We start from the raw sequence: 72089 nt of genomic DNA, 5'->3' as shown, positions 1-72089 counted from the left end.
GCTGTTCCCTGTCTCAGATTCTTTTTTAAATGACAGAGGTTTCTAACACCACTGCAATGGCCGTTAAAGTGTCAGCTCATCTGCCAACATCAAGACAAACCTCTGCTTTCAGCTAAAGTGGAAAAATCTCTAGTAACAGAAAGGAGTGTTGTTACGAACCCCTACGCATTTAATAAATGGAAACTATAGTGCCAGGCACTACAGCCCCCTATGGTGCCCCCCTTTCTCACATCTCCTCCCCCCCTTTGGTGCACAAGGGGTTTTAAAACCATTCTGTCACTTACCTAATTCCAGCACCGATGTCCTCCTTGACGCTAGTTCAGACTCCTAATGCACATGTGTGACAATCGCTGTGCTCGCATTAGGACTTCCCCTATAGGAAAGCATTATACAACTATACACGGCTTTCCTGCGGGTTATGGGTGACGCTGGATATTCTCATGTATAGCGTCAGGATGTCCTGCATCAGTTAGGCGTCTGGAAGTCCCTCTATGGGCTGTCTGGTAGAGAACTATTAGAGGTGGCGTTAACAGTGAAAGCTAATTATTACAATTTATTAAAAACTGCAATAATTTAGCTTTGCCGGGTTAAGGGACCTGGAACACTGCACCCAGACTACTTCAATGAGCTGAAGTGGGTTGGGTGCCTATAGTGTCCCTTTAACCCTAAGTAGGTCACCCATGGGGTATGTACTATAAATACAGTAATTAGCCCTTTTATGCCGACATTGGGTGTTAGGGCGCAGGGAACTTTTTGTTTGTCTTGTAATCCTTTTACAGTTTTATTAACACTTTGTTTAAATGGTTTAAAAGTGAATTGTGTTTTTGTTTGTAATTGCACTCTTTTTGAGTACTGAAAGGTTACTGTGAATACTGCAGAATCTCGAGAGGTAAATATTTCATTGGACAGATCGCTGAATCCTAAACTGCCCTGCAGTCCGTTCTGACCTACCTGGATCAGATCTATTTTGGCTTAATATATGCCGGCCCCTTGTCTGTAATTCTCCGTTTAATTAATGATTGTATTTAGGACTTGTTCATTTTTTGCCGCCATGTTTGTTAACCCGTGGACCATCGAGTGTGTGCTAGTGTTTCCAGAGTGCAAATAATCTGGTTAAACCACACGTGTTGCACTTGGACCTCATTACACAACTTAAAGCGAACGTGGCCATCCCCTCATCGTTAAACGCCGTAGCCATATTTATATGATTATGTGAATGCCCATTACATCATTGTTCCGCTATTTCAAAGACAAGTATCCGCGGGATGAACAGAAACCGGCGTCATGCTGCCCAATACGCAGAGACTTGAAACCCCCCTCCCCCACTTTATATGAATGTATTTCTGTGACCGCCGCCATTCACCAAAGGGTTTATTCTCTAAATACTGATTTGTAATTGGAAAGCAGACACCAGCTGATTTGGAAACGTTTTGTGTTCCGATTCCTTGGATATTTTAGCCAGTTTTGCCACTTAGATTATACTTCCCTGTAGTTTGCTGTTTAGTAAATAAAGCCTGTGATATTCACTGGTAATAAACGTATAAATGTTTTGTCTTGCTGCTGGTGAGCTGCCGGTTTGGTGCGAACAACGGCTCGCATTTAATAGCCGGATCTCCGTAACTGGGCCAGGTCTCTTGACTCGCACACCTTTCTTTTTGTTGCGTGCTGAGACATGTCTGGCTCCATACAATGTGATCCCAGACCGGTCTGGCAACATGCTGTCACTAAGGCCTAGAGCCCAGCCTGTTATTCTGAGACGAGTCATTAGTTCAGATCACAAGACAAAAACATTCATTATTTCTAACAGCCTTACATGGGAGATAAAACACTTCCCTATTGGCAGAGGTCCCTTTGGAAGTGTCATTCCTCCTAAGAATTCCTTTTAGTGTGCTGCTGGGAGTAACCTGAAAATCAGTCACCCGATATAAACCGTATGGATCACAGAGCTCCACAGCAAAAAAGCTCAGGGTGTATGAGTATATCACAGAGCTCCACAGAAATAAAACTCTCAGTAATGTGCAGTGTATGAGTGTATCACAGAGCTCCACATCATTAAAACTCCCAGTAATGTGCAGTGTATGAGTGTATCACAGAGCAAAAAAAAAAGGAATAATGTAATTAAACTGGTAATGTTAGATTTGGTATTTTTGTTACTGTCATTGTATTGTTTTCTGTTGTTGATGTATTTTGTCAGTAATTAGTTTTTAGCCAGATTAACAATAAAACAACCTAAGGCGGTGGCCCAGGGATTAAACGGGGTCCTGACCAAGCCTGGTCTCATTTACCGTCACTGTATTAGTAGTTTAAAGGGGGGGTTACCGGCCCAGGGATTAAACGGGGTCCTGACCAAGCCTGGTCTCATTCACCGTCACTGTATTAGGAGTGAAGGGGGGGTTACTGGCCCAGGGATTAAACGGGGTCCTGACCAAGCCTGGTCTCATTCACCATCACTGTATTAGTAGTGAAGGGGGGGTTACTCGCCCAGGGATTAAACGGGGTCCTGACCAAGCCTGGTCTCATTCACCGTCAATGTATTAGGAGTGAAGGGGGGTTACCGGCCCAGGGATTAAACAGGTTCCTGACCAAGCCTGGTCTCATTCACCGTCACTGTATTAGGAGTGAAGGGGGGTTACCGGCCCAGGGATTAAACGGGTTCCTGACCAAGCCTGGTCTCATTCACCGTCACTGTATTAGGAGTGAAGGGGGGTTACCGGCCCAGGGATTAAACTGGGTCCTGACCAAGCCTCGTCTCATTCACCGTCACTGTATTAGTGTCGGGATCCCGCGGGCGGCTGCGAGGGGAGGCTGCACTCCGCTCGCAGTACTCACCCTCCAGCCGTCCGCGGTCCCCTCCTCCACGTGGGCTCGGCGAGCGGCATCCCTCCAGCCTCGGATGCCGCCCGCGTCTTCCTCCACGCCCCCCAGTGGCAGCATGCATGACGCTGCACGCTGGAAGACCGCCCAATATATGACACGCCGGGGTCAGTCACCTGACCCGGCGTTAAAGGCACAGTGCCTCAATCACAGTGGGAGGTTTAGATATCTCCCACGTGTGATTGTTAATTGTGATTGGAAATTATCCAATCAGAATTAGCCTTATGGTTTAAATACTTACCTTTCCTGTTCCTCCCTGCCCTGTTGGGGTCTTTGCTTGCTAGTATTGCTACTGAAACTTGTGTCTTCTGGTTACGTACTCTCTGGCTTGTTAATCTGACTTTGTGACTTTCTCCTACCCTTTGACCTCGGCTTGTTTCTCGTTGTAGCGGAATGCAGTAAGCCTGTCCTGCAAAATGCCTGTGTGACTGTGTCCGTATAATTTTTCCCTATGTTAAAATTGCTGTTCGTCTGTTTATTATGTGAATTATATGTTATTCGGTAGTTTCCATCCGTACTACATACTTATGGAAACTACCGAACGGAGGGGCCACCCCGGAGAGAAGTGTGCCAGCAATTAAGGCTCACATTCTTTCCCAAACCACAAGTTAACCGGCATTAACCTTGTGTCTGGGTGGCCGCCATTCGGCATGCGTACACGTGGCGGCGGCCATCTTACGCATGAAAATCCCAGCGGTGTTTGGTCGTCGAGTGCCTGGAACTCAAATCGGACACTCAGACAACCAAACACCGCTGAGACCTCCAGAGCTCCGTAACTGCCGAACGGAGAGACATAACGAATCCCCATTCGGTAGTAATAAAGTACCGAATGAGGGAATCACTATCTAGGCGAATGTAAATGTGGATGGCAATTGTAAATGTCTATTTTAACTACTGAACGGAGACCGACCGCAGGGCCCATTCTCATGGAACCCTTTTCGGATACCAACTCGTGTGCGGTCGGTCAAACTTCACTTGCCGGTAACTGCCGAACCCCTGGTCCGATCTGGGTGAATTTTGGATATTATATTCACCCAGATCAGGGCTACCCAGCGGTACCCTGATATTAAAGCTATATGATATTTTAGAGGTACATCCAAGTTTGGGGTAAACTACTGTACAACTTAAGGGGATTATGACCCACTCTGAGGGGAGGAGATGTGTGGGAGGTAACAAGAATGTTATTGGTTACTATCATAATTGTTGTAGTTCCCTCCCTTGCATGGGAGCAGGCTTTATAAGAAACCCTGGAATAAACGATTGCTAGTTCTACTCCTGAAACTGTGTGTCGTCCAGTTATTGGGAGTGCTGTGGGGATATTGCTGTACCGTTTTACCTGCTGGAAACTCTGCTGTGGATTTACTAATGACTTGTTCCTGAGCCTTCCTTGGATCTAAAGTGGAGAATAGCTGCGAGAAATCAGCTCTCCGCTACATTGGTTGGCAGCGCTGGGATCCAGACTCACAGAGGAACAAGGATTAATGGAGATTGACCTTTCTACGCTTAAAAGAACCACCTTGAAAGATCTTCTGGAAGCAAAAGGTGTTTCTGCCAGCAGCAAATCCAAAGCAACGCTTATCACCGAAGTAATGGCAGAATACAGAGCAGAGGAGGTCCAGGCCACGGAACAAAGACCTGAAACAGAACAGGAGGAGTTCCAAAGGCAATTACAATACAGACTGGCCTTCTATGGGGAAAACCCACCCACAGAAATCATCTCTAAAACCATGACAGAGGTGCAGGAATTTGTAAAGAGAAACAGGAGACCACAAACACCAGAAAGAGGTACCGCAGGAGCTATAGCACAAGAGGGTAAGCCCAAAATTCCCTACCAAGCTTTTAAAACGTATGTGGAAGCAGAGGAGGATATAGATGCCTTCCTACAGGACTTTGAGAGACTATGTACACTGCATAACATACCAAGGGAAGAGTGGGTACCCATATTAGCGGGACGGCTGTCAGGAAGGGCAGCGGAAGCCTACCGCACTGTACCAGATGTGGAAATTAGGAACTATAACCGGGTGAAAGAGATTATCTTGGCCCGGTATGCAATAACAGCAGAGGCATACCGGAGACGTTTCAGGGAACTGAAAAAGGTGGACAAAGATTCACATGCGGAGTGGGCTTGCCGACTAGAAAGGGCAGCCCTTGGATGGATGCAGTCGAGTAAAGCGAGGTCCATGGAGGACTTATTACAAATGCTGCTGTTGGAGCAGTTTTATGAGGGGATATCCTCAGAACTGCAGGAGTGGGTGAGGGACCGTAACCCCACCACCCTCACCGAGGCTGCCAAAAAGGCAGATGACTTTATGGATGCTCGCAGACAAACCAAGACAGTGGGTAACAAACCGGCCATGCGGCCACTGGGGGTAAATTCATTTTCTCCTAACCCTCAACCCCCACCAAGATCCCTTCCTCCACCAGCACCAGCCGCAGCGCAGCCGAGATACCGCACACCTGCTTCTGTGCAATGCCACCGATGCCAGAGGTGGGGACATTACCAACGAGATTGTCCGCAGTCCAGGGAACGCAACACCTGGATCCGACCAGGGCCCCCACCACCACCACCGAGAGCAGCAGCGCATCATTACCAGGACGAGGTACCACTTCCCTACAGCTCTGCCGTTCCAGTCACGACTGTGGAACAGTGGGAAGTGCTGCATGAGGCCAACCCCTTACAGGCACAGGCGGATAACCGCCAGCACCATAGGCAAACCGTATATCTGGAAGGGAAGCCTATGCAGGGGCTCAGAGACTCAGGAGCCACCATCACCCTGGTGCAAAGCCATTTGGTTCCAGATAAGGCTAAACTGAATAAGACTGTGGCTGTCAGGGTTGCAGGGGGAGCCGTGTATCGGCTAGACACAGCCAGGGTACATTTGCATTGGGGTGCGGGGTACGGGAATGTGGAAGTGGGACTAATGCCGCAACTACCTGCTGAGGTGGTCCTGGGGAATGACCTGGGCAAACTCACCTCCGCATTTGAACCACAACCTACTGAAGAAGCACACCCAGTAGTCACCAGGCAACAGGCCCGCACCCAACAAAATAACGCACTGCCGGAGGTCCAGGTAAGAGATTCCTCCCCTTCCCTAGACTGTATCCCTTGGGCCCCTCCTGACGAGTTTGTAGCCGAGGTAGTCACTGACCCCACTTTACAGGTATACCGAGACAAGGTCACCTCTATCCAACCGGGGGCGGAGGGGGAAAGATTTGTATGGGACCGACAGTTATTATACCGGGAATCAAGTAAACAAATAGACGGGTCAGACCCCATTACCACAAGACAGCTGGTGGTACCTCAGAGGTACCGAACCGAATTACTCCGGATAGCGCACGATATTCCGCTATCCGGACATTTGGGGGTCAGCCGTACCAGATATCGATTGACCCAGAGTTTCTTTTGGCCAGGGATTAGCCAGGAGGTACGCAGGTACTGTAATACCTGCGACACGTGCCAGAAGGTGGGAAAGAGGGGGGATAAGCATAAGGCGAAGCTGCACCCCCTACCCATAATTGAGGAACCCTTTCATAGGGTTGCCGTAGATATTGTAGGTCCCTTCCGGAAACCTAGCCCCTCGGGCAAACGGTACATCCTGACTGTAGTGGACTATGCCACGCGCTACCCCGAGGCGGTAGCTTTAACTAATATACATGCAGAGACGGTGGCTGAGGCGCTGATGCAGGTTTTCTCCCGGATGGGGCTACCCAGGGAGATCATCTCGGATCAGGGCACTCAGTTCACGGCAGAGGTTACCCAACAACTCTGGAAGTTCTGTAAAATTAAGCCTATAATTAGTGCTCCGTACCACCCCCAGACTAATGGGCTCTGCGAACGGTTCAATGGCACCTTAAAGCAAATGCTCCGAACCTTCGCAGAGACTCACCGAGACTGGGAAAAATTCCTGCCGCACTTACTGTTTGCTTACAGGGAAGTGCCGCAGGAATCTACGGGATTTTCCCCTTTTGAGCTGCTATTCGGGAGGAGAGTAAGGGGACCCCTAGACTTGATTAGAGAGCACTGGGAGGGAGACCGTAGCGTGGACGGTACCCCTATTGTACCATATGTGTTGGCCCTCCGAGATCGCCTGGAAGCACTCACCAAGACGGTAAAGGAAAACCTACAGGCAGCTCAGACGCGGCAGCGCACCTGGTACGATAGAGGCGCCAGGGACCGCAGCTTTCAGGTCGGACAGAAAGTTTTAATTTTAAAACCTGTTCGACACGATAAGCTACAGGCCGCCTGGCAAGGTCCTTATAGAGTGGTAGAACAACGATGTGACACCACGTATATAATTGGCCACTGCGCAGGGAATGGGGGGCGACGCATGATCCATGTGAACATGCTGAAACCTTACCAGGAACGTTCAGAGGAGGTGACAGCGATCTGCGCCCCCACCTCTGAAGAGAGCGACAGCCTACCCCTCCCCGATCTGTTAGAAGACGGACAGCTGGCTGGGGATTTAGGAGCAGTTGTATTGGGGGATCGGTTGAGCCCACAGGAGCGTATCGAGGTACAGCAGCTACTGCAGGAAAAGCAGGAAACCTTTTCTAATGTACCTGGATACACCCCTCTGGCTACCCACCGAGTAGACACCCCAGGTCAACTCCCCATGCGCCAGACCCCGTACCGCATCCCTGAAGCGGTCCGGGAGAATATGCGCAAAGAAATTGAGGAGATGATACAGTTAGGAGTGATTGAGCCCTCAGATAGTCCCTGGGCATCTCCAGTGGTCCTCGTACCAAAGCGGGACGACACGACCCGCTTTTGCGTGGACTACAGGAGACTGAATGAGAAGACCGTATCCGACGCATACCCGATGCCTAGGATCGATGAGTTACTAGACCGGATGGCCAGGGGGCAATACCTTACCACGATTGATCTGTGCAAAGGGTATTGGCAGATTCCCCTGGCCCCGGACGCCATCCCCAAGTCCGCCTTTGTCACCCCATTCGGCCTGTACCAATTTAAGGTCATGCCGTTTGGGATGAAAAACGCGCCAGCTACCTTCCAGCGGATGGTGGACCGTCTCCTAGATGGGTTCCAAGACTATACCTGCGCATATCTCGATGATATTGCCATATTTAGCGATACCTGGCAGGAACACTTGGCCCATATAGGAGCGGTCCTAGACAGGATCAGGGAGGCTGGTTTGACCCTAAAGCCAGCTAAGTGTAGTATCGGGATGGCCGAGGTACAGTACCTGGGCCACCGAGTGGGCTGTGGTAAGCAGAAGCCGGAACCCGCCAAAGTAGAGGCGGTATCCCAGTGGCCTACCCCGACGACTAAAACCCAGGTGTTAGCCTTCTTAGGGACAGCAGGGTATTATCGGAAGTTTGTCCCCAATTATAGTGCCCTGGCCAAGCCCCTCACTGACCTGACCCGTAAAAACCTTCCCCGCCAAGTAACCTGGACCCCGGAGTGTGAGCAGGCATTCCAAAACTTGAAAGATGCACTTGTTAATGCCCCTGTCTTGGCCGCTCCCAATCCAACTAAACGTTTTCTTGTCCACACAGACGCTTCTATGTTTGGATTGGGGGCAGTATTAAGCCAAGTCGGGGCCGATGGCGGAGAACATCCCGTGGCTTACATCAGTCGCAAACTTTTACCCCGGGAAGTAAGCTACGCCGCCATCGAGAAGGAATGCCTGGCTGTGGTGTGGGCCTTGAAGAAATTGCAACCCTATTTGTATGGACAGGCTTTTTCGCTGCTCACGGATCACAACCCGTTAGTCTGGCTGAACCGGGTGGCGGGGGACAATGCCAGGCTGCTGCGCTGGAGTTTGGCGCTACAGCCTTTTGACTTTAACATTCAATACCGCCCGGGTAAGCAAAATGGAAACGCCGACGGGTTGTCGCGACAAACTGATCTGGAGAAATGATCCGTGAGCACCCCGGTCATCCCCAAGCCGATCCGTGGTGGATCAGACTGTGTATGCCGGCTTGTGGGCAAGGGGGAGCAGTGTAGCGGAATGCAGTAAGCCTGTCCTGCAAAATGCCTGTGTGACTGTGTCCGTATAATTTTTCCCTATGTTAAAATTGCTGTTCGTCTGTTTATTATGTGAATTATATGTTATTCGGTAGTTTCCATCCGTACTACATACTTATGGAAACTACCGAACGGAGGGGCCACCCCGGAGAGAAGTGTGCCAGCAATTAAGGCTCACATTCTTTCCCAAACCACAAGTTAACCGGCATTAACCTTGTGTCTGGGTGGCCGCCATTCGGCATGCGTACACGTGGCGGCGGCCATCTTACGCATGAAAATCCCAGCGGTGTTTGGTCGTCGAGTGCCTGGAACTCAAATCGGACACTCAGACAACCAAACACCGCTGAGACCTCCAGAGCTCCGTAACTGCCGAACGGAGAGACATAACGAATCCCCATTCGGTAGTAATAAAGTACCGAATGAGGGAATCACTATCTAGGCGAATGTAAATGTGGATGGCAATTGTAAATGTCTATTTTAACTACTGAACGGAGACCGACCGCAGGGCCCATTCTCATGGAACCCTTTTCGGATACCAACTCGTGTGCGGTCGGTCAAACTTCACTTGCCGGTAACTGCCGAACCCCTGGTCCGATCTGGGTGAATTTTGGATATTATATTCACCCAGATCAGGGCTACCCAGCGGTACCCTGATATTAAAGCTATATGATATTTTAGAGGTACATCCAAGTTTGGGGTAAACTACTGTACAACTTAAGGGGATTATGACCCACTCTGAGGGGAGGAGATGTGTGGGAGGTAACAAGAATGTTATTGGTTACTATCATAATTGTTGTAGTTCCCTCCCTTGCATGGGAGCAGGCTTTATAAGAAACCCTGGAATAAACGATTGCTAGTTCTACTCCTGAAACTGTGTGTCGTCCAGTTATTGGGAGTGCTGTGGGGATATTGCTGTACCGTTTTACCTGCTGGAAACTCTGCTGTGGATTTACTAATGACTTGTTCCTGAGCCTTCCTTGGATCTAAAGTGGAGAATAGCTGCGAGAAATCAGCTCTCCGCTACACTCGTTATTCTGTCTTCTGGTTCCCCTTACTCGGCTTGTCTCCTGACTATTCTTTGTGTGCTTAGCCCGGCCACTCTAAGGTCCGGTACTGCACCTTTTCTGTGTGTGTGTGTGTTAGCGTGTTGGGTTCCCCGAATCGTGACAATTAGGAGTGAAGGGGGGGTTACCGGCCCAGGGATTAAACGGGGTCCTGACCAAGCCTGGTCTCATTCACCGTCACTGTATTAGGAGTGAAGGGGGGGTTACTGGCCCAGGGATTAAACGGGGTCCTGACCAAGCCTGGTCTCATTCACCGTCACTGTATTAGGAGTGAAGGTGGGGGGGGGGGGTTACCGGCCCAGGGATTAAACGGGTTCCTGACCAAGCCTCGTCTCATTCACCGTCACTGTATTAGGAGTGAAGGGGGGGTTACTGGCCCAGGGATTAAACGGGGTTCTGACCAAGCCTGGTCTCATTCACCGTTACTGTATTAGGAGTGAAGGGGGGGGTTACCGGCCCAGGGATTAAACGGGGTTCTGACCAAGCCTGGTCTCATTCACCGTCACTGTATTAGGAGTGAAGGGGGGGTTACCGGCCCAGGGATTAAACGGGGTCCTGACCAAGCCTGGTCTCATTCATCGTCTTTGTATTAGGAGTGAAGGGGGGGTTACCGGCCCAGGGATTAAACAGGTTCCTGACCAAGCCTCGTCTCATTCACCGTCACTGTATTAGGAGTGAAGGGGGGGTTACTGGCCCAGGGATTAAACGGGGTCCTGACCAAGCCTGGTCTCATTTACCGTCACTGTATTAGTAGTTAAAGGGGGGGGGTTACCGGCCCAGGGATTAAACGGGGTTCTGACCAAGCCTCGTCTCATTCACCGTCACTGTATTAGGAGTGAAGGGGGGTTACCGGCCCAGGGATTAAACGGGGTCCTGACCAAGCCTGGTCTCATTCACCGTCACTGTATTAGGAGTGAAGGGGGGGGTTACCGGCCCAGGGATTAAACGGGGTCCTGACCAAGCCTGGTCTCATTCACCGTCACTGTATTAGGAGTGAAGGGGGGTTACCGGCCCAGGGATTAAACGGGGTTCTGACCAAGCCTGGTCTCATTCACCATCACTGTATTAGGTTACCGGCCCAGGGCCATGTGGAATCCTTCTCTGCTTTTTCACGTTCTATCCAATATAGCAAACCTGACAACTAATTTATTTATTGAGCAGTGAATTGTAGCCAAATAAAAACCGAATTCTAAAATTTAGGCTAAAAGAGAAAATGTGGTTACATTCTCTAAATTAAGCTTCAATTTAATTCTTTTCAAATGAATCAATATTGTTAGAAAAACCTTCCAAGTCACCATTAAAATCCATAGGAATTTTATAGATAAATCACTTGGAACATTTTTTTTAAACAGTATTGAATCATTTCAAACGTTTATTAAATCGAGGCGTTAGCTAGAGTCACCACTTGGCTACATTAGCCTGAATCTTACAATTCATATTTAATTTAGTGAATAAACCAGCAGGTCTGTGTATGGCCCTGTGGGTATCGGTGTACAGTGTGCCTCTGTATCACCCTGTGCGTCTCCATGGACAGTGTGCCTGTGTTTGGCCCTGTGCGTGTCAGTGGACAGTGGGCCTGTGCTGTGTATGGCCCTGTGCGTGTCAGTGGACAGTGAGCCAGTGCTGTGTATGGCCCTGTGCGTGTCAGTGGACAGTGGGCCTGTGCTGTGTATGGCCCTGTGTGTGTTAGTGGACAGTGGGCCTGTGTTTCACTCTGTGCGTGTAGGTGGACAGTGGGCCTGTGTTTCACTCTGTGCGTGTAGGTGGACAGGGGGCCTGTGTTTCACTCCCTGCGTGTTGGTGGACAGTGGGCCTGTGTATGGCCCTGTGCGTGTCGGTGGACAGTGTGCCTGTGTATGGCCCTGTGCGTCTCCGTGGACAGTGGGTCGGTTATGGCCCTGTGCGTGTCGGTGGACAGTGGGCCTTTATATGGCCCTATGCGTGTCGGTGGACAGTGGGCCTTTATATGGTCCTGTGCGTGTCGGTGGACAGTGGGCCTTTATATGGCCCTGTGCGTGTCGGTGGACAGTGGGCCTTTATATGGCCCTGTGTGTGTCGGTGGACAGTGTGCCTGTGTATGGCCCTGTGCGTCTCCGTGGACAGTGGGTCAGTTATGGCCCTGTGCGTGTCGGTGGACACTGTGCCTGTGTGTGGCCCTGTGCGTGTCGGTGGACACTGTGCCTTTATATGTGTCAGGGTACCTGTAGTCTCTACCTCTGATAAGAGGAGAGACTTAGACGTTTTCCCGTTCAGAACGGCTGTTTCCTCCGTTCCTCGCGGTCCCTCCGGTCGGTTACACGCCGGCCGCGAGGGATCCACGCCCTTTTATGACGTGACACTCAGTAGCCGACGTCATGACGCCAAGCCGGCTCGACCTGTCACTCAAACCCTGAACACGAACCAGGACTCGTCGGGGGTGTGATTACCTCCTAGAACCGGGGTATTTAATAGAGCTTGCCGCATTTGCTCATTGCCCTGTCGTGGTTCTAGCCAGTCTAGTCACTCAGTGCTCTTGTATGTCTATTGTCTCTTTGGTTCTGACCCGGCTTGTTTGTATTACTCTGCTTATCTCTGTTATCCTTTGACCCGGCTTGTCTCTCGCTTACCTGTCTTCTCGTTCCCTCGACCTCGGCTTGCCTCTGACCATTCTCTACTTACTCCTTACGTTAAGTCCGGCCATTCTAAGGTCCGGTATACGTACCTACTACACTTTGTACTCTGCGTGTTGGATCCCTGTCCCGATCCTGACATTACGACAGGGCCAATGGATCCTGCAGGTACAAGTAGTCAGCTTGGTCCTTCCGATCCTAGGTTTGACGCCATGGAACATAGAATGGATCAGATGGCCTTAGCACTACAGGCGTTATTATCTCGTCCTAATAACCCACCAGAAGAGATGCGTAATAATTCTATCTCCCCTGTAAGTTCAGGTTTAGAGGTAGCCACTGTAGGTGCCTCCTCTCGTATTACCCCACCTGTACGTTATGGTGGTTCTCCTGAGAAGTGTCGAGGTTTTTTAAACCAAATCAGTATCCACTTCGAATTACAACCCCGTTCCTATCCTACAGATAGGGCGAAGGTCGGATTTATTATCACCTTACTCGTTGAGAAAGCTCTGAGATGGGCCAATCCGTTGTGGGAAAACGATAATCCGTTAGTATATAATTATAATGCCTTTGTAGATGCTTTTAGAAGAACTTTTGACCCTCCTGGTAGAAAGGTCAATGCAGCCAGATTACTGTTGCGCCTTAGACAAGATAACCAAACTCTTGTGGAGTATGCACTAGAGTTCAGGTCCTTGGCGGCAGAAGTTAAGTGGAATGAACAGGCTTATATAGACGTATTTTTAAACGGATTATCAGATGTAATACTTGATGAGGTTGCTACTAGAGAGCTTCCTGAGAATTTGAAGGATTTCATTGCAGTGTGTGAGATCTGTACTAAGACTAAGCAACCTCATACTCTTCCATGTGGTCTATTACAGCCCTTGGGCATTCCAGAAAGACCATGGTCCTGTTTGGCCATGGACTTTATTGTTGATTTGCCTATTTCTAAAAAACAGACTGTTATTCTCACTGTAGTCGATAGGTTTACTAAGATGGCTCATTTTGTGCCTTTACCTAAACTTCCGACTTCTCCTGAATTGGCGGAAATATTCGCAAAAGAAATTTTTCGTTTACATGGGATACCTTCCGAAATTATTTCTGATAGAGGTTCCCAATTTGTTTCACGTTTCTGGAGATCTTTCTGTTCTCAATTGGGCATCAAATTGAATTTTTCTTCTGCTTATCACCCTCAGTCTAACGGAGCTGCTGAACGTACCAATCAAAAAATTGAACAATATTTGCGTTGTTTTGTCTCCGAACATCAGGACGATTGGGTCGGTTTGATTCCTTGGGCAGAGTTCGCACACAATAATCTTGTTTGTGATTCCACTCGTTCTAGCCCCTTTTTCATGAATTATGGCTTTCATCCTTCCATTCTTCCCTCGGTCTCTCCTTCCCAAGGGGTACCGTCGGTTGATGTTCATGTTGCCAATCTGAGGAAGTTGTGGGATCAGACTCGACAAATTCTCCTACATAATTCCATGTTGTTCAAGAAACACGCTGATAAACGCAGAAGGGCGGCTCCTGTTTTTGTTCCTGGTGATAGGGTATGGTTGAGTACAAAAAACATTCGTTTAAAAGGTTCCTTCTATGAAGTTCGCGCCTCGTTACATTGGCCCTTACAGGGTCCTGGCTCGTATTAACCCGGCTGCGTATCGTCTAGTACTTCCATCTGCCTTACGCATCCCTAACTCTTTTCATGTTTCCTTGCTGAAACCGTTAATTTGCAACAGATTTTCCTCCACTGTTTCCTCTCCCCGTCCTGTTCAGGTTGAGGGCCAGGAGGAGTACGAGATCAACTCCATCATCGATTCTCGAATTTCTCGAGGGAGGTTACAGTATCTTGTCGACTGGAAGGGATATGGTCCTGAGGAGAGGACTTGGGTACCTCAGGAGGATGTTCATGCTCCTCGCCTCCGCAGGACTTTTCACTCCCGCTTTCCATCTCGTCCCGGATGCTTCCGCCCGGTGGGCGTTTCTGAGGGGGGGGGGGTACTGTCAGGGTACCTGTAGTCTCTACCTCTGATAAGAGGAGAGACTTAGACGTTTTCCCGTTCAGAAGGGCTGTTTCCTCCGTTCCTCGCGGTCCCTCCGGTCGGTTACACGCCGGCCGCGAGGGATCCACGCCCTTTTATGACGTGACGCTCAGTAGCCGACGTCATGACGCCAAGCCGGCTCGACCTGTCACTCAAACCCTGAACACGAACCAGGACTCGTCGGGGGTGTGATTACCTCCTAGAACCGGGGTATTTAATAGAGCTTGCCGCATTTGCTCATTGCCCTGTCGTGGTTCTAGCCAGTCTAGTCACTCAGTGCTCTTGTATGTCTATTGTCTCTTTGGTTCTGACCCGGCTTGTTTGTATTACTCTGCTTATCTCTGTTATCCTTTGACCCGGCTTGTCTCTCGCTTACCTGTCTTCTCGTTCCCTCGACCTCGGCTTGCCTCTGACCATTCTCTACTTACTCCTTACGTTAAGTCCGGCCATTCTAAGGTCCGGTATACGTACCTACTACACTTTGTACTCTGCGTGTTGGATCCCTGTCCCGATCCTGACAATATGGCCCTGTGCGTGTCGGTGGACAGTGGGCCTTTATATGGCCCTGTGCGTGTCGGTGGACAGTGGTCCTTTATATGGCCCTGTGCGTGTCGGTGGACAGTGGGCCTTTATATGGCCCTGTGTGTGTCGGTGGACAGTGGGCCTTTATATGGCCCTGTGCGTGTCGGTGGACAGTGGGCCTTTATATGGCCCTGTGCGTGTCGGTGGACAGTGGGCCTTTATATGGCCCTGTGTGTGTCGGTGGACAGTGGGCCTTTATATGGCCCTGTGTGTGTCGGTGGACAGTGGGCCTTTATATGGCCCTGATGCAAAATAGAACAAAAAAAGGTTGCGCCTAAAATATACAGTAAAACATATAAGAGTGTATATAATAAATAATATAAAATAATACAATTTAATATTAAATATTAAATGAAATATAAATGGATAATTGGCAATAGTCCAAAGCACTTATCATAAGTCCATAATGGTAGATGCCGTGTATAAGAACAGGGATCCTGAGGCGTAAAATGGGGTGTGTCTTCACAAAGGTGTCCTTGAAATCCAGTGAAGTAATATGTGAAGAAAAAAACAAGAGGAACTCCAATGGCACAGTATATAGATGAATAAAATGGTAAATAAAATAAAAGTAGTCTTACTCACACTTTTCAGAGCTAGAACCTAGCTCTGATATAACGCACGTGAAGTGGAATAATCCCCACTCAAGGATATGCAGAGTAATATTGATTGGCGAGTATCTGGCTCAGATTCAACGTCCAAGTTGGTATTATTCGACCCAGGGAGATAAAATAAAGTATATAGTGCTCTCTGTATAGTAATTAAAAGGTATAAAAAGAGAATAAATATACTACTCACAGTATATAGAGCAGGCTTGTACTGCTCAATGTAGGCGCTTGGGTGGTATCATCCCCACCTAAGGATTCTTTAGGCTTCTCGTCAGGTAGATAGTATATGTATAGTCCGGTGAAAAAGAAATCAAAATGGCTATAAAATGTTTTATGCCAAAGTATTTTCTTTATTGTAAAGTAATAAAATTAATATCTATTAATATAGTAAAGTAATATATAATAAAGTAATAAAATTAATATCTATTAATAGGTAGATATTAATTTTATTACTTTACAATAAAGAAAATACTTTGGCATAAAACATTTTATAGCCATTTTGATTTCTTTTTCACCGGACTATACATATACTATCTACCTGACGAGAAGCCTAAAGAATCCTTAGGTGGGGATGATACCACCCAAGCGCCTACATTGAGCAGTACAAGCCTGCTCTATATACTGTGAGTAGTATATTTATTCTCTTTTTATACTTTTTAATTACTATACAGAGAGCACTATATACTTTATTTTATCTCCCTGGGTCGAATAATACCAACTTGGACGTTGAATCTGAGCCAGATACTCGCCAATCAATATTACTCCGCAAATCCTTGAGTGGGGATTATTCCACTTCACGTGCGTTATATCAGAGCTAGGTTCTAGCTCTGAAAAGTGTGAGTAAGACTACTTTTATTTACCATTTTATTCATCTATATACTGTGCCATTGGAGTTCCTCTTGTTTTTTTCTTCACATATTACTTCACTGGATTTCAAGGACACCTTTGTGAAGACACACCCCATTTTACGCCTCAGGATCCCTGTTCTTATACACGGCATCTACCATTATGGACTTATGATAAGTGCTTTGGACTATTGCCAATTATCCATTTATATTTCATTTAATATTTAATATTAAATTGTATTATTTTATATTATTTATTATATACACTCTTATATGTTTTACTGTATATTTTAGGCGCAACCTTTTTTTGTTCTATTTTGCATCATTTCTTATCATTAGGGGATTATAGGGGACTCCCCTTTAAGGATTGCAGCCTTACTATTATTATTTTCTTGTGTGGCAATTTAGCGCTGATTTTTTCTCTTTCCACTTTATATGGCCCTGTGTGTGTCGGCGGACAGTGGGCCTTTATATGGCCCTGTGTGTGTCGGCGGACAGTGGGCCTTTATATGGCCCTGTGTGTGTCGGTGGACAGTGAGCCTTTATATGGCCCTGTGTGTGTCGGTGGACAGTGAGCCTTTATATGGCCCTGTGTGTGTCGGTGGACAGTGGGCCTTTATATGGCCCTGTGTGTGTCGGTGGACAGTGTGCCTGTGTATGGGAAAGTGAATTTCAAACTTAAGATCAAATAGCCAAACGGGAAACATTTTCAAAGTCAGCAATCCATTGATTTCAGTTACTCTGGCCTTTCAATTCCCCTTGGATCCCTACTTTAGTAAATAACTCTGTAACAATTTACAAGGACACCGTTTAGCTGAGAGGTTTCAGGAGTTTCCTGGACCAATAGGACCTCACTGTAGAAGCTGCAAATACTGACCGGCTCTGGAAAGAGCAGTATCTTTCTATGTGATATTTTGAATTTCTAATGAATTCTCTGTGCTAAAACGGTGCGCACTTATCGAAAAAGCTAATTTTTCTTATTGGGTGCGTTCCAGCAATTCCTGAGTTAATGAGTAAACCGGGCTCCATCACTGAATCCAGATTCCTTGGTCATGGAGCTGGACCTGCTCATACAGTCACGTAACCGCTATAGTATTTACCGCTTACATATTAAAGATTTCTGTCACAAACCTTGGTACTCTGTCACTTTCAAAAATGTGATTCTAGTTTCAGCTTAAATACATTTCCTTTATTTCCATCGAATGCAACAACTGTGTAACATAAACACAAAATACATGGCTCCTAGTAAAGGGACAGTCGCACCATGTGTGGCCACCTGTCTGTGTCTTGTCCGTGGTTTTCGTTATCTTGGCAGCTTAGTGCTGATTTTAATAGATAACATAATTCCTAAAACTCCCTGACTGTCAGACACTAATGGTCACTGAGACGCTGACAGTCACTTAGACAGAAATAGTCAAGCAGACACGAACAGTCAGACATGAACAGTCACGCAGACTGTTCAATGAGAGGCTGTGTTTGGAGTATTCCTGGCTTCAGCACACAGACTGCCTGTGGTGAACAGAACCATGCCACGGGCTCCTGGAGGAGACTGCGTGCTAGACTCCTGCCACAGGACTATGGCCCCCTGCAATAGACTTTGGCTAATATACCTTAATAAAAAGGCTGTGTTCGTGCAATTGGGATTATATGGCTCGGGAACCGAACAGCCGCACGAACCAGAGGCCAACTGGTTGCTTCTTAAGCCCTATTGATAATTGTAGCAATTTCCACTACAGTGTTCTAAGTGTTTGTCTGAGTGACCGCATTTTGTATGAACGACCACAAGGTGGCGACCATCTTGTTCCCGTGAAAGCAGGCAGCGGTATTTGGGCATGAATTAAAATCGGACAAAGAAACTCCCGAACACAACTGGACTTCCATCACCGCCTGCATTCGGTTCTACCCCACTTAGAAAGGCACTGTTCAGTGGAAACATTCCTACGAAAAAGGGGAACAGGCTACACAAGTAATTTTAAGTATTCCGTTTGATACTTTATGTACTTTTTGTGCTCCCGAAAAAAGACCGAACGTTAGCCCTGATTTCCTGTTTTGGGTTAGGACCATGTGCACGGTCGGTCAAATAAGTGACTTCTATCAGATCCCTGAACCAATCTGGGTGATTTTTGGATATGTTGGTCACCCAGATCAGGGCTATCAGGGGATGTGAGTTTTGTGGGGTTTCATGTGTTTTGGTGGTGCTTTTGGGGTTTGTTAAATTGTATGTTTTTTTGCCTGATAGATAATTTAATTATAATTTTTTTGTGCTAAGGTAATTATCTCTCAGGCACAGGGGAGGAGTGTGTGGAATGTTTGCTTGTAACTAGTCTCCTCTCAGGTCCAGTGGGGAATGCCCCTGGATTGTGATTAAGGAAACCCCTTGCATGTGGAGTTACATAAAAGGCCGTTTGTGGCTCCCAATTAACCAGATGACTTACCAGCATAGAGCCTCGTCTCATGTGTGGGGGGAATTGCTATATCACTAGCTCTTGTAAGAGCTACACTGCTATACCTGCTATACTCTCTTGGAGGAGAGGTCTTCTCACAGGGAACTGGATCCAGGAGTTTGGTCCAGGGTGAGAAGGGACAGCGAGACCCCAGCCAAGCTACGGGGGCTAAGGGGCTATGGTGGTTATGGTGTCCGGTGGAGTACTTTGGGTACTCTGCGACAGCTAGGAAGCACGATTGGCAGAGGTACCCAGTCGGGGTGCCGGCGGTCCACCACACTGCTCAAGGAGAGGTCTGTGTTTGAATTATTTCCAGCTCCAGTATGTAGACTGCCCAATAAGAGGCTCGTGTTTGGAGTATTCCCAGCTACAGCATGCAGACTGCCTAATGAGAGGCCTGTGTTTGAAGTATTCCCCGCTCCAGCACGCAGACTGCCCAATGAGAGGCCCGTGTTTGGAGTATTCCCAGCCACAGCACGCAGACTGCCCAATGAGAGGCCCGTGTTTGGAGTGTTCCCGGCTCCAGCACGCAAACTGCCCAATGAGAAGCCCGTGTTTGGAGTATTCCCAGCTACAGCACGCAGACTGCCCAATGAGAGGCCTGTGTTTGGAGTGTTCCCGGCTCCAGTACGCAGACTGCCCAATGAGAAGCCCGTGTTTGGAGTATTCCCGGCTCCAGCCCGACCACAACCCCCTTGTGTGGCTAAACCGGGTAGCTGGTGACAACCCCAGGCTATTACGGTGGAGCCTAGCCCTTCAGCCCTATAACGTTACGATGCAATACTGTCCGGGGAAACAAAACGGTAATGCGGATGGTCTGTCCCGACAGACTAGATTTATATCAGTAATAAAATGACAAACTGATATTAAAATGTCACCCCATGTGACCCTCACTGAATCCAATTCTCCATCTGTCTCACCCCCAAAATACTTGCATTACATTAAAAAGATGGGGGCCGTGAGTTCCCCCCTTGTTTTATGCCTTTTGAGCTCTTGGGTGTATATTGGGAGCTGCACAATTTTCCAATTCGAGCTGTAATGATACAATAAATATAAGGTATAAAATCATAATGAGCTGCAATATTACAACGAGCTGTAATAACACAATACACTATAATAATACAATAACCTGTAATAATACACTGAGCTGTAATAATACAATGAGCTGTAACAATACAATAAGCTGTAAAAATACAATAAGCTACAATAATACAGCTGGGATGACTTTAAGATGTAATGATACATTAAAATGAAATAATTCAATCAGCTACAGTGATATATTAATTTGTAGTGGTTATGGTAGTTGACATTCCATTCAGTGTAACATTGTTTATTTTATTCTCCACTGTAGATAATACACAGTAACAGTGGAGTGAGGAAACCCCCGTGAGTTTTGCGCCAAGGGAGAGGAATTTGGAAGTGTTGAATGTTTGTTACCTATTCAGAATGTCCTGATGGTCAATATTAAATTACATCCGCCATCACAAACTTTAAGGTTCTATAAACGAAGGTTCACTCTGGGCCCCGCCTAGGGCGGCGAGCAGCACAATCTGCATGTTCTATTCTTCTCACAGTTTGTTTTTATCGCGTTGATATTTCCCTAAAGTTAGTATTGCATATTCTGTCCAGCGCTACGAGCCGCCATGATAATTCTGCATTTCGAGCGATCTGCTGCTGGGAATATGTCAAGTTGGAGAACACCGAACGTCCAGAACAAAAGGTAGCAAGAAATGCTGCGGGAGGGAACGCTGAGGGCTGTACGTACATTATTTGCGCTGTAGAGCTTCAATCTTGCGTAATCCCTGAAGACGATCCAAGAGCTCTGTGGTGAATTCCTGTAACACAGAGGATGAGATGAAATATTATATAATAAAAGAGATTGTTTATTAGGTCTTGGAACATCGAAAAATTACTACAAAAAATACTTTCACGTTGTTTATTGCGGGATATGATGGTGCTATAAAATTTCTGATAACAGTCAAATTTGAATAATGAAATTCTACATTAAATTAGGTGCATTCTATTGCGTAAACTGGGACGTGATTACTATAAAACACATCTGTTCAATTTCCCCAAATAAGTCAAACACATTGAAATCCTCCTCAGTCTGTGACGGGGTAATCAGGCTGTTTGGCAGTTTACATGATATAATATTGACAATAAGAGTTGGACGGGGGGGGGGGGGGGGTTACAGCGGACATGTCACCTTCAGGGGTCTTTGCATATTTTGCAAGTGGACAGATTTTAATGTGGTTCCAGTGGCCGCAATATGGAGGGGAGGTGAGTTTTACATCGATAGAGCAACACTGAAGTATATGGAGCATCCCACAAAACCACAGGATCCCCATTGACAGAGCCTGATAATTACCAATTCACTGGGAATTCAAATTTCAGACCAAAATAGACTGAACACAGAACTGTCTTGGAGAAATTCACTTAAATAACTATTTTGTGCTAAATTTTGAAATCCTTGTAGTTCTCACTTTATTGGATACCCCTGGAAGTGCTTTTCCACATACAATTCCCGTGCCCAGGTGGCGTGTGAATGTTTTCTAACTTATAATAGCCATACTCTGAAACCATGGTGATTCCCTGGAACTCAGAATGTGGGGAATGACAGAATACATTCACTTACATCACATAAATCGGGGAGAATTAAGTATTTGAATAATGCAATCACTGAATATCACAAACACTTTGTTATTATGTATCTTCGATGTGTCAGTGTGTGAAATGAGAGCCAGACTCACTATGTTTTAATCTCAGCAGTTAGTCAGAGCGAGGATACTCACTTCTATTGGCCGAGTGCACTCCTCGAGGATATCCTGAAAGAGAGAAAATAATGTCAACAGTAAGGTCAAAAGAATATCCAAAGAAATAAGTCTTGAATTATAGGCAATGTGTTCGTTGTGAAGTGAAAGCGTTTGAGCCCCGGATCCTTCTAGTGAAAAAAAAAAGGGCTGATCGTGACACCTCTTTCCTGTCTCTCTGTCTCAGCTTAGATCTTGTTTAGTCACTGTTACTGAGATAATATATCCCATTTACCCCAAATAGCCATGTTTCCAGTCACCGTTACTGAGATAATATATCCCATTTACCCCAAATAGCCATGTTTCCAGTCACCGTTACTGAGATAATATATCCCATTTTACCCCAATAGCCATGTTTCCAGTCACCGTTACTGAGATAATATATCCCATTTTACCCCAATAGCCATGTTTCCTGTCACCGTTACTGAGATAATATATCCCATTTACCCCAAATAGCCATGTTTCCAGTCACCGTTACTGAGATAATATATCCCATTTTACCCCAATAGCCATGTTTCCAGTCACCGTTACTGAGATAATATATCCTATTTTACCCCAATAGCCATGTTTCCAGTCACCGTTACTGAGATAATATATCCCATTTTACCCCAATAGCCATGTTTCCTGTCACCGTTACTGAGATAATATATCCCATTTTACCCCAATAGCCATGTTTCCAGTCACCGTTACTGAGATAATATATCCCATTTTACCCCAATAGCCATGTTTTCTGTCACCGTTACTGAGATAATATATCCCATTTTACCCCAAATAGCCATGTTTCCAGTCACCGTTACTGAGATAATATATCCCATTTTACCCCAATAGCCATGTTTCCAGTCACCGTTACTGAGATAATATATCCCATTTTACCCCAAATAGCCATGTTTCCAGTCACTGTTACTGAGATAATATATCCCATTTTACCCCAATAGCCATGTTTCCAGTCACCGTTACTGAGATAATATATCCCATTTTACACCCAATAGCCATGTTTCCAGTCACCGTTACTGAGATAATATATCCCATTTTACACCAAATAGCCATGTTTCCTGTCACCGTTACTGAGATAATATATCCCATTTTACCCCAATAGCCATGTTTCCAGTCACCGTTACTGAGATAATATATCCCATTTTACACCCAATAGCCATGTTTCCAGTCACCGTTACTGAGATAATATATCCCATTTTACACCAAATAGCCATGTTTCCTGTCACCGTTACTGAGATAATATATCCCATTTTACCCCAATAGCCATGTTTCCAGTCACCGTTACTGAGATAATATATCCCATTTTACACCCAATAGCCATGTTTCCAGTTACTGTTACTGAGATAATATATCCCATTTTACCCCAATAGCCATGTTTTCTGTCACCGTTACTGAGATAATATATCCCATTTTACCCCAATAGCCATGTTTCCAGTCACCGTTACTGAGATAATATATCCCATTTTACCCCAAATAGCCATGTTTCCCGTCACCGTTACTGAGATAATATATCCCATTTTACCCCAATAGCCATGTTTCCAGTCACCGTTACTGAGATAATATATCCCATTTTACCCCAAATAGCCATGTTTCCAGTCACCGTTACTGAGATAATATATCCCATTTTACCCCAATAGCCATGTTTCCAGTCACTGTTACTGAGATAATATATCCCATTTTACCCCAAATAGCCATGTTTCCTGTCACCGTTACTGAGATAATATATCCCATTTTACCCCAAATAGCCATGTTTCCAGTCACTGTTACTGAGATAATATATCCCATTTTACCCCAAATAGCCATGTTTCCAGTCACCGTTACTGAGATAATATATCCCATTTTACCCCAATAGCCATGTTTCCAGTCACCGTTACTGAGATAATATATCCCATTTTACCCCAAATAGCCATGTTTCCAGTCACCGTTACTGAGATAATATATCCCATTTTACCCCAAATAGCCATGTTTCCAGTCACCGTTACTGAGATAATATATCCCATTTTACCCCAAGAGCCATGTTTCCAGTCACCGTTACTGAGATAAAATATCCCATTTTACCACAATAGCCATGTTTCCTGTCACCGTTACTGAGATAATATATCCCATTTTACACCCAATAGCCATGTTTCCAGTCACCGTTACTGAGATAATATATCCCATTTTACCCCAATAGCCATGTTTCCAGTCACCGTTACTGAGATAATATATCCCATTTTACCTCAATAGCCATGTTTCCAGTCACCGTTACTGAGATAATATATCCCATTTTACCCCAATAGCCATGTTTCCTGTCACCGTTACTGAGATAATATATCCCATTTTACCCCAAATAGCCATGTTTCCAGTCACCGTTACTGAGATAATATATCCCATTTTACCCCAAATAGCCATGTTTCCAGTCACCGTTACTGAGATAATATATCCCATTTTACCCCAATAGCCATGTTTCCAGTCACCGTTACTGAGATAATATATCCCATTTTACCCCAATAGCCATGTTTCCAGTCACCGTTACTGAGATAATATATCCCATTTTACCTCAATAGCCATGTTTCCAGTCACCGTTACTGAGATAATATATCCCATTTTACCCCAATAGCCATGTTTCCTGTCACCGTTACTGAGATAATATATCCCATTTTACCCCAAATAGCCATGTTTCCAGTCACCGTTACTGAGATAATATATCCCATTTTACCCCAAATAGCCATGTTTCCAGTCACCGTTACTGAGATAATATATCCCATTTTACCCCAATAGCCATGTTTCCAGTCACCGTTACTGAGATAATATATCCCATTTTACCCCAATAGCCATGTTTCCTGTCACCGTTACTGAGATAATATATCCCATTTTACATCCAATAGCCATGTTTCCAGTCACCGTTACTGAGATAATATATCCCATTTTACCCCAATAGCCATGTTTCCAGTCACCGTTACTGAGATAATATATCCCATTTTACCCCAATAGCCATGTTTCCAGTCACCGTTACTGAGATAATATATCCCATTTTACCCCAATAGCCATGTTTCCAGTCACCGTTACTGAGATAATATATCCCAATTTACCCCAATAGCCATGTTTCCAGTCACCGTTACTGAGATAATATATCCCATTTTACCCCAATAGCCATGTTTCCAGTCACTGTTACTGAGATAATATATCCCATTTTACCCCAATAGCCATGTTTCCAGTCACCGTTACTGAGATAATATATCCCATTTTACCCCAATAGCCATGTTTCCAGTCACCGTTACTGAGATAATATATCCCATTTTACCCCAATAGCCATGTTTCCAGTCACCGTTACTGAGATAATATATCCCATTTTACCCAAATAGCCATGTTTCCAGTCACCGTTACTGAGATATTATATCCCATTTTACCCCAAATAGCCATGTTTCCAGTCACCGTTACTGAGATAATATATCCCATTTTACCCCAATAGCCATGTTTCCAGTCACCGTTACTGAGATAATATATCCCATTTTACCCCAATAGCCATGTTTCCAGTCACCGTTACTGAGATAATATATCCCATTTTACCCCAAATAGCCATGTTTCCTGTCACCGTTACTGAGATAATATATCCCATTTTACCCCAATAGCCATGTTTCCAGTCACCGTTACTGAGATAATATATCCCATTTTACCTCAATAGCCATGTTTCCAGTCACCGTTACTGAGATAATATATCCCATTTTACCCCAATAGCCATGTTTCCAGTCACCGTTACTGAGATAATATATCCCATTTTACCCCAATAGCCATGTTTCCAGTCACCGTTACTGAGATAATATATCCCATTTTACATCCAATAGCCATGTTTCCAGTCACCGTTACTGAGATAATATATCCCATTTTACACCCAATAGCCATGTTTCCAGTCACCGTTACTGAGATAATATATCCCATTTTACACCCAATAGCCATGTTTCCTGTCACCGTTACTGAGATAATATATCCCATTTTACACCCAATAGCCATGTTTCCAGTCACCGTTACTGAGATAATATATCCCATTTTACCCCAATAGCCATGTTTCCAGTCACCGTTACTGAGATAATATATCCCATTTACCCCAATAGCCATGTTTCCAGTCACTGTTACTGAGATAATATATCCCATTTTACCCCAATAGCCATGTTTCCAGTCACCGTTACTGAGATAATATATCCCATTTACCCCAATAGCCATGTTTCCAGTCACCGTTACTGAGATAATATATCCCATTTTACCCCAAATAGCCATGTTTCCAGTCACCGTTACTGAGATAATATATCCCATTTTACCCCAATAGCCATGTTTCCAGTCACCGTTACTGAGATAATATATCCCTTTTTACCCCAATAGCCATGTTTCCAGTCACCGTTACTGAGATAATATATCCCATTTTACCCCAATAGCCATGTTTCCAGTCACCGTTACTGAGATAATATATCCCATTTTACCCCAAATAGCCATGTTTCCAGTCACCGTTACTGAGATAATATATCCCATTTTACCCCAATAGCCATGTTTCCAGTCACCGTTACTGAGATAATATATCCCTTTTTACCCCAATAGCCATGTTTCCAGTCACCGTTACTGAGATAATATATCCCATTTTACCCCAATAGCCATGTTTCCAGTCACCGTTACTGAGATAATATATCCCATTTTACCCCAATAGCCATGTTTCCAGTCACCGTTACTGAGATAATATATCCCATTTTACCCCAAATAGCCATGTTTCCAGTCACCGTTACTGAGATAATATATCCCATTTTACCCCAATAGCCATGTTTCCAGTCACCGTTACTGAGATAATATATCCCTTTTTACCCCAATAGCCATGTTTCCAGTCACCGTTACTGAGATAATATATCCCATTTTACCCCAATAGCCATGTTTCCAGTCACCGTTACTGAGATAATATATCCCATTTTACCCCAATAGCCATGTTTCCAGTCACCGTTACTGAGATAATATATCCCATTTTACCCAAATAGCCATGTTTCCAGTCACCGTTACTGAGATAATATATCCCATTTTACCCCAATAGCCATGTTTCCAGTCACCGTTACTGAGATAATATATCCCATTTTACCTCAATAGCCATGTTTCCAGTCACCGTTACTGAGATAATATATCCCATTTTACCCCAATAGCCATGTTTCCTGTCACCGTTACTGAGATAATATATCCCATTTTACACCCAATAGCCATGTTTCCTGTCACCGTTACTGAGATAATATATCCCATTTTACCCCAAATAGCCATGTTTCCAGTCACCGTTACTGAGATAATATATCCCATTTTACACCCAATAGCCATGTTTTCAGTCACTGTTACTGAGATAATATATCCCATTTTACCCCAATAGCCATGTTTCCAGTCACCGTTACTGAGATAATATATCCCATTTTACCCCAAATAGCCATGTTTCCAGTCACCGTTACTGAGATAATATATCCCATTTACCCCAAATAGCCATGTTTCCAGTCACCGTTACTGAGATAATATATCCCATTTTACCCCAATAGCCATGTTTCCAGTCACCGTTACTGAGATAATATATCCCATTTTACCCCAATAGCCATGTTTCCTGTCACCGTTACTGAGATAATATATCCCATTTTACCCCAAATAGCCATGTTTCCGGTCACCGTTACTGAGATAATATATCCCATTTTACCCCAATAGCCATGTTTCCAGTCACCGTTACTGAGATAATATATCCCATTTTACCCCAATAGCCATGTTTCCTGTCACCGTTACTGAGATAATATATCCCATTTTACCCCAATAGCCATGTTTCCAGTCACCGTTACTGAGATAATATATCCCATTTTACCCCAATAGCCATGTTTCCAGTCACCGTTACTGAGATAATATATCCCATTTTACCCCAATAGCCATGTTTCCAGTCACCGTTACTGAGATAATATATCCCATTTTACCCCAAATAGCCATGTTTCCAGTCACCGTTACTGAGATAATATATCCCATTTTACACCCAATAGCCATGTTTCCAGTCACCGTTACTGAGATAATATATCCCATTTTACCCCAATAGCCATGTTTCCAGTCACCGTTACTGAGATAATATATCCCATTTTACCCCAATAGCCATGTTTCCAGTCACCGTTACTGAGATAATATATCCCATTTTACCCCAATAGCCATGTTTCCAGTCACCGTTACTGAGATAATATATCCCATTTTACCCCAATAGCCATGTTTCCAGTCACCGTTACTGAGATAATATATCCCATTTTACCCCAATAGCCATGTTTCCAGTCACCGTTACTGAGATAATATATCCCATTTTACCCCAATAGCCATGTTTCCAGTCACTGTTACTGAGATAATATATCCCATTTTACCCCAATAGCCATGTTTCCCGTCACCGTTACTGAGATAATATATCCCATTTTACCCCAATAGCCATGTTTACAGTCACCGTTACTGAGATAATATATCCCTTTTTACCCCAATAGCCATGTTTACAGTCACCGTTACTGAGATAATATATCCCATTTTACCCCAATAGCCATGTTTCCTGTCACCGTTACTGAGATAATATATCCCATTTTACCCCAATAGCCATGTTTCCAGTCACCGTTACTGAGATAATATATCCCATTTTACCCCAATAGCCATGTTTCCAGTCACCGTTACTGAGATAATATATCCCATTTTACCCCAATAGCCATGTTTTCTGTCACCGTTACTGAGATAATATATCCCATTTTACCCCAAATAGCCATGTTTCCAGTCACCGTTACTGAGATAATATATCCCATTTTACCCCAATAGCCATGTTTCCAGTCACCGTTACTGAGATAATATATCCCATTTTACCCCAAATAGCCATGTTTCCAGTCACCGTTACTGAGATAATATATCCCATTTTACCCCAAATAGCCATGTTTCCTGTCACCGTTACTGAGATAATATATCCCATTTTACCCCAATAGCCATGTTTCCAGTCACCGTTACTGAGATAATATATCCCATTTTACCCCAATAGCCATGTTTTCTGTCACCGTTACTGAGATAATATATCCCATTTTACCCCAATAGCCATGTTTCCAGTCACCGTTACTGAGATAATATATCCCATTTTACCCCAAATAGCCATGTTTCCCGTCACCGTTACTGAGATAATATATCCCTTTTTACCCCAATAGCCATGTTTACAGTCACCGTTACTGAGATAATATATCCCATTTTACCCCAATAGCCATGTTTCCTGTCACCGTTACTGAGATAATATATCCCATTTTACCCCAATAGCCATGTTTCCAGTCACCGTTACTGAGATAATATATCCCATTTTACCCCAATAGCCATGTTTCCAGTCACCGTTACTGAGATAATATATCCCATTTTACCCCAATAGCCATGTTTTCTGTCACCGTTACTGAGATAATATATCCCATTTTACCCCAAATAGCCATGTTTCCAGTCACCGTTACTGAGATAATATATCCCATTTTACCCCAATAGCCATGTTTCCAGTCACCGTTACTGAGATAATATATCCCATTTTACCCCAAATAGCCATGTTTCCAGTCACCGTTACTGAGATAATATATCCCATTTTACCCCAAATAGCCATGTTTCCTGTCACCGTTACTGAGATAATATATCCCATTTTACCCCAATAGCCATGTTTCCAGTCACCGTTACTGAGATAATATATCCCATTTTACCCAATAGCCATGTTTTCTGTCACCGTTACTGAGATAATATATCCCATTTTACCCCAATAGCCATGTTTCCAGTCACCGTTACTGAGATAATATATCCCATTTTACCCCAAATAGCCATGTTTCCCGTCACCGTTACTGAGATAATATATCCCATTTTACCCCAAATAGCCATGTTTCCAGTCACCGTTACTGAGATAATATATCCTATTTTACCCCAAATAGCCATGTTTCCAGTCACCGTTACTGAGATAATATATCCCATTTTACCCCAAATAGCCATGTTTCCTGTCACCGTTACTGAGATAATATATCCCATTTTACCCCAATAGCCATGTTTCCAGTCACCGTTACTGAGATAATATATCCCATTTTACCCCAATAGCCATGTTTTCTGTCACCGTTACTGAGATAATATATCCCATTTTACCCCAATAGCCATGTTTCCAGTCACCGTTACTGAGATAATATATCCCATTTTACCCCAAATAGCCATGTTTCCCGTCACCGTTACTGAGATAATATATCCCTTTTTACCCCAATAGCCATGTTTACAGTCACCGTTACTGAGATAATATATCCCATTTTACCCCAATAGCCATGTTTCCTGTCACCGTTACTGAGATAATATATCCCATTTTACCCCAATAGCCATGTTTCCAGTCACCGTTACTGAGATAATATATCCCATTTTACCCCAATAGCCATGTTTCCAGTCACCGTTACTGAGATAATATATCCCATTTTACCCCAATAGCCATGTTTTCTGTCACCGTTACTGAGATAATATATCCCATTTTACCCCAAATAGCCATGTTTCCAGTCACCGTTACTGAGATAATATATCCCATTTTACCCCAATAGCCATGTTTCCAGTCACCGTTACTGAGATAATATATCCCATTTTACCCCAAATAGCCATGTTTCCAGTCACCGTTACTGAGATAATATATCCCATTTTACCCCAAATAGCCATGTTTCCTGTCACCGTTACTGAGATAATATATCCCATTTTACCCCAATAGCCATGTTTCCAGTCACCGTTACTGAGATAATATATCCCATTTTACCCCAATAGCCATGTTTTCTGTCACCGTTACTGAGATAATATATCCCATTTTACCCCAATAGCCATGTTTCCAGTCACCGTTACTGAGATAATATATCCCATTTTACCCCAAATAGCCATGTTTCCCGTCACCGTTACTGAGATAATATATCCCATTTTACCCCAATAGCCATGTTTCCAGTCACCGTTACTGAGATAATATATCCCATTTTACACCCAATAGCCATGTTTCCAGTCACCGTTACTGAGATAATATATCCCATTTTACCCAAATAGCCATGTTTCCAGTCACCGTTACTGAGATAATATATCCCATTTTACCCCAAATAGCCATGTTTCCAGTCACTGTTACTGAGATAATATATCCCATTTTACCCCAAATAGCCATGTTTCCAGTCACCGTTACTGAGATATTATATCCCATTTTACCCCAATAGCCATGTTTCCTGTCACCGTTACTGAGATAATATATCCCATTTTACACCCAATAGCCATGTTTCCAGTCACCGTTACTGAGATAATATATCCCATTTTACCCCAATAGCCATGTTTCCAGTCACCGTTACTGAGATAATATATCCCATTTTACACCCAATAGCCATGTTTTCAGTCACTGTTACTGAGATAATATATCCCATTTTACACCCAATAGCCATGTTTTCAGTCACTGTTACTGAGATAATATATCCCATTTTACACCCAATAGCCATGTTTTCAGTCACTGTTACTGAGATAAAATATCCCATTTTACACCCAATAGCCATGTTTCCAGTCACCGTTACTGAGATAATATATCCCATTTTACCCCAATAGCCATGTTTCCAGTCACCGTTACTGAGATAATATATCCCATTTTACACCCAATAGCCATGTTTTCAGTCACCGTTACTGAGATAATATATCCCATTTTACCCCAATAGCCATGTTTCCAGTCACCGTTACTGAGATAATATATCCCATTTTACCCCAATAGCCATGTTTCCAGTCACCGTTACTGAGATAATATATCCCATTTTACCCCAATAGCCATGTTTCCTGTCACCGTTACTGAGATAATATATCCCATTTTACCCCAATAGCCATGTTTCCAGTCACCGTTACTGAGATAATATATCCCATTTTACCTCAATAGCCATGTTTCCAGTCACCGTTACTGAGATAATATATCCCATTTTACCCCAATAGCCATGTTTCCAGTCACCGTTACTGAGATAATATATCCCATTTTACCCAAATAGCCATGTTTCCAGTCACCGTTACTGAGATAATATATCCCATTTTACCCCAATAGCCATGTTTCCTGTCACCGTTACTGAGATAATATATCCCATTTTACCCCAAATAGCCATGTTTCCAGTCACCGTTACTGAGATAATATATCCCATTTTACCCCAATAGCCATGTTTCCAGTCACCGTTACTGAGATAATATATCCCATTTTATCCCAATAGCCATGTTTACAGTCACCGTTACTGAGATAATATATCCCTTTTTACCCCAATAGCCATGTTTCCAGTCACCGTTACTGAGATAATATATCCCATTTTGGGGGGCGGAGTCTGACCGCTGAGGCGAGCAGACGTGCAGGGAAGGGGCTCCCTGCGGGCCAGCGACAAAACAAGCGAAACCGACGGCAATATAGCCCACAGACCCCCCAAAGTGTGCTACCCACGTCGGGGACACACCGAGGAACCGGGGGATACCCTCCTGACGCCGAACGGGGCATACAGCCCAATAATCAATCTGAGGCCTGCGGGAGATGGAGACGGGGAGAGGCGGCCGCTCTCTCCGGAGCCAGAAAACCCAGCAAACACCATTAGCCACTGAACCCCCCCCCCCCCTATGGACCGGTGGGGGTCATCCCGGTCCCCGCAAGGCAAGCGGACGAGCGACGGTAAACGAGTATACTACATTGGCAGGCACACAAGTCAAGCGAGGCGCGCCCAAAATGGCCGCCCAAGAAGGATCACGGAGGAGATCCACGTGCACCCATACACTGCCTTCCTCTTTGGAGGCCCTAGACTGGCTGTGCTCGGCATTCCATAAACTTCTGTGCGGCAGGGGTATACCCTACCTTCACGCAGCTAGGGCGGTGACAGGGTGGATTCGACCGGTGACCCGCAGACGCTACTATGGAGACCCACTGCAGGTAACCCGCTCACAGAAATTCCAAGCGGTTCCCGCGGGGGAGAAACTCACACAGAGGAAGTGTACTGGGCCCCACACATCGCCCCAACATAAGCTAAAGCAGCAGCAAAGATACCGGCACACAAGACCTACCTCTGTCCACCGCGACGGTCTGCCGACACCCTTCTCTTCCACAACCCGCGGGCCTTACCAGATCCACATGCCGAGCCTGAATCCTAGAGGCATGGAACACCTCCCTGACCTGCTGAACCGCGGGATGCACCGCCACATGCCGGATTCCTGGCACACCGCCGCAAACAAGCTTCGGACACCCCGGGTACCAAGAACTCACAAGGCCAGCGAGTGGCTCCCAGAAGGGATTGGATAAGCCCAGGCACTAGCCCAGAGTTCGTCAGGCACACCAAGTTACAGCGTGCCTCCCCCACCTGGACTCTTTACACAAGAACTGCACCCTACATTCTAGCTGAACGTAATGTACTAACCGCTGAACAACTATCGTTTATCCCCTTTGCAGCACCTCTAGCACTGTTACCTACGCCCAAACCGTGCACCCAGTGCCTTTACCAGGAACGCTCTCCTCCTCATCTAAGCGTGGTTTTCTGCCTTAATAACTTCGCATGTCTCATTATAAAATGCCAATGCTACACGTATTGCTCAGAGTTTGATCTCTGATTGATATTGTTGTTCACTTGTTACACAAGCCTGTTTGTTATAGGTTCCCAAGCAGACATCTTATTTCGTTTAGCGTGCTTAATTTTTTGTATATTGTACCCAAGCAGACATCATATTTCGTTTAGCTTGCTTAATTTTTTGTATATTGTACCTTAAATCACTATAAGCGGAGTCATTGCATCTTAGATTAACCAACACATAAAAATAAAACCTAGGCATTGTCTAGCAGGAAATGTAGTAACGCTGTATGAACCCTAACCTGTATACCACTATTGCATTTCCCCTCTCTATGTTCTGTACCCCACTGCATATGCCTTAATAAAATAAAGATTGACTAAAAAAAAAAAAAAAAAAAAATATCCCATTTTACCCCAATAGCCATGTTTCCAGTCACCGTTACTGAGATAATATATCCCATTTTACCTCAATAGCCATGTTTCCAGTCACCGTTACTGAGATAATATATCCCATTTTACCCCAATAGCCATGTTTCCAGTCACCGTTACTGAGATAATATATCCCATTTTACCCCAATAGCCATGTTTCCAGTCACCATTACTGAGATAATATATCCCATTTTACCCCAATAGCCATGTTTCCAGTCACCGTTACTGAGATAATATATCCCATTTTACCCCAATAGCCATGTTTCCAGTCACCATTACTGAGATAATATATCCCATTTTACCCCAATAGCCATGTTTCCAGTCACCGTTACTGAGATAATATATCCCATTTTACCCCAATAGCCATGTTTCCAGTCACCGTTACTGAGATAATATATCCCATTTTACCCCAATAGCCATGTTTCCAGTCACCGTTACTGAGATAATATATCCCATTTTACCTCAATAGCCATGTTTCCAGTCACCGTTACTGAGATAATATATCCCATTTTACCCCAATAGCCATGTTTCCAGTCACCGTTACTGAGATAATATATCCCATTTTACCCCAATAGCCATGTTTCCGGTCACCGTTACTGAGATAATATATCCCATTTTACCCCAATAGCCATGTTTCCAGTCATCGTTACTGAGATAATATATCCCATTTTACCTCAATAGCCATGTTTCCAGTCACCGTTACTGAGATAATATATCCCATTTTACCCCAATAGCCATGTTTCCAGTCACCGTTACTGAGATAATATATCCCATTTTACCCCAAATAGCCATGTTTCCAGTCACCGTTACTGAGATAATATATCCCATTTTACCCCAAATAGCCATGTTTCCTGTCACCGTTACTGAGATAATATATCCCATTTTACACCCAATAGCCATGTTTCCAGTCACCGTTACTGAGATAATATATCCCATTTTACCCCAATAGCCATGTTTCCAGTCACCGTTACTGAGATAATATATCCCATTTTACCCCAATAGCCATGTTTCCAGTCACTGTTACTGAGATAATATATCCCATTTTACCCCAATAGCCATGTTTCCAGTCACCGTTACTGAGATAATATATCCCATTTTACCACAATAGCCATGTTTCCAGTCACCGTTACTGAGATAATATATCCCATTTTACCCCAATAGCCATGTTTCCTGTCACCGTTACTGAGATAATATATCCCATTTTACCCCAAATAGCCATGTTTCCTGTCACCGTTACTGAGATAATATATCCCATTTTACACCCAATAGCCATGTTTCCAGTCACTGTTACTGAGATAATATATCCCATTTTACCCCAAATAGCCATGTTTCCTGTCACCGTTACTGAGATAATATATCCCATTTTACACCCAATAGCCATGTTTCCAGTCACCGTTACTGAGATAATATATCCCATTTTACACCCAATAGCCATGTTTCCAGTCACCGTTACTGAGATAATATATCCCATTTTACCCCAATAGCCATGTTTCCAGTCACCGTTACTGAGATAATATATCCCATTTTACCCCAATAGCCATGTTTCCAGTCACCGTTACTGAGATAATATATCCCATTTTACACCCAATAGCCATGTTTCCAGTCACCGTTACTGAGATAATATATCCCATTTTACCCCAATAGCCATGTTTCCGGTCACCGTTACTGAGATAATATATCCCATTTTACCCAAATAGCCATGTTTCCAGTCACCGTTACTGAGATAATATATCCCATTTTACCCCAATAGCCATGTTTCCTGTCACCGTTACTGAGATAATATATCCCATTTTACCCCAAATAGCCATGTTTCCAGTCACCGTTACTGAGATAATATATCCCATTTTACACCCAATAGCCATGTTTCCAGTCACCGTTACTGAGATAATATATCCCATTTTACCCCAATAGCCATGTTTCCAGTCACCGTTACTGAGATAATATATCCCATTTTACCCCAATAGCCATGTTTCCAGTCACCGTTACTGAGATCATATATCCCATTTTACACCCAATAGCCATGTTTTCAGTCACTGTTACTGAGATAATATATCCCATTTTACCCCAATAGCCATGTTTCCAGTCACCGTTACTGAGATAATATATCCCATTTTACCCCAATAGCCATGTTTCCTGTCACCGTTACTGAGATAATATATCCCATTTTACCCCAAATAGCCATGTTTCCAGTCACCGTTACTGAGATAATATATCCCATTTTACACCCAATAGCCATGTTTCCAGTCACCGTTACTGAGATAATATATCCCATTTTACACCCAATAGCCATGTTTCCAGTCACCGTTACTGAGATAATATATCCCATTTTACACCCAATAGCCATGTTTCCAGTCACCGTTACTGAGATAATATATCCCATTTTACCCCAATAGCCATGTTTCCAGTCACCGTTACTGAGATAATATATCCCATTTTACACCCAATAGCCATGTTTCCAGTCACCGTTACTGAGATAATATATCCCATTTTACCCCAATAGCCATGTTTCCAGTCACCGTTACTGAGATAATATATCCCATTTTACCCCAATAGCCATGTTTCCAGTCACCGTTACTGAGATAATATATCCCATTTTACCCCAATAGCCATGTTTCCAGTCACCGTTACTGAGATAATATATCCCATTTTACCCCAATAGCCATGTTTCCAGTCACCGTTACTGAGATAATATATCCCATTTTACACCCAATAGCCATGTTTCCAGTCACCGTTACTGAGATAATATATCCCATTTTACCCCAATAGCCATGTTTCCAGTCACCGTTACTGAGATAATATATCCCATTTTACACCCAATAGCCATGTTTCCTGTCACCGTTACTGAGATAATATATCCCATTTTACACCCAATAGCCATGTTTCCAGTCACCGTTACTGAGATAATATATCCCATTTTACCCCAATAGCCATGTTTCCAGTCACCGTTACTGAGATAATATATCCCATTTTACCCCAAATAGCCATGTTTCCTGTCACCGTTACTGAGATAATATATCCCATTTTACACCCAATAGCCATGTTTCCAGTCACTGTTACTGAGATAATATATCCCATTTTACCCCAAATAGCCATGTTTCCTGTCACCGTTACTGAGATAATATATCCCATTTTACCCCAAATAGCCATGTTTCCTGTCACCGTTACTGAGATAATATATCCCATTTTACACCCAATAGCCATGTTTCCAGTCACCGTTACTGAGATAATATATCCCATTTTACCCCAATAGCCATGTTTCCAGTCACCGTTACTGAGATAATATATCCCATTTTACCCCAATAGCCATGTTTCCAGTCACTGTTACTGAGATAATATATCCCATTTTACCCCAATAGCCATGTTTCCAGTCACCGTTACTGAGATAATATATCCCATTTTACCACAATAGCCATGTTTCCAGTCACCGTTACTGAGATAATATATCCCATTTTACCCCAATAGCCATGTTTCCTGTCACCGTTACTGAGATAATATATCCCATTTTACACCCAATAGCCATGTTTCCAGTCACTGTTACTGAGATAATATATCCCATTTTACCCCAAATAGCCATGTTTCCTGTCACCGTTACTGAGATAATATATCCCATTTTACACCCAATAGCCATGTTTCCAGTCACCGTTACTGAGATAATATATCCCATTTTACCCCAATAGCCATGTTTCCAGTCACCGTTACTGAGATAATATATCCCATTTTACCCCAATAGCCATGTTTCCAGTCACCGTTACTGAGATAATATATCCCATTTTACACCCAATAGCCATGTTTCCAGTCACCGTTACTGAGATAATATATCCCATTTTACCCCAATAGCCATGTTTCCAGTCACCGTTACTGAGATAATATATCCCATTTTACCCCAATAGCCATGTTTCCAGTCACCGTTACTGAGATAATATATCCCATTTTACCCCAAATAGCCATGTTTCCTGTCACCGTTACTGAGATAATATATCCCATTTTACCCCAATAGCCATGTTTCCAGTCACCGTTACTGAGATAATATATCCCATTTTACCCCAAATAGCCATGTTTCCTGTCACCGTTACTGAGATAATATATCCCATTTTACACCCAATAGCCATGTTTCCTGTCACCGTTACTGAGATAATATATCCCATTTTACCCCAATAGCCATGTTTCCAGTCACCGTTACTGAGATAATATATCCCATTTTACCCCAATAGCCATGTTTCCAGTCACCGTTACTGAGATAATATATCCCTTTTTACCCCAATAGCCATGTTTCCAGTCACCGTTACTGAGATAATATATCCCATTTTACCCCAAATAGCCATGTTTCCTGTCACCGTTACTGAGATAATATATCCCATTTTACCCCAATAGCCATGTTTCCTGTCACCGTTACTGAGATAATATATCCCATTTTACACCCAATAGCCATGTTTCCAGTCACCGTTACTGAGATAATATATCCCATTTTACCCCAATAGCCATGTTTCCAGTCACCGTTACTGAGATAATATATCCCATTTTACCCCAAATAGCCATGTTTCCAGTCACCGTTACTGAGATAATATATCCCAATTTACCCCAATAGCCATGTTTCCAGTCACCGTTACTGAGATAATATATCCCATTTTACCCCAATAGCCATGTTTCCTGTCACCGTTACTGAGATAATATATCCCATTTTACACCCAATAGCCATGTTTCCAGTCACTGTTACTGAGATAATATATCCCATTTTACCCCAATAGCCATGTTTCCAGTCACCGTTACTGAGATAATATATCCCATTTTACACCCAATAGCCATGTTTCCAGTCACCGTTACTGAGATAATATATCCCATTTTACACCCAATAGCCATGTTTCCAGTCACCGTTACTGAGATAATATATCCCATTTTACCCCAAATAGCCATGTTTCCAGTCACCGTTACTGAGATAATATATCCCATTTTACCCCAATAGCCATGTTTCCAGTCACCGTTACTGAGATAATATATCCCATTTTACCCCAATAGCCATGTTTCCTGTCACTGTTACTGAGATAATATATCCCATTTTACCCCAATAGCCATGTTTCCAGTCACCGTTACTGAGATAATATATCCCATTTTACCCCAATAGCCATGTTTCCTGTCACCGTTACTGAGATAATATATCCCATTTTACCCCAATAGCCATGTTTCCAGTCACCGTTACTGAGATAATATATCCCATTTTACCCCAAATAGCCATGTTTCCAGTCACCGTTACTGAGATAATATATCCCATTTTACCCCAATAGCCATGTTTCCAGTCACCGTTACTGAGATAATATATCCCATTTTACCCCAATAGCCATGTTTCCAGTCACCGTTACTGAGATAATATATCCCATTTTACACGCCCTGATGGGAGATGCTTAATGATTTTCGAGCTCCATGGAATCATCGCACACTGGAACATGCTAAGGATTAAACTTATGGTAGAAGAATTAGTGGTGTCCTGTGTTTGTTTAATTTCTAGCCATTCTGGGCTAGCTGGGCAGCCATAGAGCTATAAATTGCTTTACCTGCAGTGTTGCTTTCTGCTCAGCTGCTGAATGGTCCAGGAGGTCATCAATGTCAATTTCTGGCTCCGCTGCTTCATCCCGCAGTCCATCCTATAGAAATATGAACATGCAATGATTAATAGAGTCTCTAGCATGATGTCTTTATAGTCCAGGCTTTGGGCCTGCTCGTTGTGTCGATATTTAGGCTGTAAGTCAATACCTTTTGTTTAACTGCTAGCCATTGGTGCCAAAGCATTTCTGTTCCAGATTTGATAAAGAGAGTGAATGGGCTAGGTTTCAGGTCCCATGCCATAATTTACACCTCTATAATCAGTTTCATAATTTATTATATAGAAACAGAATATTTTGTTTTTGTTTAGAGCAAGCTCTACAGATTGTGCCACTAGTAATTCTTACACAAAAAGAGGCTGTTGAATCTCAAGAGAACTTAATGCACATTATAGAGAAAGGACACGTCATTATAGCAGCCACAAAATATATCACAAAGTACCACTATAGCATGAAATGAAAACAAAACCAAACCGTGTTATAGATATCATGGGACTCAATAACCACTTATATGTTCCACTTGTTATTGTGTTGCATAGGTGTATTGTATGTCGTTATAAAAAGACATTGTCTAATCATTAAGCAGTCAGATATCCCCAGGATACTGTATTTGCAGTGTCGTTTTGGGTAGCTGTGAGTGTGACAGTATGTGGTGGGCCAGGCACCCACTTACAAGACCTGCTCCCTCCCCCCCACCAAACACCTTGTAGACACACTCCATACAAATAACTATACAAACAGGTGGATTGTTGGCTCCTATCGTCGTGAATTTAAATATATGGGGTAATCATATCTACCGCAACTTGCAAATCTCTACACTGATAAGACCAATTGGAAGAGATTCATCAAGGAGTCCAGTAGTGGTTACATTTTCTAAAAGATTTGAAATCTTTTTTTAGAACTTTGCAGCACTTTTCAGAAGAGGACATTTCGATAACTGTTGCCCTTTGCATAATGTAATGTGTGCAGTGAGTTTATACATCCCATATTCGAGTGTTCCTTTAATTAGCAGTAACCCTTTATAAACTGGGATATTTAATAGGCCGAGTTCTGGTTAGAATGGTGGACATGATTTGAGAACAGGATCAGACACACAAAGTTAATCTATCTCGTCCCTTGGAATGGTCTGTGTAGGAACCCACCAAACCTGTTTGCTTACTTTGTGTTGGTTCCCCTTCAGGCTGTGGGGGAATATTTTCACTGTGCATCATTTTCCTGTTTATTTACTAAACTGTGAACCGTGGAGAACATTAAAGTGAACAGTAGAACATCGGACGTGGAAGCTTTGTATGATGAAGGAAGGTGTAAAACACAGCTGGGATGTGGCTGAGACCAGACTAAGCACTTCTGCTAAAAATATACACATACCCAAAAATGAGACATGTTAGTTTCAGTGTAATCAGACGGCGTGGGTTTATTCCAGCTGTGCTAATGTAACAATTCTAGAAATTAAAGCCGTACTAATTACCATATAACTGGCCGGGATCTTACCCTGGTCTGGCCAGTAACCGTGACACAAGTAGCCAGATCCAATCCTAGCAGTACTAATTATTATATAACGGGCCGGGATCGAACCCTGGTCTGTCCAGTAACCGTGACACATGGAACCAGATCCAATCCTAGCAGTACTAATTATTATATAACTGGCCGGGATCGAACCCTGGTCTGGCCAGTAACTGTGACACATGGAACCAGATCCAATCCTAGCAGTACTAATTATTATATAACGGGCTAGGATCAAACCCTGGTCTGGCCAGTAACCGTGACACATGGAACTAGATCCAATCCTAGCAGTACTAATTACCATATAACTGGCCGGGATCTAACCCTGGTCTGGCCAGTAACCATGACACATGAAGCCAGATCCAATTATAGCAGTACTAATTATTATATAACTGGCCGGGATCGAACCCTGGTCTGGCCATTAATCGTGACACATGGAACCAGATCCAATCCTAGCAGTACTAATTACCATATAACTGGCCGGGATGTAACCCTGGTCTGGCCAGTAACCGTGACACATGGAACCAGATCCAATCCTAGCAGTACTAATTTCCATATAACTGGCCGAGACCTAACCCTGGTCTGTCCAGTAACCGTGACACATGGAACCAGATCCAATCCTAGCAGTACTAATTACCATATAACTGGCAAGGATCGAACCCTGGTCTGGCCAGTAACCGTGACACATGGAAGCAGATCCAATCCTAGCAGTACTAATTACCATATAACTGGCCGGGATCAAACCCTGGTCTGGCCATTAACCGTGACACATGGAACCAGATCCAATCCTAGCAGTACTAATTACCATATAACTGGCAAGGATCGAACCCTGGTCTGGCCAGTAACCGTGACACATGGAACCAGATCCAATCATAGCAGTACTAATTACCATATAACTGGACGGGATCAAACCCTGGTCTGGCCAGTAACCGTGACACATGGAATCAGATCCAATCCTAGCAGTACTAATTACCATATAACTGGCCGGGATCTAACCCTGGTCTGGCCAGTAACCGTGACACATGGAACCAGATCCAATCTTAGCAGTACTAATTATTATATAACGGGCTGGGATCAAACCCTGGTTTGACCAGTAACTGTGACACATGGAACCAGATCCAATCCTAGCAGTACTAATTATTATATAACGGGCTGGGATCGAACCCTGGTTTGGCCAGTAACCGTGACACATGGAACCAGATCCAATCCTAGCAGTACTAATTACCATAAAACTGGCCGGGATCGAACCCTGGTCTGGCCAGTAACTGTGACACATGGAAGCAGATCCAATCCTAGCAGTACTAATTACCATATAACTGGCCGGGATCTAACCCTGGTCTGGCCATTAACCGTGACACATGGAACCAGATCCAATCCAAGCAGTACTAATTACCATATAACTGGCCGGGATCTAACCCTGGTCTGGCCAGTAACCGTGACACATGGAACCAGATCCAATCCAAGCAGTACTAATTACCATATAACTGGCTGGGATCTAACCCTGGTCTGGCCAGTAACCGTGACACATGGAACCAGATCCAATCCAAGCAGTACTAATTACCATATAACTGGCTGGGATCTAACCCTGGTCTGGCCAGTAACCGTGAAACATGGAACCAGATCCAATCTTAGCAGTACTAATTATTATATAACGGGCTGGGATCGAACCCTGGTTTGACCAGTAACTGTGACACATGAAACCAGATCCAATCCTAGCAGTACTAATTATTATATAACGGGCTGGGATCGAACCCTGGTTTGGCCAGTAACCGTGACACATGGAACCAGATCCAATCCTAGCAGTACTAATTACCATAAAACTGGCCGGGATCGAACCCTGGTCTGGCCAGTAACTGTGACACATGGAAGCAGATCCAATCCTAGCAGTACTAATTACCATATAACTGGCCGGGATCGAACCCTGGTCTGGCCAGTAACCGTGACACATGGAACCAGATCCAATCCAAGCAGTACTAATTACCATATAACTGGCTGGGATCTAACCCTGGTCTGGCCAGTAACCGTGACACATGGAACCAGATCCAATCCAAGCAGTACTAATTACCATATAACTGGCCGGGATCGAACCCTGGTCTGGCCAGTAACTGTGACACATGGAAGCAGATCCAATCCTAGCAGTACTAATTACCATAAAACTGGCCGGGATCGAACCCTGGTCTGGCCATTAACCGTGACACATGGAACCAGATCCAATCCAAGCAGTACTAATTACCATATAACTGGCTGGGATCTAACCCTGGTCTGGCCAGTAACCGTGACACATGGAACCAGATCCAATCCTAGCAGTAACTGTATCATCTCCAGTGATGGTACCACAACCACTTCTTGTCTTTCCTTATCTGGAACATCCAGCTAGCATTCCGAAATGGGGAAAAACACTGACTTCCAAAGAACATATAAATAAAGAAATACCTTTATTGAATAATGATTGTGAGTGTGACATAAGGCTGGGCACAGCGGCACGGACACTACAGACAGACGACGCTTCAGTGGCACATTATCAGGGAGGGGATAATGGGATAAGGGATTATCAGGCATTCATTAAACTGAGAATTCAAATTGAAGGTCAAAATAGCCGAAACTGGAAAAATTCTCTAAATCAGCTTCGCTCTCAGCTACTCTGGCCTTGAATTTAAAATTCCCTTTGAATCCTAACTTTAGTAAAATCACCTTGAGCTGGCAGTAAACGTGCTCTATACTGGGGGTTTATTGCTTTATTGAGTGTTAGTGCCATGAGCTTGTTCTTCATTACATCCTTGTGCTGGTGAATGAGGAAGTTACAGAGAATTCTATTTTCAGCCTAATTCTTTTTCCAGACAGAGGGTAAATGGTAACGTCAGCCAATAGAACTGTGCCGTCAGGAAACCCCAAAATCTGGGACACCTTGCTATTCTGTACCATGAGGTCTCTGGAATTTGCTGTAGAAGAGATTTGGGGTGGTCTTTATATGGGGAATTTCCTTATATGGCTAGTCTAAACTAAACGTTATGGCGTAATTTGGGCTATAAAGGGCGGAGGACAAAGGACCACGCTCTCTTGCTACGATACGTTTTGTTCTCCTCTCTGATGTCCTGAGTTGCTGATACAAAGACGACTCTCTGTAACTTCGTTAAGAAATACCACCTGTTAAGTATATTCTATGTTTGCTTTTGAAGTAGAATAAATGCTTATTTTTTATAAAGAACGTCAGATTGTGTATTAGTACTTTTCAATAATATAGACATATATTATTGTGGCGAGCATTTGGCCCAAGACTATATATATAAAAGACTTATTCAACTAAATAAACACACAGCCAGATATTACAGGGGACATAAACTCTGATAGGGCCGATGGAGGGCTGGGGGGACACACATAAACTCTGATAGGGCCGATGGAGGGCTGGGGGGGGATATAAACTCTGATAGAGCCAATAGAGGGCTGGGGGGAAGATAAACTCTGATAGGGACTGATGGAGGGCTGTGGGGATATAAACTCTAATAGGGACCGAGGGAGGGCTGGGGGGATATAAACTCTGATAGGGGTCGATGGAGGGCTGGGGGGATATAAACTCTGATAGGGGCCGATGGAGGGCTGGGGGGATATAAACTCTGATAGGGGTCGATGGAGGTCTGGGGGGATATAAACTCTGACGGGGCTGAAAGAGGGCTGGGGGAATATAAACTGATAGGGGCCGATGGAGGGCTGGGGGATATAAACTCTGATAGGGGCCGATGGAGGGCTGGGGAGATATGAACTCTGATAGGGACCGAGGGAGGGCTGGGGGGGGATATAAACTCTGGTAGGGACCGATGGAGGGCTGGGCTGGATATAAACTCTGATAGGAACAGAGGGAGGGCTGGGGGAGATATAAACTCTAACTAGGGGCCAAGAGCAGGCTGCAGGGATATAAATGCTGATATTGGCCAAGGGAGGGCTGGGGGATATAAACTCTGATAGGGACAGATGGAGGGCTGGGGTGGATATAAACTCTGATAGGGACTGATGGAGGGCTGGGGGGGGGATATGAACTAGAATAGGGACTGAGGGAGGGCTGGGGGTGAAATAAACTCTGATGGGGACCGAGGGAGGGCTGGGGGGATTATAAACTCTGATAGGGACCGAGGGAGGGCTGGGGGGATTATAAACTCTGACAGGGACAGATGGAGGGCTGGGGAGATATGAACTCTGATAGGGACCGAGGGAGGGCTTAGGGGGGATATAAACTCTAAATAGGGTCCAAGAGCAGGCTGGAGGGATATAAATGCTGATTTTGGCCGATGGAGGGCTGGGGGATATAAACTCTTATAGGGACAGATGGAGGGCTGGTGGGGATATAAACTCTGATACCAGGGAATCTCACGGTGGCCGGTAACAGAAAAGCTCTCAGAGGCTAGTTCCAAGAAACCTCACGGTGGCCAGTACCAGGGAACCTCCCAGGGTCCACACCGAGAGAGCAACCAGCCTGGAGTAAAACAAATAAATCCATGAGACGGGAAGCTCCCTCAATAGAACTGGTTTGATTTAATAAACTCACTTCCCACCTGCAGCATGTGAATTATGTATTCTGCAGGAAAACACATGGAGGTGGTACTGAGTAATGCCTGGCCAGCGGATTATCAACCTCTATGCCCAAAATACGATCGGACAGTGACACCCAGTCTTAACTGGTGCTAGTAACATGTTGGCAAGCCAGAAAAATCCATGGGACTCACTGAACATGTGTAGCGGAGAGCTGATATCCCACAGCTATTCTCCACTGACGATCCCAGGAAGGCTCAGGAACAAGGCAATAGTAGATCCATAGGCAGAGTTTCCAGCAGGCAAAGTAACACAGCGATATCCCCACAGCAATCCCAATAACTGGACGACACACAGTTTCAGGAACAGAACTGCTGGCTGGTACATCCAGCCTGCCTTTTATTACAACTGTACACAGACAAGCCACACCCAGGGGGAGGCATAAAACAACCAATGGTATCTTGGGTACAACCCACACATCCCCTCCCCTTAGTGTGACACATAATCCCATTATTGTACAGTTTCAAACATAACTTTTACACCATATTCATAACTTCTATAATATTCATCACATTCGCATAAAAATACATATTCACAATCAATCCATTCAGGGGAATAACATATAAAAAAATGGCATGAATCAGACCAGGGGTTCAAAAGTTAGTAAAAGTATCTTTTGTTCCCCCTGGCTGATTGTATTTTAATCTGGCTCAAACAGTAAAAGTAAAACCATCCCCACAATGCATCCTGGCTTCCTCCCTTCTGCCCTGGATATAATTGGAGAAGGAATCTAATTATCTCCAAAGACAGAGCCAAACTGTCAGGGTACCTGAGGTCTCTACCTCTAAGGGAGGTAGAGACTTGGTGGTTTATCCGTCCAGGCGAGCTGTTTCCTCCGTTCCTCGCGGTCCATCCAGCCACTTAAACACCGGCCGCGAGGAATCCACATCCTTTTCTAGCAGGACGCTCAATACGTGACGTCATGACGCTATCACGAGCGACCTGTCACTCAAGTGTCCGATATCCAATCGGCACTTGTCAGAGGCGTGATTACCATCCAGAGCCAGGGTATTTAAGCTTACTTCTCTCTTCAGCTCATTGCCCTGTCGTGGTTCTAGCTTGTCTAGTCACTCAGTGCTCTGGTATTCTAGTTTGCTCTATTTGGTTTTGACTCGGCTTGTTGTACTTCCCTGCTTCTCTGTTCTCCCTTGACCCGGCTTGTCTCTCGCTTATCTGTCTTCCCGTTCCCTCGACCTCGGCTTGTCTCTGACTATTCTCTATTACTCTCGGTACGTTAGTCCGGCCATTCTAAGGCCCGGTATACGTACCTTTCCACTCTTTGTACTCTGCGTGTTGGATCCCTGTCCCGATCCTGACATTACGACAGGGCCAATGGATCCTGCAGGTACAAACAGTCAGCTTGGTTCTTCTGATCCCAGGTTTGACGCCATGGAGCATAGGATGGATCAGATGGCTCTAGCACTACAGGCACTTTTGTCTCGTGCTAGTAACCCACCTGAGGAGACACGTACTCCTTCTATTTCTCCTGCAGTCTCAGGTCTAGAGGTAGCCACTGTAGGTGCTTCTTCCCGTATTACCCCACCAGTACGTTATGGCGGGTCACCGGAGAAGTGCCGTGGTTTTCTGAACCAGATTAGCATTCATTTCGAATTACAACCCCGCTCTTATCCTACAGATAGAGCGAAGGTTGGATTTGTTATTACTTTACTCATTGAGAAAGCTCTGAGATGGGCCAATCCTTTATGGGAGAATGATAATCCACTAGTCTATAATTATAATGCCTTTGTAGCTGCGTTTAGAAGAACTTTTGACCCTCCTGGTAGAAAGGTCAATGCAGCTAGATTACTGTTGCGCCTTAGACAGGACAATCGAACACTTGTGGACTATGCACTAGAGTTCAGGTCCTTGGCGGCAGAAGTTAAGTGGAACGAACAGGCTTATATAGATGTGTTTCTGAATGGGTTATCAGATGTAATTCTTGACGAGGTCGCTACTAGAGAACTCCCTGAGAATTTGGAGGATTTAATTTCTTTTATATCTCGTATTGATGAACGCATAAGAGAGAGGCAGAACACTCGAGATAGGACCCGTAGACCCTCCTTTAAACTAGCGCCTACCTTTCAAAATTCTGAGTTCGAGGACTTACGTATTTCTGAACCTATGCAGATAGGCAGTACTCATCTCACAGAGAGAGAGAGACAGTACAGAAGAAGGGAGGGTTTATGTATGTATTGTGGAGTCAGAGGACATTTACGCCTAAATTGTCCCAATCGTTCGGGAAACGCTCGCACCTAAGTTTCTCTAGAGGACAGGCCTTGGGTGTTTCTACTTTGTCCTCTATTCACAATTACAAAGAGTTCAGGCTTCTGTTACCCGTTTCTTTGAGGTGGGAGAAGGGAGTAGTAAAGACTATGGCACTAATCGATTCTGGAGCTGCTGAGAGCTTTATAGATCAGGGTTTTGTTGCCAAGCATGCCATCCCATCCCAGTTAAAAGAGACACCACTGGCTGTTGAGGCCATCGATGGTAGACCGTTACTTGAGCCTGTTATTTTCCATGAGACCATACCGATTAACTTAACTGTTGGCATCCTACATAAAGAGGATATATCCTTAATGCTCATTTCTTCTCCGTCTATTCCCATAGTCCTGGGGTACTCCTGGTTGAGGAGACACAACCCTATTATTAATTGGGAGTCAGGGGAGATAGTTTCGTGGGGAGAGAATTGTCAAGAGAAATGCTTGCGGAAGGTCTTACCTCTCGGATTAACTAATACATCGACTACCTCTGACAATCCTACAGAGACACAAATTCCGCCTCAGTATCTAGATTTAAAGGCAGTATTTGACAAAAAGAAAGCCGATACCTTACCCCCACACAGGTCCTTTGATTGCAAAATTAACCTACTCCCTGGTACCATGCCTCCCAGAGGTCATGTATACCCATTATCTACAAAAGAGAACTCAGTTCTAGAGGAGTATATTCACGAGAATTTAGACAAGGGATTCATCAGGAGGTCCTCCTCCCCTGCCGGGGCTGGATTTTTTTTTGTTAAAAAGAAAGATGGTTCTTTGAGACCTTGTATTGATTATCGAGGCTTGAATAAGATAACCATTAAAAATGCCTACCCGATTCCCTTGATCACCGAACTCTTCGATCGTTTGAAGGGCTCTACAATTTTCACCAAGTTAGACCTCAGAGGGGCATATAACTTGGTGAGAATCCAGCAGGGACATGAGTGGATGACGGCATTCAATACTCGATATGGTCACTATGAATATACTGTTATGCCTTTTGGGTTATGCAATGCGCCAGCTGTATTCCAGGATCTGATAAATGAGGTTCTTAGGGAATTTCAGCAAGATTGCGTCATTGTATACCTAGATGATATACTCATTCATTCTAGTGAGATTGAGACTCATCACAAGCAAGTCAGGAGGGTTTTGCACAAGCTTCTCCAGCATGGCTTGTACTGCAAGTTGGAGAAATGTAGCTTTGATCAAACCCAGGTAACCTTTCTCGGCTATGTGATCTCTGGGGAGGGATTTAAGATGGATCCGGATAAGCTCCAATCCATTCTAGAGTGGCCTTTACCCAAAGGTCTTAAAGCCATACAGAGATTTATTGGTTTTTCTAATTATTACAGGCGCTTTATTAAGGGCTATTCTTCCATTATCGCACCTATCACTAATATGACCAAACAGGGGGCTGATACTAAGAATTGGACTACTGAAGCTCTCCTTGCGTTCAAAACTCTCAAGGAGCTTTTCGCTTCCGCTCCAATTTTAGTTCACCCCGACACTTCTCTGCCTTTTCTACTTGAGGTAGACGCATCAGAGACTGGTTTAGGTGCTGTCCTATCTCAAAGGTTGGGGGTTGATAAACCATTACATCCATGTGGATTTTTCTCTAAAAAATTGACCGGTACTGAAAGCAGATATGACATTGGTGACAGAGAATTACTAGCGGTTATCAAGGCTTTGAAAGAGTGGAGACATTTATTGGAAGGTACATTACATCCTGTTACCATTCTAACTGACCACAAAAATTTGTCTTATATCGGAGAGGCTAAGCGGTTGTCCTCCAGGCAGGCTCGTTGGTCGTTGTTTCTTACCCATTTCAATTACGTTCTGACTTACAGACCTGGGTCAAAGAATTCTAAAGCCGATGCGCTATCTCGCCAATATGAGCCCTCTGCTTCAGTTGAACCACTTATGTCCTCCATTGTACCCAAATGCAATATTATTGCTAATACCAGTCTCAAAATTCATTCTCCGCTACTTGACCAGATCTTGAAGTCACAACATCTAGCTCCCGGAAACACTCCTGAGGGAAGAAACTTTGTTCCTCCTGAACTTCAACTGGAGCTCTTACAGTGTTTTCACGAAAGTAAAATAGCTGGTCATCCTGGTATTCGCAAGACATACTCTTTGATATCCAAGGATTTCTGGTGGCCTTCACTTCGTAAAGATATTGAGGAGTTCGTCGCAGCTTGTGAAACTTGTGCCAAGACTAAACTACCTCATGCATCTCCATGTGGCCTGTTACACCCCTTGGACATTCCTGAGAAACCTTGGTCCTGTTTGTCCATAGACTTTATCGTTGATTTGCCTGCTTCCAAGAGACAGACTGTTATTCTCACGGTAGTGGATAGATTTACTAAGATGGCCCATTTCGTGCCATTACCTAAACTTCCGACTTCTCCTGAATTGGCGGAGATTTTTGCAAGAGAGGTTTTTCGCCTACATGGGATTCCTTCGGAGATTGTTTCTGATAGAGGCTCTCAATTTGTCTCACGTTTCTGGAGATCCTTTTGTTCTCAAATGGGCATCAAATTGAACTTCTCCTCGGCCTATCACCCTCAGTCTAACGGAGCTGCTGAACGTACCAATCAAAAGATCGAACAGTATCTGCGTTGCTTTGTTTCCGAACACCAGGACGATTGGGTCGGTCTGATTCCTTGGGCGGAGTTCGCACACAATAACCTTGTTTGCGATTCAACTCGCTCTAGCCCTTTCTTCATGAACTATGGCTTTCATCCCTCGATTTTTCCTTCGGTTTCCTCTTCTCAGGGGATACCGTCGGTTGATGATCATGTCGCCAACCTGAAGAAATTATGGGATCAGACTCGGCAAATTCTGTTACATAGTTCCTCGTTGTTCAAGAAACACGCTGACAAGCATAGAAGAGCGGCTCCTGTTTTTGTTCCTGGGGATAGGGTATGGCTAAGTACTAAGAATATTCGACTAAAAGTTCCATCTATGAAATTTGCTCCTCGCTACATAGGCCCTTACAGGGTTCTCACTCGTATCAATCCGGTTGCGTATCGCCTTGCTCTGCCACCTGCCTTACGCATTCCTAACTCTTTTCATGTCTCCTTGTTGAAACCTCTTATTTGCAACAAATTCTCCTCTAAAGTCTCCTTCCCTCGTCCTGTTCAGGTGGAGGGTCGGGAGGAGTACGAAGTAAGCTCCATCGTTGATTCCAGAATTTCAAGGGGAAAATTGCAATATCTGGTCAACTGGAGGGGATATGGTCCTGAGGAGAGGAGTTGGGTACCTCAGGAGGACGTTCATGCTTCTCGCCTTCGCAGAGCATTTCACCTCCGCTTCCCATCTCGCCCCGGTTCCTTCCGCCCGGTGGGCGTATCTGAGAGGGGGGGTACTGTCAGGGTACCTGAGGTCTCTACCTCTAAGGGAGGTAGAGACTTGGTGGTTTATCCGTCCAGGCGAGCTGTTTCCTCCGTTCCTCGCGGTCCATCCAGCCACTTAAACACCGGCCGCGAGGAATCCACATCCTTTTCTAGCAGGACGCTCAATACGTGACGTCATGACGCTATCACGAGCGACCTGTCACTCAAGTGTCCGATATCCAATCGGCACTTGTCAGAGGCGTGATTACCATCCAGAGCCAGGGTATTTAAGCTTACTTCTCTCTTCAGCTCATTGCCCTGTCGTGGTTCTAGCTTGTCTAGTCACTCAGTGCTCTGGTATTCTAGTTTGCTCTATTTGGTTTTGACTCGGCTTGTTGTACTTCCCTGCTTCTCTGTTCTCCCTTGACCCGGCTTGTCTCTCGCTTATCTGTCTTCCCGTTCCCTCGACCTCGGCTTGTCTCTGACTATTCTCTATTACTCTCGGTACGTTAGTCCGGCCATTCTAAGGCCCGGTATACGTACCTTTCCACTCTTTGTACTCTGCGTGTTGGATCCCTGTCCCGATCCTGACACAAACTCCATTACCCACATGGCAGACAAAAAGACAGTAAAAGACATAAAATTACATACTGATACATTTAGTACATAAAACACACATTTCTACATATCCCCTTATTAGATGAATGGCACTCAGATCACACGAATAAGCCTTTCTGCAGGGAAAATAAACAGTTTAACCTGCAGGGCCATAGTCCAAATGCAAGAGGCGGGCAAGCAGCCCCCTCCAAGGACACGTGGCGAGGTCGGTTTCGCCACACTTCTCCCCTTTGCCCCCCAGACTAACAGGGTAGATGAGGGCAATCCATAATACAGGGAGGACAGCCACAATAGGGTTCTGCTACACTGCTCCCCCTTGCCCACAAGCCGGCATACACAGTCTGATCGAACACGGATCGGCTTGGGGATGTCCGGGGCTCACGGATCATTTTTCTAGGTCAGTTTGTCTGGACAACCCGTCAGCATTTCCATTCTGCTTACCCGGTCGGTACTGGATATTAAAGTCAAAGGGCTGCAGCGCCAAACTCCAGCGCAGCAGCCTGGCATTGTCCCCAGCCACCCGGTTCAGCCATACTAACGGGTTGTGATCCGTGAGCAAGGAAAAGGGCTGTCCGTACAGATAGGGCTGCAGTTTCTTTAGGGCCCACACCACAGCCAGGCATTCTTTTTCGATGGCGGCGTAGCTTACTTCTCTAGGTAACAGCTTACGACTGATGTAAGCCACGGGATGTTCTCCGCCATCGGCCCCGACTTGGCTCAGTACTGCTCTCAATCCAAACATAGAAGCGTCTGTGTGAACAAGAAATTGTTTAGTTGGATTGGGAGCTGCCAAGACAGGGGCATTTATCAGTGCATTTTTCAGTTGTTGGAATGCCTGCTCACACTCCGGGGTCCAGTTTACTTGGCGGGGAAGGTTCTTACGGGTTTGGCCAGGGCGCTATAATTGGGGACAAACTTCCTGTAATACCCCGCGGTCCCTAGAAAGGCTAACACCTGGGTCTTAGTCCTAGGGGTGGGCCACTGAGCTACGGCCTCTACTTTGGCAGGTTCGGGCTTCTGTTTACCGCACCCTACTCTATGTCCCAGGTACTGCACCTCAGCCATTCCGATACTACACTTAGCCGGCTTCAGGGTCAAACCAGCTTCCCTTATCCTGTCTAGTACAGCTCCTATATGAGCCAAGTGTTCTTGCCACGTATTGCTAAAAATAGCAATATCGTCCAGGTAGGCACAGGTATAGTCCTGGAATCCATCCAGAAGTCGACCTACCATCCTCTGGAAGGTAGCTGGGGCGTTTTTCATCCCAAATGGCATGACCTTAAACTGATACAAGCCAAATGGGGTGACAAAGGCCGACTTCGGGATGGCGTCTGGGGCCAGGGGGATTTGCCAATATCCTTTACACAAGTCAATAGTGGTGAGGTATTGGCCCCTGGCCATTCTGTCTAGTAACTCGTCTATCCGGGGCATAGGATAGGCGTCTGACACGGTTTTCTCATTTAATCTCCTATAGTCCACGCAGAAGCGAGTCGTACCGTCTCGCTTCGGCACGAGGACTACCGGAGAGGCCCATGGGCTATCTGAGGGCTCTATCACCCCCAGTTGGAGCATCTCATCGATCTCCTTGCGCATGTTTTCTCTCACCGCTTCTGGGATGCGGTAGGGGGTCTGGCGCATGGGTAGTTGCCCTGGGGTCTCGACCCGGTGAGTTGCCAGAGGAGTGTACCCAGGTACATTAGAGAAAGTTTCTTGCTTCTCTCGCAACAGCTGCTGTACCTCGATACGCTCCTGTGGACTCAGCCGGTCTCCCAGTACAACTTCTCCTAAATCTCCAGGCAGCTTCCCATCTTCCAGCAGATCTGGAAGGGGAAGGCTGTCACACTCGTCGGAGGTGGGTGCACAAATCGCTGTCACCTCCTCTGAACGTTCCCGGTAGGGCTTTAGCATGTTCACATGGAGCATGCGTCGCCCTCCAGTTCCTGTGCAGGGGCCAATTATGTAAGTGGTGTCACATCTCTGTTCCACGACTCTATAAGGGCCTTGCCATGCGGCCTGCAGCTTATCATGTCGGACAGGTTTTAAAATTAAAACTTTCTGTCCCACCTGGAAGCTACAGTCCCTGGCGCCCCGATCATACCATGTACGCTGACGCGTCTGGGCCGCCTGGAGGTTCTCTCCTACTGTCTTAGTTAGGGCCTCCAGTCGGTCCCGAAGTGCCAACACATAGGGTATGATGGGGGTACCGTCTGCACTCCGGTCTCCCTCCCAATGTTCTCGGATGAGATCTAGGGGTCCTCTTACCCTCCTCCCAAATAATAACTCAAATGGGGAAAATCCCGTTGATTCCTGAGGCACTTCCCTGTAAGCAAAGAGGAGGTGCGGCAGGAATCGCTCCCAGTCCTTATGGGTCTCAGCAAAGGTTCGGAGCATTTGCTTTAAGGTGCCATTGAACCTTTCACAGAGCCCGTTGGTCTGGGGGTGGTATGGGGCACTAATAATGGACTTAACATTGCACAGCCTCCAGAGTTGTTGGGTGATCTCGGCAGTAAACTGAGTACCCTGATCCGAGATGATCTCCCTAGGTAACCCTACCCGGGAGAAGATCTGCATCAGGGCCTCGGCCACTGTCTCAGCATGGATATTTGTCAGGGCCACTGCCTCGGGGTATCGGGTAGTGTAGTCTACCACCGTGAGGATGTACCTCTTGCCGGAAGGGCTAGGTTTCTGGAGGGGGCCTATGATATCCACCGCTATTCGGTGGAAGGGTTCCTCAATTATCGGTAGCGGATGCAGTTTTGCTTTCCGCCGGTCTCCCCTCTTCCCCACCCTCTGGCACGTGTCACAGGTATTACAATACTTCCGTACTTCCTGGCTAACTCCCGGCCAAAAGAAATTTTGCGTCAGTCGGTATCTGGTCCGACTAACCCCTAAATGCCCGGATAGCGGAATGTCGTGTGCTATCCGCAGCAATTCGGCTCGGTACCTCTGTGGTACCACTATTTGCCTTAACACAATCGGGTCTGACCCCTCTACTTTCTTGTCGGACTCCCAGTATAACAGCTGTCCCTCCCATACAAATCTTTCCCCCTCTGCCCCAGGGTGATCAGAGGTGACTTTATCTCTATATACTTGCAAGGTAGGGTCAGTTATCACCTCTGCTGCAAATTCGTTAGGGGGGGACCAGGGGACACAGTCTAGGGAAGGGGAAGGTTCTCTTACCTGGACCTCCGGCAGTGTGTTGTAGTCCTGGGTGCGGGCCTGTTGTCGGGTGACCACTGGGTGTGCTTCCTCAGTGATGGTGGGTTGTGGCTCAAAAGCAGATGTGAGCTTTCCCAAATCATTTCCCAGTACCACCTCTGCGGGTAACTGGGGCATCAACCCCACCTCCACCCTCCCTGCCCCCGCTCCCCAATGCAAATGGACGTTGGCAGTGTCCAGCCAGTAGACGGCTCCCCCAGCAACTCTGACGGCTATAGTCCGGTTAGTCTTAGCCTTGTCAGCGACCAAGTGGCTTTTGACCAGGGTTATAGTGGCACCAGAGTCTCGGAGCCCCTGTACTGCTTTTCCCTCCAGGTATACCGTCTGTCTGTGGTGCTGGCGGTTATCGGCATGGGCTTGTAGTGGGTTAGCTTCATGTAGTACCTCCCACTGTTCTATGGTGGTGACAGGAACCGCGGAGCCATAAGCAACTGGTGGCTCCTCCTGGTAGTGATGGGCAGTGGCTCTCGGGGGTGGTGGGGGCCCTGGTCGGATCCATGAGGATCGGTCTCGGAGTTGTGGGCACTCTCTTTTGTAATGCCCCCACTTCTGGCAGTGATGACAGGGCCCAGAGCTAGGTTGGCGGAAACGTGGTTGCACAGCCGGTGGTGGTGGTGGTAGCTGTCGGGGTGGTACAGGGGGGTAGTTTGTTCCCCCAAAGGTTTTCATTGTGACTTTTGGGGCTACCGGTTTCTGTGACCTGCGTGCATCTAGGTACTCATCCGCCTTCCTAGCCGCCTCTGTGAGGGATACAGGGTTGCGGTCTCTTACCCACTCCTGTCAAATCAACAGCACATGGAGAGACAAAACAATATAAAAACAGCCAGGTGCAAACCATATAAGCACTCCCTCAAGTGCTTTAAATATTCAAATGTATATAGGATATAGAATGCACACCATAACAATCTCAAAAAAATATTTAAATTTTATTATGTACAAAAAAGTACCAGAATGTAAACATATAAGAAAAAATAAATATAAACAAAGTAACAGAAGTAAAGGCAGATACAATAAAATAATAGTAATAAATTACCACAAAAATCCTTACAAGCCTCAGACAGAAACACGAGTCACCAAACCCCCCCCTCTTACCCACTCCTGTACATCCGTTGTTACCCCATCATAGAATTGTTCCATGAGCAACATTTGTATCACATCTTCCATGGATCGAGCCTTGCTGGCTTGCACCCAGCCAAGGGCCGCCCGCTGCAACCTACAAGCCCACTCGGCATGTGAGTCTTTATCTGCCTTTTTCAACTCTCGAAACCGCCTTCGGTATGCCTCTGGTGTTATGGCATACCGGGCCAATATAATCTCTTTTACTCGGCTGTAGTTCCGGATCTCCTCATCTGGTACAGTTCTATAAGCTTCTGCTGCCCTCCCAGGCAACCGCCCAGCCAAAATAGGTACCCAATCCTCAGTATTGATTTTATGCAAGGCACACAGTCTTTCAAAATCTTGGAGGAAAGCATCTATGTCTTCCTCCGCCTCCACATAGTTTTTAAACGCTTGGTAAGGAATTTTTATCTTACCCTCTGTATTGTTGGTATTTGCTGTGTCCCGTACTGTGGATGGTTGTGGCCTTCGGCGCCACATAAATTCTTGCACCTCGGTCATAGTCCTGGAAATAATGTCAAGCGTTTCTTTTCCTCCATAAAAGGCCAGTCTACATTTCACTTGTCTTTGAAATTCTTCTTGTTCTGACCCATCCGATGTGTTTTGCTGTTCAGGGATTGCCCTGTCCTCGGTTTGGTATTCTGCCATGACTTCTGCAATGAGAGTTGCTTTCTTTTTGTTGCTTGCTGCAATCCCTCTTGCTTCCAGTAAGTCCTTTAGCGTGGATCTTTTAAGCTTAGCATAGTCACTCTCCATCCGTATTCCATTAATCCTTGTTCCCTTGTGAGTCTGGATCCCAGCGCTGCCAACCAATGTAGCGGAGAGCTGATATCCCACAGTTATTCTCCACTGACGATCCCAGGAAGGCTCAGGAACAAGGCAATAGTAGATCCATAGGCAGAGTTTCCAGCAGGCAAAGTAACACAGCGATATCCCCAACAGCAATCCCAATAACTGGACGACACACAGTTTCAGGAACAGAACTGCTGGCTGGTACATCCAGCCTGCCTTTTATTACAACTGTACACAGACATGCCACACCCAGGGGAGGCATAAAACAACCAATGGTATCTTGGGTACAACCCACACATCCCCTCCCCTTAGTGTGACACATAATCCCATTATTGTACAGTTTCAAACATAACTTTTACACCATATTCATAACTTCTATAATATTCATCACATTCGCATAAAAATACATATTCACAATCAATCCATTCAGGGGAATAACATATAAAAAATGGCATGAATCAGACCAGGGGTTCAAAAGTTAGTAAAAGTATCTTTTGTTCCCCCTGGCTGATTGTATTTTAATCTGGCTCAAACAGTAAAAGTAAAACCATCCCCACAATGCATCCTGGCTTCCTCCCTTCTGCCCTGGAGATAATTGGAGAAGGAATCTAATTATCTCCAAAGACAGAGCCAAACTCCATTACCCACATGGCAGACAAAAAGACAGTAAAAGACATAAAATTACATACTGATACATTTAGTACATAAAACACACATTTCTACATATCCCCAGATAGCTTTGATCTGACTGCACATTATTAGATGAATGGCACTCAGATCACATGAATAAGCCTTTCTGCAGGGAAAATAAACAGTTTAACCTGCAGGGCCATAGTCCAAAGGCAAGAGGCGGGCAAGCAGCCCCCTCCAAGGACACGTGGCGAGGTCGGTTTCGCCACACTTCTCCCCTTTGCCCCCCAGACTAACAGGGTAGATGAGGGCAATCCATAATACAGGGAGGACAGCCACAATAGGGTTCCGCTACAACATGTAATAACTGAACCAGACCTGGCGTGTGTGAGAACGCCGCTATGAATGGAAATAGATACCATGGCCAAGGGAGTGATGGGAAAATCCCTCCAACTGCTGCACACAAATAAAAAATAAATAAAACGTGTCATGCAATCCGTTACCCGGGTCGTGTACGGGGTGATCGGGCTCTGCCGGCTTACCTGTCATGCAATCCGTTACCCGGGTCGTGTACGGGGTGATCGGGCTCTGCCGGCTTACCTGTTATGCAATCCGTTACCCGGGTCGTGTACAGGGTGATCGGGCTCTGCCGGCTTACCTGTTATGCAATCCGTTACCCGGGTCGTGTACGGGCTGATCGGGCTCTGCCGGCTTACCTGTCATGCAATCCGTTACCCGTGTCATGTACAGGGTGATTGGGCTCTGCCGGCTTACCTGTCATGCAATCCGTTACCCGTGTCATGTATGGGGTGATCGGGCTCTGCCGGCTTACCTGTCATGCAATCCGTTACCCGGGTCGTGTACGGGGTGATCGGGCTCTGCCGGCTTACCTGTCATGCAATCCGTTACCCGGGTCGTGTACGGGGTGATCGGGCTCTGCCGGCTTACCTGTCATGCAATCCTATACCCGTGTTGTGTATGGGGTGATCGGGCTCTGCCGGCTTACCTGTCATACAATCCGTTACCCGGGTCGTGTACAGGGTGATCGGGCTCTGCCGGCTTACCTGTCATGCAATCCGTTACCCGGGTCGTGTACGGGGTGATCGGGCTCTGCCGGCTTACCTGTCATGCAATCCATTACCCGGGTCGTGTACGGGGTGATCAGGCTCTGCCGGCTTACCTATCATGCAATCCGTTACCCGGGTTGTGTACTGGGTGATTGGGCTCTGCTGGCCTACCTGTCATGCAATCCGTTACCCGTGTTGTGTACGGGGTCTGCCGGCTTACCTGTCATGCAATCCATTACCCGTGTTGTGTATGGGGTGATCAGGCTGTGCCGGCTTACCTGTCATGCAATCCGTTACCCGAGTCATGTACGGGGTGATCAGGCGCTGCCAGCCGTGCAACGCACAGACTGACTGCATGACATCTCTGCGTGTGTTTAATCTTTCATCAATTCCTCTCTCTCAGTGATATCATGTTCCCCCACAATATCTGTCTGCTCTGCCATGATACGATCTCTCCTCGTGTTGTATATGAAAAAATTCCGCTTTGCAGAGATGGTAGTGGGTACCTGGAGCAGCCTCTCAGTGTTAAAGTCTAACAAAGTGAAAGATATGAAAACGATATCCGACTTCTAACTCCAGTCAGCTCTTATCTGCCTTGCGCATGGTAAAGGGCATTTTTCATGCAAACCAAGAGGCTCGAAGATACCGTGTTATTAAACGACACCTGTTATCACTGTTTTATCGCCAAACACAACTCAGCGCAATTATTTCCCTTTCGCCAGCCTCACCTGATTCTGGTAGAGTTCCTGAATCTGGCTGTCGATCCATTCCTCCAGTTTAATCCTTCGCTGTAATTCTTTGCGATTGTATTTCACGGTCAGTTTACCCAGCTTCTTGGATGTCGTCTCCTTATCTTGGATTTCCGGGGCCAGGAAAGTGACTCGAGGAGTATTGCTGTCACCAGAAGCCATTGGGGCCCACCTTATACTAGGTCGCTGCTAAACACGAATATCCCTCGCTGCACTCTGCTCGCCTGGTCTGCTTCCCTTTCGGTGGGTTACTACGTTACAGCACTGCACGAGGCTCGATGACAAGCTGTGATCCTTGCGGAGAGGGACAAAGGTACAGGCGGAGAGGCTGTAAGGAAGCAAAGTCTAATATTTCACCTAGTTCCAACAGCAGGTAGAGCGCACGTATAACAGATTATATCACTCCACCAATAGACAATTCACGGAACGTGGAATAAACATAACAGTTTACAGTGTCCCCTCGCATCCAAAAATGTCACTTTATTGCAGCTTTCAGTAAATAAATGAATGAATGATTTACTAACAGTCGCTAGTGATGACACACGGAGCATTGATTGACAAGACGTAAAATGAACAGAGCTATGCGTCTTTTATTACTCTACATTTACTCCACTGACAGAGATAGCTGACACACCTCGCATTAATCATTCACAAAGAAAAAACCTATCGATCAAGGTGCAAACATAGTTAATAGCAATTTATATTCTACTTTTATTTGTTTGTATTTGATTAGCACTATGGCAGCCTTCAGAGAATCCTTGCTGTGTGTCCGGCATTCTCCTCGCCTTCCCGAGCTGATAAAATAAAGCCACGAAGATTGATTATTACAAAGAGATACAGGGGGGCAGGACAGAGTGAAACCCAGGGCTGGGATAGGTGGAGTTTTATATCCAAGCGGCCAGTGGTGCAGTATTTGAATATCTAAAAACAAATGATTAATGATGGAACATCTTCTACAGTAAAAAAACTAACTTTTAGAGACAAGGCATCAATGGAACACCATAAAAAGGTTTATAAAACTGTGTCTTTAAGAGGTTCTCCCCTATAAATGCAGAGAGAGGTAAGGTTTATTGACGAAGCTGGCACGGAGCAGAACTGACCAAGGATGGTCTCCACGTTTGGACAGAATTAACATTAGTTATCCGGAATTGTTCAAGACAACGCTGGAGGTGGAGTAACCTCTTTGGCAGCTGATGGGTTAACCACTGTATGTGCAGAACTTCATAGCAAATAACAGCAAAGTATGGGCTCCAGGCACCATAACCACTTCAAAGCACTGGTCATAGTGCATGGAGTAACCCTTTAGTCGCAAACCTGAAACCAAATCTCAAAAACCAATTTGAAATCCCAAAATATAACACTAATCCGATATCCTAACCTCATACCCAAATTTAACAAACATTTTGATTAGAATTGCATGGATATTCTACCTTTTCTCCAAGTTTTACAATCTGCTTTTTATCTCACTGTCTCGATGTTTGGCTGCAGGATGGGCTTACCTTAGAGAGAACAATCCTCGCCACCTTTAATTACTGAGATAAAGCTCTAATTGCCTGGAGTTTGAGGGTCTTGTCCAATATTTACTCTCCCCCAAGACTTTCTCCTCTTTCACTCTTGTTGGTCCAGGGACACCTACCTGCCTTTAAACTCATAATGAGCCAATGGGAGGAAGGCGTCACCTGACGCACAGAATGAAGAATAATTTCCTATTTCTATAACCTGCCCCTTGATCAATGGTCAGATAGTAATATCAAGACGATATTCTGCCATTTCACTGGTCAGGTGAGAAAATATATTTTATATGGCTGCAGACAGAATGTACTTTGTTTTAAAGGGACACTCCAAGCACCATAACCACCTTGGTGCACTCCTGTGGTCTGACTTCTTATCTGGGATCCGCTGGACGCTGCCCCCTGACCCATCTGGACGCGGACGTTCTTCACTGTGAGCTAGCCTCGCACTGCTGGACTTGGCTGATTGGCTGAGAGGGATCAGCTGATACTCTGATACTCTCAGCCAATGAGGTGGCTGAGCACTGCAGCGCTTAGCTCAGGAGGGCTGGCGGCAAATCCGAGCAGACAGAAAAGAGATCAGCAGCAAGCGGATGAAGGACCTTGGGTATGATGTCAAACCATTTTAAAACAGGACGGCTCCACGGCACTCCTCTTACAATAACCACTACAGCGTGCTCTCAGGGTAAGTTTAAATTATTTTTAAATAGAGAGTGCCATGGGCAGCCCTGAATACCAAGCTGGTGTAAAACACTGCTCATATTGCCCCATTATGGCTATGCACCCCCTGCATCCGTTCAGCTTCTGGGGCACCAAAAGACAGCACATATCTGTAATAATCTCGCTAGCATGACGAGAATGAAACTGCTGTGTACTCAATAGACATGTCCTCCAGCAATCCAGAACTAGCCCAGTCTAATAAGGCCACCCGTACAGGGTGACTCAGGGCCAGCAGTACAGGGTGACACAATGCCAGCCAGGTCCCTGTCTCCCCGCACACAGTGTATTATAACTGCAGCTATAATGTTATGGTGTAAGGAGGTCCCCTGTCTCCCTGCACACAGTGTATTATAACTGCAGCTATAAGGTTATGGTGTAAGGAGGTCCCCTGTCTCCCCGCACACAGTGTGTTATAACTGCAGCTATAAGGTTATGATGTAAGGAGGTCCCCTGTCTCCCCTCACACAGTGTGTTATAACTGCAGCTAAAAGGTTATGGTGTAAGGAGGTCCCCTGTCTCCCCGCACACAGTGTATTCTAACTGCAGCTATAAGGTTATGGTGTAAGGAGGTCCCCTGTCTCCCTGCACACAGTGTATTATAACTGCAGCTATAAGGTTATGGTGTAAGGAGGTCCCCTGTCTCCAAGCACACAGTGTATTATAACTGCAGCTATAAGGTTATGGTGTAAGGAGGTCCCCTGTCTCCCCGCACACAGTGTATTATAACTGCAGCTATAAGGTTATGGTGTAATGAGGTCCCCTGTCTCACTGCACACAGTGTATTATAACTGCAGCTATAAGGTTATGGTGTAAGGAGATCCCCTGTCTCCCCACACACAGTGTATTATAACTGCAGCTATAAGGTTATGATGTAAGGAGGTCCCCTGTCTCCCCGCACACAGTGTGTTATAACTGCAGCTATAAGGTTATGATGTAAGGAGGTCCCCTGTCTCCCCTCACACAGTGTGTTATAACTGCAGCTATAAGGTTATGGTGTAAGGAGGTCCCCTGTCTCCCGCACACAGTGTATTATAACTGCAGCTATACAGGGAGTGCAGAATTATTAGGCAAGTTGTATTTTTGAGGATTAATTTTATTATTGAACAACAACCATGTTCTCAATGAACCCAAAAAACTCATTAATATCAAAGCTGAATATTTTTGGAAGTAGTTTTTAGTTTGTTTTTAGTTATAGCTATTTTAGGGGGATATCTGTGTGTGCAGGTGACTATTACTGTGCATAATTATTAGGCAACTTAACAAAAAACAAATATATACCCATTTCAATTATTTATTTTTACCAGTGAAACCAATATAACATCTCAACATTCACAAATATACATTTCTGACATTCAAAAACATAACAAAAACAAATCAGCGACCAATATAGCCACCTTTCTTTGCAAGGACACTCAAAAGCCTGCCATCCATGGATTCTGTCAGTGTTTTGATCTGTTCACCATCAACATTGCGTGCAGCAGCAACCACAGCCTCCCAGACACTGTTCAGAGAGGTGTACTGTTTTCCCTCCTTGTAAATCTCACATTTGATGATGGACCACAGGTTCTCAATGGGGTTCAGATCAGGTGAACAAGGAGGCCATGTCATTAGATTTTCTTCTTTTATACCCTTTCTTGCCAGCCACGCTGTGGAGTACTTGGACGCGTGTGATGGAGCTTGTCCTGCATGAAAATCATGTTTTTCTTGAAGGATGCAGACTTCTTACTGTACCACTGCTTGAAGAAGGTGTCTTCCAGAAACTGGGAGTTGGGCTTGACTCCATCCTCAACCCGAAAAGGCCCCACAAGCTCATCTTTGATGATACCAGCCCAAACCAGTACTCCACCTCCACCTTGCTGGCGTCTGAGTCGGACTGGAGCTCTCTGCCCTTTACCAATCCATCCATCTGGCCCATCAAGACTCACTCTCATTTCATCAGTCCATAAAACCTTAGAAATATCAGTCTTGAGATATTTCTTGGCCCAGTCTTGACGTTTCAGCTTGTGTGTCTTGTTCAGTGGTGGTCGTCTTTCAGCCTTTCTTACCTTGGCCATGTCTCAGAGTATTGCACACCTTGTGCTTTTGGGCACTCCAGTGATGTTGCAGCTCTGAAATATGGCCAAACTGGTGGCAAGTGGCATCTTGGCAGCTGCACGCTTGACTTTTCTCAGTTCATGGGCAGTTATTTTGCGCCTTGGTTTCTCCACACGCTTCTTGCGACCCTGTTGACTATTTTGAATGAAACGCTTGATTGTTCGATGATCACGCTTCAGAAGCTTTGCAATTTTAAGAGTGCTGCATCCCTCTGCAAGATATCTCACTATTTTTGACTTTTCTGAGCCTGTCAAGTCCTTCTTTTGACCCATTTTGACATAGGAAAGGAAGTTGCCTAATAATTATGCACACCTGATATAGGGTGTTGATGTCATTAGACCACACCCCTTCTCATTACAGAGATGCACATCACCTAATATGCTTAATTGGTAGTAGGCTTTCGAGCCTATACAGCTTGGAGTAAGACAACATGCATAAAGAGGATGATGTGGTCAAAATACTCATTTGCCTAATAATTCTGCACGCAGTGTAAGGTTATGGTGTAAGGAGGTCCCCTGTCCCCCCACATACACAGTGTATTATAACTGCAGCTATAAGGTTATGGTGTAAGGAGGTCCCCTGTCTCCCCGCACACAGTGTATTATAGCTGCAGCTATAAGATTATGGTGTAAGGAGGTCCCCTGTCTCCCAGTACACAGTGTATTCTAACTGCAGCTATAAGGTTATGGTGTAAGGAGGTGCCCTGTCTCCCTGCACACAGTGTATTATAACTGCAGCTATAAGGTTATCGTGTAAGGAGGTCCTCGGTCTCTCCGCACAGTGTATTATAACTGCAGCTATAAGGTTATGGTGTAAGGAGGTCCCCTGTCTCTCCGTACACAGTGTATTATAACTGCAGCTATACGGTTATGGTGTAGGGAGTTTCCCTGTCTCCCCGCGCACAGTGTATTATAACTGCAGCTATAAGGTTATGGTGTAAGGAGGTCCTCTGTCTCCCCGCGCACAGTGTATAATAACTGCAGCTATAAGGTTATGGTGTAAGGAGGTCCCCTGTCTCCGCGCACACAGTGTATTATAACTGCAGCTATAAGGTTATGGTGTAAGGAGGTCCCCTGTCTCCCCGCACACAGTGTATTATAACTGCAGCTATACGGTTATGGTGTAGGGAGTTTCCCTGTCTCCCCGCGCACAGTGTATTATAACTGAAGCTATAAGGTTATGGTGTAAGGAGGTCCCCTGTCTCCCCGCGCACAGTGTATTATAACTGCAGCTATAAGGTTATGGTGTAAGGAGGTCCCCTGTCTCCACGCACACAGTGTATTATAACTGCAGCTATAAGGTTATGGTGTAAGGAGTTTTCCTGTCTCCCAGCGCACAGTGTATTATAACTGCAGCTACAAGGTTATGGTGTAAGGAGGTCCCCTGTCTCCCCGCACACAGTGTATTATAACTGCAGCTATAAGGTTATGGTGTAAGGAGGTCCCCATTCTCCCTGTACACAGTGTATTATAACTGCAGCTATAAGGTTATGGTGTAAGGAGGCCCCCTGTCTCCCCGCACACAGTGTATTATAACTGTAGCTATAAGGTTATGGTGTAAGGAGGCCCCGTCTCCCCGCACACAGTGTATTATAACTGCAGCTATAAGGTTATGGTGTAAGGAGGCCCCCGTCTCCCCGCACACAGTGTATTATAACTGCAGCTATACAGCCTTACACCATAACCTTATAGCTGCAGTTATAATACACTCTGTGCGGGGAGACAGGGGACCTCCTTACACCATAACCTTATAGCTGCAGTTATAATACACTGTGTGGTCAGACAGGGGACCTCCTTACACCATAACCTTATAGCTGCAGTTATAATACACTGTGTGGGGAGACAGGGGACCTCCTTACACCATAACCTTATAGCTGCATTTATAATACACTGTCTGCTGGGAGACAGGGGGCCTCCTTACACCATAACCTTTTAGCTGCAGTTATAATACACTCTGTGCGGGGAGACAGGGGACCTCCTTACACCATAACCTTATAGCTGCAGTTATAATACACGGTGTGCGGGGAGACAGGGGACCTCCTTACACCATAACCTTATAGCTGCAGTTATAATACACTCTGTGCGGGGAGACAGGGGACCTCCTTACACCATAACCTTATAGCTGCAGTTATAATACACTGTGTGCGGGGAGACAGGGGACCTTCTTACACCATAACCTTATAGCTGCAGTTATAATACACTGTATGCAGGGGAGACAGGGGACCTCCTTACACCATAACCTTATATCTGCAGTTATAATACACTGTGTGCGGGGAGACAGGGAACCTCCTTACACCATAACCTGATAGCTGCAGTTATAATACACTGTATGCAGGGGAGACAGTGGACCTCCTTACACCATAACCTTATATCTGCAGTTATAATACACTGTGTGCAGGGAGACAGGGGACCTCCATACACCATAACCCTGTCTCCCCACACAGTGTATTATAACTGCAGCTATAAGGTTATGGTGTAAGGAGGTCCCCTGTCTCCCCACACAGTGTATTATAACTGCAGCTATAAGGTTATGGTGTAAGGAGGTCTCCTGTCTCCCTACACACCGTGTATTATAACTGCAGCTATAAGGTTATGGTGTAAGGAGGCCCCCTGTCTCCCCGCACACAGTGTATTATAACTGCAGCTGTAAGGTTATGGTGAAGGAGGTCCCCTGTCTCCCCTCACACAGTGTATTATAACTGCAGCTATAAGGTTATGGTGTAAGGAGGTTCCCTGTCTCCCCGCACACAGTGTTTTATAACTGCAGCTATCAGGTTATGGTGTAAGGAGATCCCCTGTCTCCCTGCACACAGTGTATTATAACTGCAGCTATCAGGTTATGGTGTAAGGAGGTCCCCTGTCTCCCCGCACACAGTGTATTATAACTGCAGCTATAAGGTTATGGTGTAAGGAGGTCCCCTGTCTCCCCGCACACAGTGTATTATAACTGTAGCTATAAGGTTATGGTGAAGGAGGTCCCCTGTCTCCCCTCACACAGTGTATTATAACTGCAGCTATAAGGTTATGGTGTAAGGAGGTTCCCTGTCTCCCCGCACACAGTGTTTTATAACTGCAGCTATAAGGTTATGGTGTAAGGAGATCCCCTGTCTCCCTGCACACAGTGTATTATAACTGCAGCTATCAGGTTATGGTGTAAGGAGGTCCCCTGTCTCCAGGGCCGGACTGGGAATTAAAAGCAGCCCTGGAAAAAAATTATTTACCAGCCCCATAATGCGTCGCGCCAGCATAGTGTGCAGATACAGAGTTAGAAAAGAGAACTTAAAATAAAAAATGATTACTCCAACGTGAAAAAAAGCACATATAGGCTTAACCCCTTAAGGACCAAGCTTCTGGAATAAAATGGAATCATGACATGTCAGACATGTCATGTGTCCTTAAGGGGTTAAAAAAAAAATGCAGATTTATTTTAAGCAGACGTGCCTTTGCATATAACCAATGTTTCAGTCCAACTACCATGACATATTAAGGAAAGCTTGGTAATGGGACTGAAATGGCGAATGTATGTAGGGCACAACTGTAAAAAATGACGTTATCTTGTTTATTTTGAGGTCCTGTGGGTGCACTCTTCACTTTAAATATGTTATTGTGCTTGATTATGCACCTAGCAACAAGACTGGGCCAATATCTGCTTATTACATATCAATGACATTTCTTAGTGTATTATGCATATATAAATGTACATTAATATATGTGTAAATATAATAGGCATAATATATATATATATATATATATATATATATATATATATATATATATATATATATATATATAATATAAATCAGTGCCGGATCCAGAGCCTGATCTCAGGAGGGGCACCTATAGATTATTTAAATAAATAATCCATGCACAATAACCACTACTGCTCTGTGTAGTGGGTATGGTGCCAGGAGTGCTGGGACCCGCTCCCAGAGTAAGTAGTCAAACCGTTTAAGTACAGTTTGACAACTTACCTGGGGTCTGCTGGGATATGGGGCTGTAGTAGGGTATAGGAGCAGTGGTGCAATGTGTGAGGGGTGCAATGTGTGTGAAAGGTTTAGTGTGTAGGGTGCGTGGGGCAATGTGTGTATGGGTGGCTGTGTGTGTAGGGGAATGTGTGTATGGGGGTCTGTGTGTGTGTATGGGGGGGCAGTGTGTGAATGTGTATGGTGTGTGTGGGCAGTGTTTGTATGGGGCTAGAGTTCACTCTCACCACTTGGACCACCAGGAATCCCTGGTGGTCGCAGTGGTGAGAGTGAACTCTAGCCCGTAGCTTCAGGGCTAGAGTTTCCCTGTGGCACTCTCCCTCCCCCTCTGTCTCTCTCTATTCACCCCTCTGTCTCTTTCTTCCTCCTTTCCCTGTGGCACTCTCCCTCCCCCTCTGTCTCTCTCTATTCACCCCTCTTTCTCCCCTTGTGTCTCACTCTCCCCCCTCTGTCTCTATCTCCCCCCTTTCCCTGTGGCACTCTCCCTCCCCCTCTGTCTCTCTCTATTCGCCCCTCTTTCTCCCCTTGTGTCTCACTCTCCCCCCTCTGTCTCTTTATCCCTCCTTTCCCTGTGGCACTCTCCCTCCCCCTCTGTCTCTCTCTATTCGCTCCTCTCTCCCCCTCTCCCTGTGGTACTCTCCCCCCTCTGTCTCTCTCTCTCTCTATTCACCCCCCCTGTCTCTCTCTATTCACCCCCCCTCTGTCTCTCTCTCTCTATTCACCCCCTCTGTCTCTCTCTCTCTATTCACCCCCCTCTGTCTGTCTCTCTCTCTATTCACCCCCCTCTGTCTCTCTCTCTCTCTCTCTTCATCCCCCCTCTATCTCTCTCTCTCTCTTCACCCCCCCTCTGTCTCTCTCTCTCTATTCAGCCCCCTGTCTCTCTCTCTCTTCACCCCCCCTCTGTCTCTCTCTTCACCCCCCCTCCTGTCTCTCTCTTCACCCCCCTCCTCTGTCTCTCTCTTCACCCCCCCTCCTCTGTCTCTCTCTCTTCACCCCCCTCCTCTGTCTCTCTCTTCATCCCCCCTCCTCTGTCTCTCTCTTCACCCCCCCCTCCTCTGTCTCTCTCTTCATCCCCCCCTCCTCTGTCTCTCTCTTCACCCCCCCTCCTCTGTCTCTCTCTTCACCCCCCCTCCTCTGTCTCTCTCTTCACCCCCCCTGTCTGTCTCTCTCTTCACCCCCCCCGTCTGTCTCTCTCTTCACCCCCCCTGTCTGTCTCTCTCTTCACCCCCCCTGTCTGTCTCTCTCTCTCTTCACCCCCCCCGTCTGTCTCTCTCTTCACCCCCCTGTCTGTCTCTCTCTTCATCCCCCCTGTCTGTCTCTCTCTTCACCCCCCCTGTCTGTCTCTCTCTCTTCACCCCCCGTCTGTCTCTCTCTCTTCACCCCCCCTGTCTGTCTCTCTCTCTCTTCACCCCCTCTGTCTGTCTCTCTCTTCACCCCCCCACTTCCATCCCCCCCACCCACCTGAGAGGAGTCAGGGGGCCGGCCGCATTGCACGCTGCAGCCTCGCCGGTCCGGCAGCACTGTTAATGCTAAGGGCTGAAGGGGGAGGGAGGAGCATGTCTCTCTACCATGCTCCCTCGCGGTTCCCACAATCCCCAGCACGGATGCTGCTGGGGATTGTGGGAACCGCGAGGGAGCATGGTAGAGAGACATGCTCCTCCCTCCCCCTTCAGCCCTCAGCATTAGGTGTGCCGCCGGACCGGCGAGGCTGCAGCGGGCAATGCGGCCGCCTGCCGGTTGGCCCCCACAAAGTGTGTGCCACTGGACCGGCCACCCGGTGGCACATATATTGCCCCCAGCAGCCCCCAGGTGCCGCGGCCCACCGGGAAATTTCCCGGTATCCCGGTGGGCCAGTCCGGCCCTGCCTGTCTCCCCTGCATACAGTGTATTATAACTGCAGCTATAAGGTTATGGTGTAAGGAGGTCCCCTGTCTCCCCTGCATACAGTGTATTATAACTGCAGCTATAAGGTTATGGTGTAAGGAGGTCCCCTGTCTCCCCGCACACAGTGTATTATAACTGCAGCTATAAGGTTATGGTGTAAGGAGGCCCCCTGTCTCCCCGCACACAGTGTATTATAACTGCAGCTATAAGGTTATGGTGTAAGAAGGTCCCCTGTCTCCCCGCACACAGTGTATTATAACTGCAGCTATAAGGTTATGGTGTGAGTAGGTCCCCTGTCTCTCCGCACACAGTGTATTATAACTGCAGCTATAAGGTTATGGTGTAAGGAGGTCCCCTGTCTCCCTGCACACAGTGTATTATAACTGCAGCTATAAGGTTATGGTGTAAGGAGGTCCCCTGTCTCCCCGCACACAGTGTATTATAACTGCAACTATAAGGTTATGGTGTAAGGAGGTCCCCTGTCTCCCCGCACACAGTGTATTATAACTGCAGCTATAAGGTTATGGTGTAAGGAGGTCCCCTGTCTCCCCGCACACAGTGTATTATAACTGCAGCTATAAGGGTATGGTGTAAGGAGGCCCCCTGTCTCCCCACACAGTGTATTATAACTGCAGCTATAAGGTTATGGTGTATGGAGGTCCCCTGTCTCCCCGCACACAGTGTATTATAACTGCAGCTATAAGGTTATGGAGTAAGGAGGTCCCCTGTCTCCCCGCACACAGTGTATTATAACTGCAGCTATAAGGTTATGGTGTAAGGAGGTCCCCTGTCTCCCCGCACACAGTGTATTATAACTGCAGCTATAAGGTTATGGTGTAAGGAGGTCCCCTGTCTCCCCGCACACAGTGTGTTATAACTGCAGCTGTAAGGTTATGGTGAAGGAGGTCCCCTGTCTCCCCTCACACAGTGTATTATAACTGCAGCTATAAGGTTATGGTGTAAGGAGGTCCCCTGTCTCCCCGCACACAGTGTATTATAACTGCAGCTATAAGGTTATGGTGTAAGGAGGTCCCCTGTCTCCCTGCACACAGTGTATTATAACTGCAGCTATAAGGTTATGGTGTAAGGAGGTCCCCTGTCTCCCTGCACACAGTGTATTATAACTGCAGCTATAAGGTTATGGTGTAAGGAGGTCCCCTGTCTCCCAGCACACAGTGTATTATAACTGCAGCTATAAGGTTATGGTGTAAGGAGGTCCCCTGTCTCCCCGCAAACAGTGTATTATAACTGCAGCTATAAGGTTATGGTGTAAGGAGGTTCCCTGTCTCCCCGCACACAGTGTATTATAACTGCAGCTATAAGGTTATGGTGTAAGGAGGTCCCCTGTCTCCCCGCACACAGTGTATTATAACTGCAGCTATAAGGTTATGGTGTAGGGAGGTCCCCTTGTCTCCCCGCACACAGTGTATTATAACTGCAGCTAAAAGGTTATGGTGTAGGGAGGTCCCCTGTCTCCCCGCACACAGTGTATTATAACCGCAGCTATAAGGTTATGGTGTAAGGAGGTCCCCTGTCTCCCAGCACACAGTGTGTTATAACTGCAGCTATAAGGTTATGGTGTAAGAAGGTCCCCTGTCTCCCCGCACACAGTGTATTATAACTGCAGCTATAAGGTTATGGTGTAAGGAGGTCCCCTGTCTCCCCGCACACAGTGTATTATAACTGCAGCTATAAGGTTATGGTGTAGGGAGGTCCCCTGTCTCCCCGCACACAGTGTATTATAACTGCAGCTATAAGGTTATGGTGTAAGGAGGTCTCCTGTCTCCCTGCACACAGTGTGTTATAACTGCAGCTATAAGGGTATGGTGTAAGGAGGCCCCCTGTCTCCCCTCGCACAGTGTATTATAACTGCAGCTATAAGGTTATGGTGTAAGGAGGTCCCCTGTCTCCCCGCACACAGTGTATTATAACTGCAGCTATAAGGTTATGGTGTAAGGAGGTCCCCTGTCTCCCCGCACACAGTGTATTATAACTGCAGCTATAAGGTTATGGTGTAAGGAGATCCCCTGTCTCCCCGCACACAGTGTATTATAACTGCAGCTATAAGGTTATGGTGTAAGGAGATCCCCTGTCTCCCCGCACACAGTGTGTTATAACTGCAGCTATAAGGTTATGGTGTAAGGAGGTCCCCTGTCTCCCAGCACACAGTGTATTATAACTGCAGCTATAAGGTTATGGTGTAAGGAGGTCCTCTGTCTCCCCGCACACAGTGTATTATAACTGCAGCTATAAGGTTATGGTGTAAGGAGGTCCCCTGTCTCCCCGCACACAGTGTATTATAACTGCAGCTATAAGGTTATGGTGTAAGGAGGTCCCCTGTCTCCCCGCACACAGTGTATTATAACTGCAGCTATAAGGTTATGGTGTAAGGAGGTCCCCTGCCTCCCCGCACACAGTGTATTATAACTGCAGCTATAAGGTTATGGTGTAAGGAGGTCCCCTGTCTCCCCGCACACAGTGTATTATAACTGCAGCTATAAGGTTATGGTGTAAGGAGATCCCCTGTCTCCCCGCACACAGTGTATTATAACTGCAGCTATAAGGTTATGGTGTAAGGAGATCCCCTGTCTCCCCGCACACAGTGTGTTATA

General features: G+C 45.6%; 1 protein-coding gene across 1 annotated transcript; it reads right to left on the bottom strand.

Moving 5' to 3' along the window:
- Positions 1-20654: 20654 nt before the first annotated feature.
- Positions 20655-59607, bottom strand: PPP1R14D (protein phosphatase 1 regulatory inhibitor subunit 14D). Its single transcript, XM_063439530.1, has 4 exons — positions 59266-59607; positions 39371-39460; positions 21838-21870; positions 20655-20880 (listed from the first exon to the last, which is right to left on the bottom strand). The coding sequence occupies exons 1-4, from the start codon at positions 59446-59448 to the stop codon at positions 20812-20814; spliced, it is 375 nt and encodes a 124-aa protein (XP_063295600.1). The 5' UTR covers positions 59449-59607; the 3' UTR covers positions 20655-20811.
- Between the last annotated feature and the right edge of the window lie 12482 nt (positions 59608-72089).

The sequence above is a fragment of the Pelobates fuscus genome, chromosome 13, assembly GCF_036172605.1.
Source record: "Pelobates fuscus isolate aPelFus1 chromosome 13, aPelFus1.pri, whole genome shotgun sequence".
Classification (NCBI taxonomy): Eukaryota; Metazoa; Chordata; class Amphibia; order Anura; family Pelobatidae; genus Pelobates; species Pelobates fuscus.
This window is presented reverse-complemented; position numbering and strand designations above follow the sequence as displayed.

Bases quoted from the DNA above. Each gene is read 5' to 3' on its own strand.
- PPP1R14D (XM_063439530.1), bottom strand. From the start codon at position 59,448: ATGGCTTCTGGTGACAGCAATACTCCTCGAGTCACTTTCCTGGCCCCG. The intron at 39,461-59,265 runs GTGAGGCTGGCG...ATATTTCTATAG, and splicing joins AGGAACTCTACCAGAATCAG to GATGGACTGCGGGATGAAGC. The intron at 21,871-39,370 runs GTAAAGCAATTT...TCTCTCTTTCAG, and splicing joins AGCAGAAAGCAACACTGCAG to GATATCCTCGAGGAGTGCAC.